The following is a 71488-nucleotide window of genomic DNA, read 5'->3' on the forward strand; positions in this document are numbered from 1 at the left end:
GGTTTGTTCTCCCTCGGCCTGGTTACGCCTGTATAATTATTAGCCCTTAATTGGGTTCAAGACCTTTTTCTCCAGCGGTGGGAAAAAGGACGGGGTGGGGTGGGGGAATCGGTGACCGAAGGACTCCCCAGAAGAGGCTGAAAGCAGCCGCTGGGGGGGCGCGGGGAGGGGGGGCGTGGGGAGAGAAAAATAAGAAATCAAAAGGTATCCCGAGGTTGGCTATGCACTGGCACGAGCGTTGTTTCCCCTGGAGGGCAAAGGAAAGACATTAAGGGCAGGGGAAAATCATTAAGGGGCGGGCGGGGTGGGGCGGGGAGATAGCGATTTGAAATTAAGGCAAGATTTCTTTCCAAGGGACGGGATTTCCTCGCCAGCCGGCGACGGTGCCAGGCGCTGACTGGAACGATCTGGCTGGAGGGCAGGAGGAGGAACTTGAAAAGCGAGTTCACTTTAAGAGGAAGGGGTGTGTGTAGCGGGTGGGGGGAGAATGGGGCTGACTTTGTGGAAGGGGGGGCTCTTCACTGCAAGCTCTCCCCCCCCCGCCAAGAAAAACCACGCACACCCCCAAGTCCATCTGGAGCCAAGCTAAGAAGCCCATAAGATCACAAGGATCTGTTATCCCCTTAATAATAAGCATGTGGTGTTCCTACGGAGAGTGTTTGTGTATACTGCTTTTCAGCAGGCAACATGTTTTCACAGCGGTGGGCAGAGCAATAGGAAGGAGAAAGTAGTTCCCTGCCTGCAAGGAGCTTACAATCAGGAAAGGAACTCAAGGTAGATGTTGGGGACAGGCTCTGGGGAAGATGCTAGACTGAGCTGAATGGGGGCAGTTAGGGACACGGGAAGCTGCCCTAGAACGAGTCAGACCACTGGTCCATCTAGCTCAGTGTTGTCTACACTGACTGGCAGTGGCTTCTCCAAGGTCACAGGCAGGAATCTCTCTCTCTCTCTCTGCCCTAGCTGGAGATGCTGCCAGAGAGAGAACCTTCTGTATGCCAAGCCAGGGTTTCTTAACCTTGGGCCCCCAGATGTGGTTGGACTACAACTCCCAGAATCCTCAGCTGCAATGGCTTTTGCTCGGGGGTTATGGGAGTTGTAGTCCAACCACATCTGGGGGCCCAAGGTTAAGAAACCCAGTGCTAAGCTGATGCTCTTCCATTGAGTGGCAGCACCATCCCTTCGTCATACGAACATAGGACGCTGCCTTGTGCCAAGTCAGATTCTCTTGGACCATCTAGCTCAGTAATGCGTCTGCTCTGACGGGCAGCAGTTCTCCAAGGTTTTGGTCAGGAGTCTTTCCCAGGCCTACCTGGAGATGCTGCCAGGGAGTGAACCCGGGATGGTCTGCATGTAAAGCAGATGCATTCCTCCTGAGTTATGGCCCTGTTCCCAACATAGAAAGCTGCCTTATAACAAGTCAGACCCTTGGTCCATCTATCTCAGGGATGTGGGACCTTTTGCCACATTGCCATCTCCTACCGCGAACCACAGCACTCTCATGGAGTCACCCATCCAAATGCAAAACCAGGGTGGGCCCTGCTTAGTGAAGGGGACAATTCGTACTCGCTCCCGCAAGACCAGCTCTCTTTCCCCCCTGTCCCCCCACCGCTGCTACATATAAGTGAGCTCCTCATTTTGAAAGGTGGCTCCTTGCCCAGTTACCAGGGGTGATGCCCGGACTGTGTGCACGAGAGGGCCTGACGATGGTTCCCTGCCCCAAAGGGGATGCAATCTGCAAAGGACAGATCTTGGCAACAGCGACTGGGAAAAGATGCCTTGCTGGACTGGAAAGGGGCAGTTCCTCTCCTTATGCTTAACATAATAGAAAATATAACAGGCTTTTCAGTCCGCTTGAAAAGATGTCCCCTGGGCCATTGCAGTGATTAGGGGTTAGATGGTGCCTCCTTGCTTTGAGAGAGTGGCACATATCTCCACTGGATTCCCCTGAGGGGATGGGGCTGCTCTGGGAAGAGCATCTGCATACAGAGGGTCCCAAGTTCCCACCCTGGCAGCATCTCCAAGATAGGGCTGAAAGAGACCCCTGCCTGCAACTTTGGAGAAGCTGCTGCCAGTTTGTGTAGACAATACTGAGTTAGATGGACCAAGGGTCTGACTCAGTATATGGCAGCTTTCTACATTCCTATGCCAAACTGCATATTTTGTGTGTGTGGAAGAGTGGTATGTAATTATTTTAATTAATCATCATCAACATTAATACTCCCAAGTGCTTCTTTAAACAACGACAGCTTGCCTGAAGGGAGGGAGAAAGGGGCGAGGATGCCCGCATTTTACAGCTAGGGAGACACCACCAAAAAGGCCACACATCTGATAGCAACCCACTGCATGGCAAATAGCAGGAAATCAGGGTTTATGATGCGTTCTGAAGCGAGTTCATATGTGCAGCGTCATTCCAAATTTCACTTCTATAGGGAGCAGGTGAAATGGGGTCATAGTGTTGAATGTTCCTTGATTAGGAAAAACTCCCTGCATGTAGTGAACTGACATCTAAAAGAAAACAGGGAGTTATTTTCCCTGTTGGGGCAGTGAACTCCATGCAGCAAGCTTTCTCCATGGAGGAGGATTCCAAAGTATATGATCCCCCTCACCTTCAGTTTTAAGTGGTACAGCCCAGAATCCCACCACCTCACTTTGTGCAATCAAATATATTTTGATTCAAGCAGAACCTCTGAACGGCTTACTCCCTCACCATTAATAAATATGAAGGGGCCCGATTCACCATGCATGCTCTTCTAAGTTTCCGTGAGGCTTGTAAGAAAGAGATTGTTGGATCTGTCCTGTCTTTCCTCCTCTCTGCCAGCAGAGGTACATCTATCTATCTATCTGTCTATCGAGCACTAATATAGATCTGTGCAGTTCAAAGTACTTCACACACTTTATTTTTCTGCAGCCACTACCACAATCCTGTAAAGCAGGCAAGTATCATTACCCCCGTATTATGGATATGAGGCAGAAAACCACCTAGTAAGTTTGTGGCACAGGCAAGAAGAAACGTCCCAATTTGTAACTTGCAGCAGAAGCAGATACCTGTTTATTATTATTATTATTATTATTACATTTGTATCCCGCTCTTCCTCCAAGGAGCCCAGAGTGGTGTACTACATACTTAAGTTTCTCCTCACAACAACCCCTGTGAAGTAGGTTAGAGGCTGAGAGAGAAGTGACTGGCCCAGAGTCACCCAGCTAGTATCATGGCTGAATGGGGATTTGAACTCGGGTCTCCCCGGTCCTAGTCCAACACTCTAACCACTACACCACGCCGGCTCTCATAGGTAACCCCATTGCATTGTAGAGGCATAACACTGCAGCTTTAGAGGGCAATGCTAAGAATGTTTACTTGGAGTATATCTGAATTCCAAAGCTACAGTTCGAAAGCATTTACTAGGAAGCAAACCTCATAGAGCTCGTTGGAACTGATTTCTGTATCAGCTACATTTCTGTCCTGCCCTTCCTTGAAACACATGGAGGTTTTTCAGACAGCAGAGAAATAAAGAGAAATAACAAACAAATAAGATGGATCCCTGTCCCCAAAGGGCTCACATTCTAAAAAGAAACTTAAGACACACACCAGCAACAGTCACTGGAGGTCCTGTGCTGGGGGTGGATAGGGCCAGTTACTCTCCCCCTGCTAAATAAAGAGAATCACCACGGTAAAAGGTGCCTCTTTGCCCACGCAGTATGAGATAATGCCTTTCAGCTTCTTCCTATATTTCTGCTGCCTGATATAGGTGTTTCCCACAGTCTGGGAAACATGCCAGTGGGGATTTGAACCAGCAACCTCTTGCTCCCTAGGCAAATTGCTTCCCTGCTGAACCATTAGGTGGTTGCACATTGAGTGCCTATTGTGATATATAGTGATGTGGGCTTATGGATTAGGTATGCACATCAAAGGCAAACATCCTTTTGCTTTGTTTGTTTAAATTGCAGGGGTGGCGGGGTGCTGTTTGACCTGTGATGATAATCTTAACATCTGAGAAAATTATCCCATGTTTCACCCTGAAATTCCTCTTAGAATTTCCCTTTGGAAAAAATGTCAGCTCCCCCAACCCTAGAAATGTCTTGTGGTGCTTTAAAGGCCGGGTTACTTGAATGCATAGTCAGCCTGTGGAATTCTCTGCCACAAGATGTGGTGACAGCCAACAACCTGGATGGCTTTAAGTGGGGTCTGGATAACTTCATGGAGGAGAGGTCTATCAGAGGCTACTAGTCAGAGGGCTACAGGCCACCTCCAGCCTCCAAGGCAGGATGCCTCTGAGTACCAGTTGCAGGGGAGTAAAAGCAGGAGAGAGGGCATGCCTTCATCTCCTGCTTGGAGGCTTCCCAGTGGCATCTGGTGGGCCACTGTGGGAAACAGGATGCTGGACTAGATGGGCCTCCTTGGGCCTGATCCAGCAGGGCTGTTCTTATGTTCTTATGAACAGTAGCGATGTGAGATATTTTGGTGCCTGAAAGGAGCATAAAGTGCCAGCCCTTGCCCAGTTTCCGCACACACACACATACTGGCCCGCCCAGTCCCTTACCTGGCAACTTGGCGAGGCCGGTAGCAACGCTGCACTCAACTGGCTGCTCCTTCACTTCCATTGCATGCTCCTTTTCATGAAGAGGAAGAGGAGAAAGAAGCCGTGGCAGAATTGGGAGTTGCCGGAATGGCAGCAGGAATAGGAACATCAGAAGCTGCCATATACTGAGTCCGACCCTTGGTCCATCTAGCTCAGTATTGCCTGCACAGACTGGCAGCGGCTTCTCCCAGGTTGCAGGCAGGAATCTCTCTCTTGGCCCTCTCTTGGAAATGCTGCCCGGAGGGAACTTGGAACCTTCTGCTCTTTAGCCTCGACGTGGGCTCAAGATAGCTTTGCACCCCACAGGCCGCGGTGGCAGAAGTGTGTGGGTGAGCAAGCTGGGGAGCCCCTCAAAAAATTGCCCTCCACCCCCACAATTTGCCAGGAGCCACAGCTTGCACCACATCACTGCAAGGGAGGGCCAGCCCTCCTGCTTGGCTGTAGCAGGAGCCAGCCCTGAGTGGATGTGCCAGAAAAAACTCTGTGGAGCATTGAATCCATTGCTCTGGAAAACGATTCTCTGTGGCAAAAGGGTCTTCTTTGTGCCTCTGAGTAAACTTTGTAAAGAGGTTTGGAGGGGGTGGTGTTTGGTGGTGTTTCTAACTGTTTGGAGAGGCTGTGGCCCTCTCTTGGCAACCCAGGCCTTGCTGTTGCTAGGCAGCACACCTGAGGGCAGTGTTGCTAGGGAAGAGGCGTGGCCAAAAGGTACTGCCAGGGGTTGCTGATGGAGACCAAAGAGGCCCCAGAAAGAAGTTCAGGCTGCTGAACACAGGTGGCTAAGTTTGGTTGGGAGCGGGGAGACTGAGGATGAGAGGAAACGGAAGGAAGGAAGGAAGGAAGGTGCAGATAAAAGAGAGAGAAAGAGAGATGTGCAAAGGAAGGAAGGTGCAAAGAAAGAAAGAAAGAAAGAAAGAAAGAAAGAAAGAAAGAAAGAAGTCTGAATAAAGGTGCAGAATATATATACAGTATATATATATATATATAGAGAGAGAGAGATGTGCAAAGGAAGGAAGGTGCAAAGAAAGAAAGAAAGAAAGAAAAAGAAAGAAAGAAAGAAGTCTGAAGAAAGGTGCAGAATATATATATTCTGAATAAAGGTGCAGAATATATATATATAGAGAGAGAGAGAGAGAGATGTGCAAAGGAGGAAGGTGCAGAGAAGGAAAGAAGAGAAGAAAGAAAAAAAGAAAAAGAAAGATGTCTGAAGGAAGGTAAAGAAAAAGAGAGAGAGAAAGAGAGAGAAAGAAAAGGTGTCGGAAGGAAGGAACGAAGAGAAATTGGTAAGAGAGAGAAAGAAAAAGATGTCCAGAGGAAGGAAGGAAGGAAGGAAGGAAGGAAGATGTTCAGAGGAAGGAAGGAAAAGGAAAGTGCAATGGGGGGAGCACAGAAGAGAAAGTGAGAAAGAAAGATGTGCAGAGGAAGGGAGAAAGAAAGAGAGAATGAGAGAGAGGATGGAATTGCAGCTGCCTTCTGCCTGAATATATATTTGTTGGGTCCAACCAACAAAGAAATCTGCAGCATTAACAGAGCTAATTTGCAGCCAGGTAGATCAGCGTGGGGAAGACTTCGCTGGGCTTGTGAGCTGGTAAGGGGATGAAGGACCCAGCTCAAACTTTGCCCTGGACACGGCCTTCATGAAAGGACCTCCAAGCCTGTTCCTAGGCATGAGGGACCACTGGGGAGGAGACAGTCTAGAGAAAGCGGCCATTTGGGTTATTTAAGAGTGGCTGAAGTCACGGTCCCAGCCCTGGAGTGCACCGCTCTGCCCCCCAGCTGTTGTTGGATAATAACTTCCATCCTCCCTCATGACTGGCCACAGTGGCCAGGGATGATGGGAACTGTAGTCCAGCCCAAAAACTAGGTGTACCAGGATCTGAAATACCAATGAAGACACCACACAAAAACAGATCCATCTACCGATACCACTGGGTCTCTATACTGGTTATTTGGGATTATTATTTATTTATGTATTTATCTCTTCTATGTGCCTGGATAAATGCTTCATGTTCAAATGTTATCTGTTATGTTTACATGTATATTGCAATACAGTTGTTCTTAGACAGGATCAATATTACTGGAGGATTTGCTTTCATAGAGATTAACTATTAGTATTGGGAGGTGGGTCTGTTTTGGGGGGAACTGTAGTCTCACACAATCTGGAGAAGGTCTGAAGCCTTGTTCTAGCCATGGCTTCTTTGCAATGGGCCTTGACGTATCTTTGAGGTCGGCATCTTTATTCTGCATCTTGTTATTCTAAAAGGTACATTTGCAAAATAAAACTCCATGCTGTCCAGTTGAAAATACAACTTGTCTCTTTGGTTCTTTCCTACGCCTATCCCATTGAATGTGGGGAGGGGAGTTTAAAGGGGTGATTCAGAGATCAAGAATAGTTGGGGACAGAAAGATTGTAAACAGAAGGGGGTTATTTTAGAAAGGAACCTCTGCAGATAGCTGATGTGGTGAGACCCATAAGGGGATGCCATGACCCCACTTTGACAGATGTAGCAGTCTCCAAGGAAAGTGTCTCTCTCTCACACATATGCACTAAGGCCGCATTCGCACATAACGTGAAACTGGAGGTCGCTGGACCAGTGGTTTCAATTTGAAACCATGAATCACATCACAGACTTTCATCCAACCATGGTCCGGCAACCTCCGGTTTCAGGACAGGGGAGCCCCTCCCACTTCCTGGTCCTCCAAGGCTCCCAGCAAGCTCCATAGCACTCGTGTGGCCAGACCGTGGGCAAGGCGTCAACACATCACCAGAGTGGCTGCCATTGGCCACAATCTTAAAGGGGGCGCCCCAAGACTGATCATACCTTTTTGGAACAGTTCCTTCCTTCCTTCCTTCCTTCCTTCCTTCCTTCCTTCCTTCCTTCCTTCCTTCCTTCCTTCCTTCCTTCCTTCCTTCCTTCTTTCTCCATTCACCCCTCCCTTTCTTCTTCCTTCCTTTCTTCTTCCTCCCTTGCTATTCTTTCTTTCTTTCTCTCTCTCTCTCTCTCTCTCTCTTCCTTCCTTCCTTCCTTCCTTCCTTCCTTCCTTCCTTCTCCACCCATCCATTTATTTTTATTTGTTCATGCATTTCTCTCTCTCTCTTTCTCTTAATCCTTCCTTCCTTCCTTCCTTCCTTCCTTCCTTCCTTCCTTCCTTCCTTCCTTCCTTCCTTCCTTCTCCATTCACCCCTCCCTTTCTTCTCCCTCCCTTGCTATTCTTTCTTTCTTTCTTTCTTTCTTTCTTTCTTTCTTTCTTTCTTTCTTTCTTTCTTTCTTTCTTTCTCTCTCTCTCTCTCTCTCTCTCTCTCTCTCTCTCTCTCTCTCCCCCATTTCTTTCCCTCTTGCTTGCTTTCTACATCCCCATCTCTCTTTCTTGCAAGCAGAAGTGCAGAAGATGGGGTGGGTTGGGGTGAGCCCCTGATTAACTCCCCTTGCTTCCAAGGTGAACAGAGCAAGACCCTGATGGGTTGGCAACATATTTTATTCATTTAGGGCACAATGAAACTTTCAAACGCCAGCCGGTTTGAGGCATAATTCAAGAGAGGTGGGGGAAGAACTTATGGGGTGTGAGGTGATTTTGCAGTAAGCTCCGATTCACATGGGGGGTGGTGTAGCAGACATGGGAGTGGGGAGGGGGGAATATGGGCACAGAGAACATACTCCTGAGGCTTCCCTGAGAAACTAACATTTGTGCATGAATGTGTGAAAGACTGAAGAAATAAAGGCCATTTTCCCCTTGAAGAGATTTTTTTTTTAAATTTATTTTAGAAGTCCTTATAAATTATAAATTTCAAATTACATTTTAAAAAAAATCTTCCTAAATAAATATAGTCAACTTTGATGAGGCCATGGGATGGGACTAATTTACTCTTTTCTCAGTGCTCCAAAGTAGCTCTTCTTAAGTCAAGGTAATCATTACAAAAAAGGTGGTTTCCATATTAAATTCCCTAGCTCCTTCTCTCTCCTCCTCATATGATCTTCATATATTTAAATCTGCATTCACATCTAATTAATTAATTTAAATTTTTTAAATTAATTAATTAAATTTAAAAAATTTGCTCTTCCTCCTCCCTTGATATTTTGGCATGATGGAATTAACTATGCAATATAGTTCACATGTGAAGCAGGACAAGAGATCTAGACAGTAGCAGGTCATGCTTGAAAACTGCAGTGCATTAAAATCATTTTAAGATTACTACTGTTGTGTTTGTATTTCAGGTTCCAAAGCTCAGGGAATAAAGTCCCCTTTGCCAGGAAGACGTTTTTCTGTGGCTTGTCTTCTCTTCCTGGTATATAATGTGTTGATCTGGACATAAGTCAAGACCGCAGTCTAATGCATATGTAACTGGGGTAAACCCCATAGGCTTCGATAGGGACTTACTCTTATGTAAACATTCCTAGGATTGGGCAGTTCAGCTGCAATTCTGTGCACAGTTACTTGGGAGTAAATCTCATTGAATTCACTTAGACACATAGGGATATAGGAAGCTGCCTTATACTGAGTCCCTTTCCAGCAGCCATTGCGCTCATCCTTACCCTCACCTCACACCTATTTGCATGCCCAGCACCCAACACATCTCACTAAGGGAAGTAACCCAAACTGCCAGGAACATAGGAAGCTGCCTTATACTGAGTTAGACCCCTGGTCCATCTAACTCCGTACTGTCTACACAGACTGGCAGCAGCTTCTCCAAGGTTGCAGGCAGGAGTCGCTCTCAGCCCTATCTATGCTGCCAGGGAGGGGACTTGGTACTTTCTGCGAGCCAGCATGCAGATGTCCTTCCCAGAGCAGCTCCATCCCCTAAGGGGCATATCTTCCAGGGCTCACCTATGTAGTCTCCCATCCACATGCAAACCAGGGTGGACCCTGCTTAGCAAAAGGGACAAGTCATGCTTGCTCCCACAAGACAGCTTAACAGCCCCCAGAGAAGGGGACAAGATGGATGTGGGCAAAAGGAACAACCAGCACCGATACTCCAACCTCTTTCCTGCCATACGCCGAGCCTTTCACCAATAAATAAATACACCCCTTGCCTTCACCCATACAGGTTATCTACCTATAGACAAAGCCTTCGGGTGACAGTTTCCTCCCCCCACCCCTCTGCCCCCTTTTCATTTTCAATCAGCCCAGGTCAAAGCTCCTCTTTATTTGACAACAAATCACTCTCCCAATAGGAAGAAGCAATCTGTGCGCGGAGGCTCAGGACGGCCGGCCAGCCAGCGAGGAAAGGGCAGACGGGGACCGGGGAAACCCTGAGGCCAGAGACTCAGCCGTGACCTTAAAGAAGATGCAATCAATCACTGTGCTGCTCGAGGGCTCCGTCCTCGGGGAGGACTGCTCTAGTTCAGGAAACCCAGGCCTGGGAGGGGATCCTTTTAATGTCCGTCCCCGGCCCCCACCCACGCCTCTGCCACCGTATGCAGCAACATCCAACGACCTCTTAGGAAAACATAGGAAACTGCCATCTACTGAGTCAGACCATTGGTCTATCTAGCTCAGTATTGTCTTCACAGACTGGCAGCGGCTTCTCCAAGGTTGCAGGCAGGAGTCTCTCTCAGCCCTATCTTGGAGATGCTGCCAGGGAGGGAACTTGGAGCCTTCTGCTCTTCCCAGAGTGGCCCCATCCCCTGAGGGGAATATCTCACAGTGCTCACACATATAGTCTCCCATTCAGATGCAACCAGGGCAGACCCTCCTTAGCTATGGGGACAAGTCATGCTTGCTAGCACAAGGTGGCGGAGATCTGCAGGCTGTTTCAAAGAGTCAGGCGGAAAACCCACATCACAATATTGAGCACTTAGAGGGTGCGTCAGGCAGGGAGCGCAAAGGCCTGATCCGTTTCCTCAGGAATTGAAAGAGGTGATAGAGGAACCTAGGTAGCAGCCTATGCCCCTTGGTCCATCCAACTGAGTATTGTCAACACTGACTGGCAGCAGCTCTCCAGGTCTCTCCCAGCCCTACCTGGAGATGCTGCCAGGGACTGAACCTGAGAGCTTCTGCAGGCAAGCAGATGCTCTGAGTTACGGGTGCTCCTGATGAACACCTGCAGCTGCCTTCTGAGTCAGACCCTTGCTCCATCTAGCTTAGCGTTGTCTACACTGACTGGCAGCGGCTCTTCAAGATTTCAGGCAGGAATCTCTCCCAACCCTTCCCAGAGATGCTGCCAGGGACTGAACCTGAGGCCTTCTGCATGCAAAGCAGATGCTCTGCTAGTGAGCTACGGCCCTCTGACCTCAGGGGTGTGCCTTACAGCAGACAGCACTCACATGTAGCCACCCATCCAACTGAAAACCAAGGTGGACCCTGCTTAGCAAGGGGCAAGCCATGCTCACAATGGTAAGCCCAGCTCGTCTCTCCAAGTGAGCCCTCAGTGGGAGTCCTTCCTCAAGGGGCACTATTCGCTTCCCGAGAGATAGATAGATAGATAGATAGATAGATAGATAGATAGATAGATATAAGTTTATTCGGTCATTGACCAGCAAACCGCTTCCCGAGAGGCTTTCTGAGAGGCTTGTCTTGGGGGGAACCCCTTCACCAGTCCAGACAACTCCCATGGTGCCCGCCAGTTCTGCTGAACCTATAATTCCTGCACTGGGCCTGAAAATAAACTCCACTCTCTCCATATTTGGTCCTCATGTGATTTAGGAGAAGCATGGGAGGAGAGCTGGTCTTGTGGTAGCCAGCATGAATTGTCCCCTTTGCTAAGCAGGGTCTGCCTTGGTTTGCATTTGAATGGGAGACAACATGCGTGAGCACCGTAGGAGATTCCCCTAAGAGGATGGGGCTGATCTGGGAAGAGCATTTGCATGCTTGCATGCAGAAGGTTCCCAGTTCCCTCCCTGGCAGCATCTCCAAGACAGGCCTGGGAGAGACTCCTGCCTGCAGCCTTGGAAAAGCCGTTGCCAGTCTGGGTAGGAAATACTGAATATGAATATGACGAATATTCATATACCGCTTTTCAACAAAAGCTCCCAAAGCGGTTTATGTAGACAATAAACAAATAAATAAAATGGCTCCCTGTCCCCAAAGGGCTGACAGTCATTCATATATCTATATCTATATCTATATCTATATCTATATCTATATCTATATCTATATCTATATCTATCTATCTATCTATCTATCTATCTATCTATCTATCTCCATCATATATATCTATAGGGCTGACAGTCATTCATATATACTCCCTGTCCCCAAAGGGCTGACAGTCATTCATATATATATATATATATATATATATATATATATATATATATATATATATGACTGTCAGCCCTTTGGGGACAGGGAGTATATATGAATGACTGTCAGCCCTATAGATATATATGATGGACACCAGTAACAGCCACTGGAGGGATGCTGTGCTGGGGATGGAGAGGGCCAGTTGCTCCCCCTCTGCTCAATAGAAGAGAATCACTACTTTGAAAAGATGCCTCTTTTCTCATAGCAGTGAGCTAGATCAGGGATTCTCAACGTTGGGTCCCCAGATGTTCTTGGACTTCAACTCCCATAATCCCCAGCCAAAGGCCACTGGGGCTGAGGATTATGGGAGTTGGTCCAATAACATCTGGGGAGCCAACGTTGAGAATCCCTGAGCTAGATGCTCCCACAGCTTCCTGTATTCCTTTGTTCCTACGGGTCTGACTCAGTTTGAGGCAGCTTCCAATATTCTGATGGGGCTGATTATTCACAGCACTGTTCGATCTCCGTTTGTAAACATAAACTGGATGGCATTCCAGGGGATGAAGTAGAAGACCTCCTGGGTCCCTTCCAACACTAGAAATCTGCTGTCTTCTTTCAACTGTGTTCAGTTCAGCTCAGCGTCAGATTCCCGAACCCACCTCTCCAGTTCCCTGCTTCAGTTTTATCCTTTAGGAAGCAGGACAGAGAGCTCCATTTCCCTAAAGCATAAAATTAAATAGAGTGAACGGGGAAGTTTCTAAAAAGTAATTGAGTGAGATCACCCATGCGGCCGTTTTTAAGTGACTTCAATGCAAGAGGCTCTTGTCTCCAGTCGGAAACGGATCTTTACAATATCAGCGGGTAATGGGCTGGTGGAATTGGTGCTGTTATCACACATGAGATGGCCTGGGCCCGTAAGAATGTGCCTTTTAATAAAATGATTATTAACTGGTTTTTTTGCTTAAAGAAACAATTCTTTTCTGAAACCACCCGGAATGTGAACCCATGCAAAGTCAACAACAGGTTCCGCGTTTTTGGTGGAAAGGGGAATATTAATCCACCAACTCGTCCCAGAAGCTCTACAGGAGGTTTTTATTTTCCAGGTGGCCAAGGGTGTCATTTAGAAAGAATATTGCCAGCTACATCTTAACTGGCAAGGTGTAAAGAATAGCTACAAATGAATAAAAACTCAATCCGGTGGTAAAAGGCAGGGGGGCAGGTGGGAAATGAACCACCCGACTGGCTACTGTTCCGTGGATAAAGGCATAACCATCAAAAGTGGGTAGGTGAAATCTGAGAGGGAACTTTTCCTTTTGGGATTCCCACTGGGAGCTGTGTAGAAGCACCAGTAATAAGGTATTTGTGCTGTGGGGCTCTGATGAAACAGATGAAACAGGCAAAATCTGATGAAACAGATGAAACAGGCAAGATCTGATGAAACTGGAGTTGTAGGTAGTCCACAAGCCACATGTTTTGGCATCAGTACCATCTCAGGGAACGAATGCTCATAGTGGTTTTTGGAAATGTCTATCCCCGCCCTCTGAGAGATGGAAAATAGATGACTGCATTGTTGAACGTATAGCTCTGGGTCTCTGGGTCATCTTGGAGAGACCATATTACTCCTGTGTTGAAAGAACTACACTGGTTGCCGATGGGTTTCTGCGCAAAATACAAGGTGCTGGTTATTACCTATAAAGCCCTAAAGAGCTTAGGCCCTGGGTACTTAAGAGAACGTCTTCTCCACCATGAGCCCCACTGCCTGTTAAGATCATCTGGAGAGGTTCGTCTGCGGTTACCGCCAACTCGCTTGGCAGCTACTTGGGAACGGGCCTTCTCCATTGCTGCCCCTAGATTTTGGAATGCGCTCCCTGTTGGAATAAGAACCTCCCCATCTCTGGCAATTTTAAAAAGGTACTGGAGAAATATTTATTCACCCAGGCTTTTAATTAGATTTATAGTTTTAATATTTTAATGTTGGGTTTTAAAATGGTTTTAATGTTAATGATTTTAATGTTTAAATGATTTTAATTGTTTAACTGATGTTTAAATGTGTTTAACTGTAAACCAACCAGAGATACAGGTTATGTGCAGTATAAAAATATGATTGATTGATAAACAAACAAACAAAACAAAAATAGCTTCCTCTGTGTTATCACACCTTCTTTCATCCTATGCCCAAATGACATGGGTAAAATTGCAGTCATTTTTGCAGAGAGGAAAGTGTTAGGGTCAAGTGGTGTAGTGGTTAGAGTGCTGGACTAGGACCAGAGAGACCTGAGTTCAAATCCCTGTTCAGTCATGATACTTACTGGGTGACTCTGGGCCAGTCACTGCTCTCTCAGCCCAACCTCCTTCACAGGGTTGTTGTGAGGAGAAACTCAACTATGTACACCACTCTGGGCTCCTTGGAGGAAGAGCGGGATATACATGTAAAACAATAAAATAAATTAAATTAATAAATTTTCCAGCTTGTCAGTGGTAAATACCCCCAGTCCTCTGGCAAGCCAATATCCTCCCTGCCCCAAGGATCTCCCAATCTAAAAAGAAACGCAAGGGAGACCCCAGCAACAGCCACTGGACAGATGCTGTGCTGGGGATGGACAGGGCTGGTTGCTCTCCCCCTGCTAAATATCAAAGAGGCACCACTTGAAAAAGCACCTCTTTACCCAATTAGCTAAGCTGGTTCCTAAACAGTGGCCAAATCCAGATGTAATAGGAAACCAGAGGTCCCTTCAACTCCAGTTTCCGAAGCCGCACGTTCAGATTCAGCAAACTGGCATTAAGGGCAAACTTGGAGACAAACATGGACCTGAGGTTTCCCGCACCAAATTCCTCTCTGAACCTTCGGTCAGAGTGGAGCTTCGCTGCCCTTAACCCTGATTTTGCAGTGCCAGCGTTACAGCCGAACACGGGCACTGCAGTTTCAGCTGCATGGAGCCAGAGTTGAGGGAGGAGCTTCCTCCCTCAACTCTGGCCTGACTGGCTGTGTGGGCTGTCCTTCTGTCAAGAAGGAAACCCTTGCAGCCAGCTGCCCCACCTCTCTGCAGTCTCTCTGACAGTAGAGTTGAAGCTCTCCCTGTCATCTGAATTACATAGGAACCTAGGATGCTGCCATATACTGAGTCAGACCATTGGTCCATCTAGCTCAGTATTGTCTTCACAGACTGGCAGCGGCTTCTCCGAGGTTGCAGGCAGGAGTCTCTCTCAGCCCTGTCTTAGAGATGCTGCCAGGGAGGGGACTTGGAACCATCTGCTCTTCCCAGAGCGGCTCCATCCCCTAAGGCGGATATCTGGGATATAACTGGGGAAAGAGATAGAAAAATTGTGATCTTTCCCTCCTACTAACTTCTCTGTCCTATGTAAGTGGTTCAGAAAGAAGTCCTCATAGGAATATAGCAAGCTGCCTACTGAGTCAGGGCATTGGTCCATCTAGCTCAGTATTGTCTTCACAGACTGGCAGCGGCTTCTCCAAGGTTGCAGGCAGGAGTCTCTCTCAGCCCTAACTTGGAGATGCTGCCAGGGAGGGAACTTGGAGCCTAGATTCTCTTCCCAGAGCAGCTCCACCTCCTGAGGGGAACATCTTACAGTGCTCACACATGTAGTCTCCCATTCATATGCAACCAGGGTGGACCCTGCATAGCTAAGGGGACAAACCATGTTTGCTAACACAAGACCAGCTCTCCAAATGGGAGAGCAGGGGGAAAGAGGGGTTCACGGGACCCACGGACCCACGTTTCCACAATATGTCTGACTGGGGCTAGTAGGTCCTAAGAGGGCCTGAAGATGTTTCACTATCCCAAAAGGGCACCTAATCTAAAACAAAATACAAGGGATGTCCCAGCAACAGCTACTGGATGGATGCTGTGCTGGGGTTGGATAGGGACAACCACGACAATGACCAATACTTATATACCGCTTTTCCACAAAAGCTTCCAAAGCGATTTACAATACACAGAGAAATAATAAATAAACAAGATGGATCTGTGTCCCCCCCAAAGGGGTCAAGGTTGCTCTCCCTTTGTCCAGTGAGCAGGGATTCCTCAGAAGCAAATCCCACCGGGCAAGTTTACTCATTCTGTGTTTGCAAGCCCAGACTCCTGGGACCGGGTTCGAAACGTGGCACGCTGCAGCAGCATCGGAAAGGGGCCTCCAGCAGAATGAATCCTCACCGTGGGCGTTCCGCTCGGCGATGGCAGACATTCGAAAGATCAGCAGCTGTGCAACCCTCCCAGCGGAAAAGACTGTTTGGATTTTGTGTAATCCGTCCCCGAAAGTGTTGGAATTGTTACAGGCGATGCTGATATTAGAGCTCCGATCGGCAGCTGTGCCAGCTGGAACCGGCTAAGAGCGAGGGAATTCCCGCCTGGCTGTTAAAAAAATTAAGTGAAGCTATAATGTCACGGTGCGTGGCGTGGAGCTACTGGGGGGAGAAACGTCTGCACGCAGTCGTGCGCGGCGCACATTTTCAATGACACAGAGATTGAGGCTGAGGCATTCATAGGAAACATAGGAAGCTGCCATATACTGAGTCAGACCATTGGTCTATCTAGCTCAGGATTGTCTTCACAGACTGGCAGTGGCTTCTCCAAGGTTGCAGCCAGGAGTCTCTCTCAGCTCTATCTTGGAGATGCTGCCAGGGAGGGAACTTGGGACCTTCTGCTCTTCCCAGAGCGGCTTCATCCCCTGAGGGGAAAATCTTCCAGGGCTCACACTTCTAGTCTCCCATTCATATGCAACCAGTGCAGACCCTGCTTAGCTAAGGGGACAAGTCATGCTTGCTACCACAAGACCAGCTCTCTGCCCATTCATTTGGGCAGAAAGCCTGTGTGCATTCAGATGTAGGCAGGCCCGGAATAGACCCAGGTTGGGCCGATTGTGTTGCCGGAAGGAAACCAAAGCCGTCCCCAAATAAAGCTCCTCGAATCCGATTGTCAACAAGCGACTGCTTGCCAATTCCCGGCGATTCCCCACATTTTAACGTGGCTTCCACCGATGCCACCATGGTCCCCACATTGCTCCACTCCCAGATTTGCCAGGCACCTACTGATGGAAACAGGCCGTGGCTGAGATGATGCTAGGGTTTTTTAGTGCCCTGGGCAAAGTTTGGCATCGGCAACCCCTGCAGCCGAGAATGGTCGACCCTCCATTTTAACTTGAGCCCCACAGGCTGCTCAAATGACCAGCCCAAACGGGTGACCCGTGGGTCACTCACTGATGACCCGCTTCCCGTGGGTCTAAGCGGGTTATCATAAGAACATAAGAACAGCCCTGATGGATCAGGCCCAAGAATGCCCATCTAGTCCAGCACCAGGGAGGAGAGCTGGTTTTTTGGTCACAAGCATGACTTATCCCATTAGCTAAGCAGGGTCCGCCCTGGTTGCATCTGAATGGGAGACTTGATGTGTGAGCACTGCGAGATATTCCCCTCAGGGGATGAAGCCACTCTGGGAAGAGCATCTAGGTTCCAGGTTCCCTCCCTGGCAGCATCTCCAAGATAGGGCTGAGAGAGATTCCTGCCCGCAACCTTGGAGAAGCCGCTGCCAGTCTGTGAAGACAACACTGAGCTAGATAGACCAATGGTCTGACTCAGTATATGGCAGCTTCCTATGTTTCCTATGTTAGCAATAGCAATAGCAATAGCACTTACATTTCTATACCGTTCTATAGCCGGAGCTCTCTAAGCGGTTTACAATGATTTAGCATATTGCCCCCAACATTCTGGGTACTCATTTTACCGACCTCGGAAGGATGGAAGGCTGAGTCAACCTTGAGCCCCTGGTCAGGATCGAACTTGTAACCTTCTGGTTACAGGGCGGCAGTTTTACCACTGCGCCACCAGGGGCTCAGTTTCACACAGTGGCCCACCAGATGCCGCTGGAAGCCTACAGGTAGGAGTTGAAAGGGGCATGCCCTCTCTCCTGCTGTTACTTCCCTGCAACTGGTACTCAGAGGCATCCTGCCTCTGAGGCTGGAGGTGGTCTGTCTTACTCCTGGTCTTTCTCACCCCCTGCTCCGGTCGGCCACACAGCAGCTCAGACTCCCATGACCCTGAGCCAGTCATGCGGAAGCAAGCATGAACTGCCCCCTTTGCTATGCAGTGGCCCCCTTGGTCTGCATTTGGATGGGTGACCACACATGAGCACTTTCTGCTGGAAGGGGCCATCTTCGGTCACCGTGGACAGCAGCCATGGATGGGGAGACTTGGAGACCAACTACCACTGGAGGGCCACAGCTGGACGTCCCCTGCTGTAGGGGACAGGGCCGTAGCTCAGTGGGAGCTGTGCATTTGCAGCTGCCTTGCATGCAGAAGGTTCCAGGTTCAATCCGTGGCAGCATCTCCAGGTAGGGCTGGGAAGGGACTCCTGCCTGAAACCTTGGAGAGCTGCTGCCTGGCAGTGTAGACAATGCTGAGCTAGGTGGACCAAGGGACTGACTCAGCAGGCAGCTTCATATGTTCATTAGGAGCATTCCATACCTAAGTGGCATAGCATCTTCTCTGCATGCAGAAAGTGCCAGAATCCATCCCAGGCAGCATCTCCAGATAAAGCTGGGAAAGACTCCTGCCTCAAGCCCCTAGACAGCTGCTGCCAGTCAGAGCAGGCAATGCTAAGCTAGATAGACCAATGGTCTGGCTCAGTATAAGGCAGCTCCTTATGTTCCTATTATAGGGAAGATTTTTGAAAAAAATAAATGCAATTTTTTTTAGTTCTCGAAGCTTCCCAAATGAAATTTCCTAGCATTCTTCCTAAACGTTTCATCCCCTTGACATTTTGGTCGTCTCCCACCCCATTCTGTGAATATGAGTCAAGTTTGGAAAACTTGTCCTTGTAACTTAAACAGCTGAACACCACAATGTGGGGAAGGGAAAGAATTTTGGCACATCGGCTTTGCAAGGAAGCAGGGAAAGCTAAACATCTTTAGTCTTCAGCAAGCGATTACTGTAAAAAAAGATGGACCTTATTTTGCAGAGAGGCGTTCCCATGCCACAAAGGCTCTCCAAATGGATTCCCTCCCTAGTTTTTTTTTTTTACTTCAAGAAGCCAAAAAGAATAAGAAAAATAAGAAAAAGAGAGATTTTGGAAACACTTTCCTGTGAAGCAGCTCCAAATTGGTATACAGTAGTACATTGTGTTCTTTCTTTCTTTCTTTCTTTCTTTCTTTCTTTCTTTCTTTCTTTCTTTCTTTCTTTTAAAAGAAGAATGAAGAGATCTAAATAAATGAAATGCTGGGTTTCTATTTGTTCTGAGGGCCAGGGCTGCTCAACTTCAGTTCTTCTGCAGATGTTGTCCTACAATTCCCATAATCCCTGGCTATGGGCTGCTGTGGTTGGGGATTATGGGAGTTGTAGTCCAAAAACAGCTGGAGGGCTGAAGTTGGACAGCCCTGAGGAAGGCCAGAGAGAAGAAAGTCGTAGGGCACAGCTGAAGTCATCACTAGTCCTCAGAAACAGATCATCTGTTAAGAAAAGGGCTGGATTCCGGGAGCCCTAGGAAAACTGTCCTCCCATGGATCCCCCTAGGTGGGCCCCTGGGAAGCCGTTCTGCCAATACCATTCAGAAGCTGTATGGCACAGCTGAAATCATCACTAGTCCTTAGGGACCAATATCCCTTTCATATCAGGGCTGGCTTCAGGATTCAGGGGGGCCTAGGAAGATGACCTTCCCCTGGACCCCATCCTACCTAGATAGGCCCCATGAGAGTCACTCCGCCTACCCCATGCAAACATAAGAAAATCCCTGCTGGATCAGGCCAGTGTAGCATAGTGGTCTCCAAAGTCAAATGGACCAAGGGTCTCAGGATAAGACAGCTTCCCATGTCCCTATGTTAAGAACAGATACGTTTCCATTATTACTCTTTCCGTAGGAGAGCTGGTCTTGTGCGAGTGAGCATAAATTATGCCCTGTGCTAAGCAGGGTCTGGCTTGGCTTGCTTTTGGATTGCATACTACAGAAGAGCACTGTCTGCTGTAACACATTCCCCTTAGAAGGTGGGACCATAACTCAATGGTGATGGAGTCCCGTCTAGCATCTAGGTGCCAAGCTCTCTCCCTGGCAGCATCTCCAAGACACGGCTCGGAGACACTTCTGTTTGCAACCTTGGAGAAGCCACTGCCAGTCAATGTAGACAATCCAGAGCTAATCTAGAAAGGGCAAGAGGCATCTGTGAGAAAGAGGATGTTGGACTGTATAGGCCTTGGGTCTGATCCAGCAAGGACGTTCTTAGCTTCTTATGGATTTTGTATGCAATATGTATGTTCCGTCTTGGGATTGCTTTTAATGAAAGAAGGTATATAAATTTAACAATAAATAAAATAAAAATAAAATAAATGTTCTCATGCTATGTTCCATCCCATTCTCTTTTACGAAAAATTCCCGGATGTTTGTTTCGATCGCCAAAGAATGTAATTGCACTGTGCAGAAAAAGATCAATCTCTCTCTCTCTCTCTCTCTCTCTATATATTTCTCTAAGACGTACCCACTGCTAATCCCTTGCGTGGCAGCTCTCGTGAGAGTTTGTGAGTGAACTGCTGGGGAAAAGCTAATGAGCGAGAGAAACGGCCGAGAGAAAGCGTGGAGGACAGACGGGTGAGAGAAATAGGCAGTGGGGAAAGCGGCGGCGGGGTGGAAGCATTGGTGGGGGGAAAGCGGGCAGTGGGGGGGAGCGGCAGTGGGCGGGAAGTGGCGGAGGGGTGGGGAAGTGGCGGGGTGGGAAGTGGCAGGGAGAGAAAGTTGTGGCGGGGAGGTAGAGAAAGCAGCAGGCAAGCAGGCAGCCCCAAATGGGCCGAGAACAAGGGGAAGAGCCAAGGGGGAGGGAAGAGGGGAGAGGAGGGAGGAGGGCCATGGACGAGGGAGGGGGCCGAGAATGAGGGGCAAACTAGAGGTGCAGATGCTCTGCGCCCAGGCCAGCTAGTTTTATTTATTTGCTTACTATGTTCCTAGCCCACTCTTCCTCCAAGCAGCCCAAAGCAGGGCATATAGCTCTGTTTACCCCCACAACAATCCTGTGAGGTAGGTTAGGCTGAGAGAGAAGTGACTGGCCCAGAGTCACCCAGCGAGGTTTGTGGCTGAAAAGGGATTTGAACTCGGGTCTTCCTGGTTTTAGTCCAACACTCTAACCACTACACCAATATGGAGGATCATTATCGTAGATGACCTTTCCCTCTCTACACACAGACACACCTGTGATATGGAACGGTAGAGTCTAGGAAGTGCTGTACCAAATGATTCTGCCAATGGTATAGTCCACTTCGTTGAATTATTTGAGTCCGGCATTCAAAACGTCAACTTCAACCCTGCGCTGGCATGGGAATTTCAACAATCATAAAACTCTCTCAAAGAGAAGTATGTGTGAGGGCGTTGTTGTTGTTGGTTTTTTTTTTAAAAAAAATTATGATGATTGAATATGAACATTTTACACATCCAAGTTCGAAACATTGTTTTTCTTGGATGCCGCTATGGTCTCTCCTTACGGCACACCCTGACGCTGCGTAACTGAGAGGGGTCCAGTTACACATCTGGGGGGAAAGAGCGGCTAATGAATCTCAGGAAAGCTAACTTTCTTCACATGGGGATCTCAAAATGTTTCCAAATTAAATAATATAATACATCCAGTATATAATACATCCATGTAACGGCGTAATAAAACTGTGACAGAAGAGGCGGGTTACATGGAACCCAGAGCTTGACTCAGTTCATGGCCAACCCTTCATTGGCCAGGAAAATTAAATTCAGGTAATAGAATTTTTTATTAATGTGCTTGCAAAGGGGAAGTAAGAGAATACTCTGAAATTTGTAGGATTTCAGCTTCAAACTTTATTCATTTTACTGAGTAATGACCATATTTGGTCAATTAGAATCATGGCAAATATGCATGGAGAGGAGAGGAGAGGAGAGCTGGTCTTGGGGTAGCAAGCATGACTTTTCCCCATAGCTAAGCAGGGTCTGCCCTGGTTGCATCTGAATGGGAGACTAGAAGTGTGAGCACTGCAAGATATTCCCCTCAGGGGATGGAGCCGCTCTGGCAAGAGCAGAAGGTCCCAAGTTCCCTCCCTGGCAGCATCTCCAAGAGAGGGATGAGAGAGATTCCCACCTGCAACCTTGGAGAAGCCGCTGCCAGTCTGTGAAGACTATACTGAGCTAGATAGACCAGTGGTCTGACTCAGTATATGGCAGATTCCTATGTTCCTTCCTATGCATCTGAGAGAGGTCTTCTGTTTTCCTTGGGCATGATGTGGTTTTTGAATTATTGATCTGGTTTTTGAGTGCTAAAAATATGTCGAGAACAACGTCATTTAAAATGTGATGACTATTTTAAGAATTTCTTCTTTAAAACCACACACAGAATTATTTAAACCTTTTCCTGAGCATACTCTGAGGTAAAAGGGTGTGCATGCAGCTAATTTCAGTGGCAGGGTTGTGTATTCCAAATTCAGTATCTGTAGGTCATTGGGAAGAATGACTTTATTTTGCACAAACATACAAACAAACACAAATTCTTCAAAATATATATTCAGTTTTCTACTTAAGAAGAATGTGACCAGTGGGGACCTCTCAGTATTTATTTATGTACCTGAATGAATCAATATTCCAGCCGTAGTTCAGCTGTTGATTCAGTTTCTTTTGTTGACCTCGTGTGTTTAGGATAGCTCTCTGGTCTTCTGGTGTCTTCAAGAGGCACACCGGACCATTCTTAGTTTCAGCAATAGTACATCAGTACTAGGGATGTGCAAATCTGTTCAAATTTGAATCAATTCAACTTGGATTTGTGTGATTTGAGTGTTTCAAATTCAAATTGAATCACTCCTTAAAGGGGCAATTAAAATTGGATTCAAATCAAATTTTCAAAATTTGATTAAAATTCTATTTGAAGGCTTTAACTGGCATCTTAAAAAAAAACATTCAGGCCCTCTGATTTGTTAAAAAGGCACCCAAACAGGGTTGAATTGATTCAAATTTGATTCAAATTCAAAACAAATTTTCAAATTTGATTCAAATTCAAGATGAATTCTTGAAATTTGTTTCAAATTCAATTTGATTTTAATTGAATCAAAAAATTCAATTTGTGCACAACCCTAATCAGTACCATTGTATTTTAAAATAGTACAAAAGTAGGAAACATAGGAAACTGCCATATACTGAGTCAGACTATTGGTCTATCTAGCTCAAGATTGTCTTCACAGACTGGCAGCAGCTTCTCCAAGGTTGCAGGCAGGAATCTCTCTCAGCCCTATCTTGGAGATGCTGCCAGGGAGGGAACTTGGAACCTTCTGCTCTTCCCAGAGCGGTTCCATCCCCTGAGGGGAAGATCTTGCAGTGCTCATGCTTCTAGTCTCCCATTCAGATGCAACCAGGGCAGACCCTGCTTAGCTATGGGGACAAGTCATGCTTGATACCTACCACAAGACCAGCTCTCCTCTCCTAAAGTAAATTCTGTAATAAGCATCCAGACTAATGCTACCCTATGTGAAATGCCCTAACACTAGAGGTTAAGGTTAATCTGAATGCTGCTCAAAATATAGAAAAATTGATTGGCTGAAGCTTTCATAATTCCCTAACAACAGCACTCCATATGAGTTTTATCTGAATTGCAGAAGAATGCTGTTAATCAAAATGAAGACATATACATTTCTTGTTGATTAACATAACAGAAATGATGTATAAGTGCAAGACATTCCAGTTTCCACCTTCTGCAGCTGCTCTGATGTTACCGGCAAGGTATGATGGGGTGAAAAGCCATCTTGTGGTAGCGAGCATGAATTGTCTCCTTCATTAAGCAGGGTTTGTCTTGGTCTGCATTTGGATGGGTGACTACATGTGAACACTATAAGGTTTTCCCTTTAGAGGTTCGGGCCATAATAATTCCATCCACACGTCAGGAAAGGAGTAATCAGCTCTTCATGGAAAATAAGAGTTGGCTAGCAGGGGGTTCTGCTAAAATTGTGCAAGGACCCTTCTGTGCAAATAATTTGTTATGGGGCAGCGAACCAATAAAGTTGTTGTTGATCTTCTTCTGGTTGTTGTTGTTGTTATGGTGGTTGTTGTGCTATTTACACACAGTCTACCAGATGTTATTGATTGGATTTGGTACTTTAATTATTGGGCCCTTTCCAAGGGTCTAGGATAACTAAAGGAAAATTAAAGATAGTGTTGTAATATTTGTGCTGTCCTGAGTAGTGTGGCCTTCTGTAGTTGATGTGTTGTAATTCTATCGATGCCCAAGATGTCAAGATGGTGCTCAAGTTGTTATTATTATTAGACAGAGCATGAATTTACACTGGAAAGGAAAATGCAAGCTTCTTGTTGTGTGTGGAAGTCAAATAGAGTGGTACTTAATGCCATCCAGAAGAATCCTATAATCTGGGGTGGGGGGGAACCACCAATCTTTAGGTGTTTGGAATTGCAAGTGTATTTAAAATGTGATTAATTAGTCAGTGGAAAGAGAGATCAATTGAGCATCCCTTATTTGGCTGGCAGCCTTGAGTTTGAAGGTCACAGCTTGCCAAATTCAATATTTTATTTGCTAAAACTCTTAAATCCAAGAGCTCCCCTAACTGGGAATGCGAGGACAATGGAATTGGGAGAACCCACATCGGAATTTCTGCAGGCAGAATCCAGCTCAAATAATCTTTCTGAGATCTCTTTAGCCCAGATTCATCTAACCGGTAGGGTCCAGAGACTCGCTTGTGTCAGATTTCAAAGGTGGTGTGTTTTGCATTTGTTTCTGCATTCGATTACTGGAGCAAGAGTCGAACCCCTTACGTCCCTGTAAATCCTCTCTCATATGGAAGTCAGTGAGCTGTAAAATATTTAAACGGGCTACAGTTGTACCTCATTTGTTTACACGTCTCCAGCAGGCTGCTAAAAACGTAACACGCCGCGGGAGAACAAAGGCCTCCGAATCGGATTTCATAGCTGCCTTATGAACGTGAATTGATCAGGTCGGCAGAGTAGAGTCTTTCTCTCCCACCTTAGCCCCTGGGGCTGTGGATGTCGTGTGTTTATTTATTGATCTATCACATGTATAGGTGATATGTGTATCCCTAAGCAGTGCACCTAATTCAAAATACGGCTCATACAAAACAGGATCTTATTTATTGTTTATTGTTAAATTTATATACCACCTTTCATTAAAAACAATAGGATTGTAGGCAGATAGAACTCTTTAAACAATTTCCCAAACTAAAACAAGCAGTTTAAAAATCATGAATTAACTAGAAGCCTGAGGAAACAGGTGCATCTCGAGGGTCCTTTCAAACACAGCAAGAGATGGAGGCGCTCTTATTTTGACAGGTGGGTGCATTCCAGAGCCCTGGGGCAGCCACAGAGAAGGCCCAGTCCAGAGTCGCCACCAAACGTGCCAGTGGCAACCATTACTGGACCTTCGCAAATGATCCTAATAGGTGAGAGGTGGGAGGAGTTACTGCACTTTTTTTAAAAAAATCATATTTTATACCACCTGATATGTACATCTCTAGGCAGCGTACAATATTTAAACTCATATATAAAAGTACAAACAGATTAAGATTCCACAAAACACAATCAAAACAATCTCATTAAATCAAGTTATTAAAGCAAATTATTAAAATTAATCCCAGTTGAAAGCCTGCGAGAACAGGTGTGTCTTGAGGGTCTTCCTGGGGTTTGGGGGGAACCACACAGAGAAGGAGTGGAAACATTTCTACTTTCTCTGAAAGATCACAAATGGGGAGGGTTGGAAACTGTCAGGAGCTAGCGTGAACTCCAAAGTCACCCTTATTTCAGCCTGGTCCTATGGAACCCCCCGCCACTGCGGAAAATAAAGTATCATGCCCACCCACCCACCCACACACACTGTGACACACACAATATTTTTAACATGTGGGTTCTTGAAGGCACAAACAGCACCTGAACTCACAAGAATGCAAAAATTTAAAACTGGTATATTTATGTAAATATGCATTAGCAGAAATACTTCAACACACAACTTATCCAGGCGTTTACATAATCATTTTCACTGCTGCTTCTATGTGTTTTTACCTGTTGTATCATTTTTATGCTTGTATTTTATCAATTTTAAATTTGGTTTGTTTTTATATTTCTTAGCTTAATATTTTTATTGTCTTTTTAATTGTATGTTTTAACTTTTGTAAACCGCCTGGGGGTTGTCTTTTAACGAAAGGCGGTATATAAATGCAACAATAAATAATTTTTTTAAAAAAACTTAACATCTTCCCATCCCACCTATTTCTTTCCCCATTCCCCACTCTGTCTCGAAAGCAGAGGTCATGCTTGGGCCCCAGGGGGTGTGGAGGCCTTGGACTTCAGCCCCAAAGTCCAGGGGTAAGAGCGCCTCTGCCTTATTTACGCCATCCTATTTACAGGCAATGACCATGAAGGGACATTTCAGCTATTCGATAGAGGGATAGATGGATAGGAAAGTGCTAGACATTCGAAACACTTCTCCTGGGAGTTGGACATTCCCCCCAGAAGTTCCTCTACAGGTGCTACAGGGTCGAGAAATGGTTGCCGTTAGCTGTCTGGCCAGAGGAGTGCTGATGCCACCATAGCAAAAAAAGGAAGGAAGGAAGGAAAAGGAAGGAAGGAGAAGGGAGGGAGGGAAAGAAAGAGGAAGGAAGGAAGGAAGGAAGGAAGGAAGGAAGGGAGTGAGGGAGGGAAAGAAAGAGGAAGGAAGGAAGGAAGAAGGAAGGAAGGAAAAGAGAGAGAGAGATAAAGAAAGAAAGAAAGAAAGAAAGAAAGAAAGAAAGAAAGAAAGAAAGAAAGAAAGAAAGAACCCCAGCTCCAACTCCAAACCCTCCAGGAACATAGGAAGCTGCCATATACTGAGTCAGAACTCGTTCCCTCAATATTGTGTACTTTGACTGGCAGCAGCTCTCGAAGGTTACAGGCGGAAGTCTCTCCCAAACCTACTTGGAGATGCCAGGAAATGAACCTGGCACCTAGAGGCTCTTCCACTGAGCTATGGCCCCATCCCCTAAGGGGGAATCTCACAATGCTCACACAAGCAGTCGCCCCTCTGGATGAAAACCCAGAGGGACCCTGCTTAGCAAAAGGGGCAACACGTGCTTGCTCCCACAAGACCAACTCTCCTCCGCTTCCCTTGATGCAAATAGACAACGAGAACGAATGGGACGATCGAAACCGACACAGTTCAAAATGAAACAAAATCACATAATGAGCCATTGCAACAAACCCAATAAAAGAGCTGAAATTTAAAAAATGGCAATGATATTCCCCTCCCCCCCCCCCCACACACACACCCTGCTTCACAGCTGCATATCCCCTCGGAGCTTCCTTGGCCTCTAGATTTCCCAAGACGTGTCTCCTGGTGTGTCCTAGACTTTCCAAAGGTAGCTGTCCATGTTTGCGGGGGGCGACAGGGGTGGTGAAGTTCAGCGCCACACCATTCTGCATTATTGGCCTATTTTATATCCTCTGGATATTTACGGTGTGTGGCACCCAGCCAACGCCCGTGGGCTGAGAAATGAAGGTGGCGTGCACTCTCCTGGCAAACAATTTTGCTATTCTAATCATTTTTAACACTCTTCCCCCCCGCCCCAGAATATATAAAGCGACTTACAGGGTCGTCAAAATATACCAGACAAGGGCTCTTTCTTCCACCCAACACACAAGGGATCTTTTCTTAGCATGTTAAAAAATGGCAACACATTCATCCTTTGTGAAGAGCTTTACTAGGCATTCCCCAGCTGTTCAGGTTGACTTTTTTTTCTCTCTCCTCCCCTCGCCCTGTTCTGGCGGGCTGTTCCTTCTTCTCAGAAGCATTTCTTCCGCAGGACAGTCGGACCCACCTCTCTGTACTCCTTCCGGGTGACCCACATCTCCCGAAATGAAGCCAGGCTGGTGAGGACAGAGGCACCGATCCAGACGGAATGCATCCTGTCTTTTGGTGCCAAGACTTTGGCTTGTACACCGTTGGGCACAAAAGCTTGGAGTTCCTTGAGCAGTCTTCTGTCTAGGCTGGAGAAAAGGGTGGATCCACCTGCCAAGATGATGTTGCTCCAGATGTGCTTCTGGATCCCTACATCGCATCTGGAGATGCTGTCCAAGACCATCTGGTGGATTCCAGGTGCTGAGGTGCCTGCAGCAGCTGGCTTAAAAAGGGACTCCGGAGCTCTGTAGAGCTGGTCACCAATTTGGACAGGGTTTCCGTCTGGGAGAGTATACGTCTGGTTGGAGCCTTTGCCTTTGCCTTTCTCCCGGTGGGGGTCCAGAACCACATAGCACAAGTTCTCCTTGATGTCCTTCACAATCTCCCTCTCAGCGGAGCTCAGAAAGGTGTGCCCGCTCTCTAACAGGAGGGTGGCGAGATACCTGGTGATGTCCCGGCCTGCAAAATTCATCCGGGAGATGCCGTGGAGCAAACAATGCCCTTTGAAGATGGGGACTGTCAGAGTGACCCCGTCTCCGCTATCTAGGACTAATCCAGTGGTGCGGGCTGAGGCGTAGAGGGCCAGCAAAGCCTGCAGGCCTACAAACATGGCTGGGACGTGGAAGTTCTCAAACATGATCTCTGTCATTTTTTCTCGGTTTGGTTCTGGGTTCAGCGGTGCCTCTGTCAACAATACTGGCCTCTCCCGGGCTTTTATCCTCAGTTCATGCCTATAGATGTATCTCCAGATCTTCTCCATGTCATCCCAGGAGGTGACGATTCCATGTTCCACGGGATATCGAAAAGACAAGATGCCTCTCTTGTCTTGGGCTTCTTTGCCCACATAATACTGCCGCTGAACTGGCCCGAACATGATGGCTTGAGACTTGGGATAGCCCACCATGGTGGCAACCACTGTCCTTGGTGCTTCCTCTCCAGAAATCCCAGCTTTGCACAATCCAGATCCATTGTCAATAATGACGGCTGGGGGGAGGTCTCCTTGGGGATGGGACATCTTCAAGCAAAAGAGAACGGAGTTGTGATTTCGTGAACTCTCTTCAGTTTTTTTGTGTTCTGGGAGTATAGAATATTTGGCCATCAATATTCTAGATTCCTGGGAGTCACAAAAGGGGATATTCCATTCCACCACCCCTTTTCTCCTTTTTTTGGCTAGTGAACCCTTCTATATGCAAGCATGTTGACTATGATTCAGGAAACAGAGTCTTCTCCAAAACGCCAGGTTCTGAGTTTGGAAGATCATGAGCATCTGGAAGGGAGGGGCGGAGTGGATAGGCAGAAGGCAAGGATCACTTGGGGTTGTGTTCCAGATGTGGGGTCCGAGAGGGCAGATTCAGAGTACCATGACCCAGGGAAGTTCTGTGGGTCCTACTCATGCAAAACAGGCCCTGGACATCAAGAAGGACTTCCAGTTCACGGTTGCCCAGCTAGGGAGGGGAGCTGAAACGTCATCGTGTCCTCAGTGAGATGTCATTGAGCTTTAGCAAGACGTCACCCAGCAGCACCAGGAAGGCAAAGCATTAGCTGGTATCCTCACCTCTCTGGTCACAAACTGATGAGGAGATGATCATAAGGTGACATGGAGGTCATCATAAAGGTGACATCAGAAAAACTCCATGGTGCCATAGGGACAGAGGAAGCTGCCTTATACTGAGTCAGACCCTTGGTCCATCTAGCTTAGTATTGTCTAGGTCTACCCAAACTGGAGATGCCAGGGAGGGAGCTTGGGACCTTTGGCATGGAAGAATGCAGGTGCTTTCCCCAGAGCAGCCCCACTCCCTAAGGGGAAGATCTTATAGTGCTCACACATGTCATCTCCCATTCAAATGCAAAACATGACAGTCCCTGCTAAGCAAAGGGGGAAATTGATTGATTGATTGATTGATTGATTTGATTTGATTTGATTTCTATACCGCCCTTCCAAAAATGGCTCAGGGTGGCTTACACAGAGAAATAACAAATAAATAAGATGGATCCCTGTCCCCAGAGGGCTCACAATCTAAAAAGATACATTAGACATCAGCAACAGTCACTGGAGGTCCTGTGCTGGGGGTGGATAGGGCCAGTTACTCTCCCCCTGCTCAATAAAGAGAATCATCACGTTAAAAGGTGCCTCTTTGCCAAGTTAGCAGGGGTTGTTGTATGTTTGCTACTACAAGACCAGCTCTCTTGGTCCATCAGTGTCCACAGTGATGAACAGCGTCTCTCGAAGGTTTCCAAGGCAAGGGTCGTTCCCAGCCCTATCTGGAGATGTTGCCAGGGGCTGAACCAGGGATCTTCTTCATACAAAACAGATGCTCTACCACTGATCTGGGGATGTGCCTGATGAACATATGAAGTCTGAGTCAGGGCCTTGGTCCATTTAGCTCAGTATTGTCTACACCAGGGATTCTCAGCGTTGGGTCCCCAGATGCTGTTGGACAACTCCCATAGTCTCCAGCCCCAGTGGCCTTTGGTTGGGGATTATGGGAGTTGAAGTCCAATAGCATCTGGGGACCCAACGTTGAGAATCCTTGGTCTACACTAACTGGCAGTGGCTGCTCCAAGGTTTCAGGAAGAAGTCTTTCTGAAAAGGGCCTTATATTCAGTATCTTACAGTATATGCCAGGACCTTATATGCCAGGTTGGTCCAAAATGAGTGAGATCATCCATGACTTGATTTTGGATGAAGAAGGTGACCTGGTGTGCTTTGCAGAGACCTGGTCAGAAAAGGCTAGTGGTCCGATTTGGTCCCAGCTTCCCCTGGTGGTTTACTCTGTGGTAGAGCAGGTGAGGGGATGTGGGCAGGGAAGTGGTATGGCTGTGGAATACAAGAATACCATCTCACTAACCAGGATCCCAGTCAGGGAATTGGCCTGTATTGAATGTGTGTACCTAACCTAAGTCTAGGGACCAAGTATAGACTGGGTCTTCTGTTGGTGTACCGATCACCCCACTACCCAAAAGGGTCCTTGAGCTGACACACCTGGTTGCGGAGTGGGCATTAGATTGGCCCAGGTTGTTGATGGTGGGGGACTTAGGAACATGGGAAGCTGCCATATACTGAGTCAGACCATTGGTCTATCTAGCTCAGGATTGTCTTCACAGACTGGCAGCGGCTTCTCCAAGGTTGCAGGCAGGAATCTCTCTCAGCCCTATCTTGGAGATGCTGCCAGGGAGGGAACTTGGAACCTAGATGCTGTTCCCAGAGAGGCTCCATCCCCTGAGGGGAATATCTCACAGTGCTCACACTTCTAGTCTCCCATTCATATGCAACCAGGGGTGGACCCTGCTTAGCTAAGGAGACAAGTCATGCTTGCTACCACAAGACCAGCTCTCCTCTCCAGTGTTCATTTCAGGACCGGGTTGTCAGGAGCAGCTCAGGAGTTCATAGCGGCCATGATGACTATGAGCTTATCCCAGTTGGTTTCTGGACTGACACATGATGCTGGTCACACATTCAATTTGGTTTTTTGCTCTGATCGGGGTGGTGTTCCATGGGTGGGGACTCCTGTCATCTCCTCATCGTAGTGGATGGACCACTATCTTGTTATGTTTGGATTTTCAACCACAACCCACCTCTGCAGGGGTGGACCTATCAATAACCCGAGGAGGTTATTGGGTCCAATATGATTCCAAGAAGCCTTGGAAGGGTTCGGAGTTGGATCTGCTAGTGATTCTGTCGACAGTCTGGTGCAAATATGAAATAATGCTCACTAGAGCAGTAGAAACAATGGTCCCCAAGTGACTATTGGATCTTCTTTTGGATCTCTTGGCAAGATCCAATCTCATCGGCCATGGTATCCTTCTGGGTTGCTTGAGGGAGGTTGGATTGGGTGGCACTGTTTTACGGCGGTTTTGTTCCTACCTCTCTGGTAGATTCCAGATGGTGTCACTGGGAAATTGTTACTCTGAACAGCGTGAGCTAAAGTATGGAGTCCTGCAAGTCTCTATACTGTCTCCAGTGCTCTTTAACATCTACATGAAACTGCTGGGAGAGATCATCCGGGGGTTTGGCCAGGGTGTTCTCAATATGCTGATGACAGCCAGATCTCTATCTCCATATCAACATCATCAGGCAATGGCATAACCTCCTTGTTTCTCCACAACCCTTGGAGATGCCGCTGCCAGTCTGTGTAGACCAGGGATTCTCAACGTTGGGTCCCCAGATGTTATTGCACTTCAACTCCCATAATCCCCAACCAAAGGCCACTGGGGCTGGGGATTATGGGAGTTGAAGTCCAGTAACATCTGGGGACCCAACGTTGAGAATCCCTGGTGTAGACAATACTGAGCTAGATGGACCTATGTTCTGACTCAGTATATGGCAGCTCCTATGTTCTTGATGAGAGATGGCTGCAAGGACCCACAGCTAAGCCTCCCACCATGCCTTCCCTGGTTGGGCAAAACCACGTGAGAAAGGAACTACGAACCCCAGACCTCTCTTTAGTTGTTAAAAGCATCTTTATTCAGCCGTTCCATTATTTTGGAGCAGCTGCAGAAGCTGGTCTATGTTGTTAACATTCTAGGTGCTCTCTCAGATCCTCTTTAAAAGCATCGCCTTTGCACCACGTTGGGCCCATACTCCCGGTAATCGGCAGCTGTCACCCACATTTGCTTGAAGGTGCTGAGGGAAGTGATAACGGAGGCCCCGATCCATGCTGAGAACCACCGGTCTGGGGGTGCAATGACCTTGATGGGGACTCCTTGGGGGACTTGGGTCTCCAGCCCCTTAAAGACCCTCTCATCTAACCCTGGGAAGAGAGACGATCCCCCCGCGAGCAAAATGTTACTGTAGAGGGTCTGGCGGACGCTGGGGTGACATTTCTTAATGCTCTTGGCGACCAGCTTGTGAAGGCCCACTCCACATCTGCCAGTGTTGCTTGGCGTGAAGAGGATCTCCGGTGCAAGGAAGAGTGCATCTCCAATGCTGATCTTGTGACCATCGGGAAGTTGATACTCCTTCGGGAGTGCCTCCGACCTGCTCTGTTCGTGGCTGGAACTCACAAAGCACAGCTTCACTTTGATGTCTTCCACAACGTTGGTCCCTTCCGGAAAGTTCCGGACGTACTTCCTGCTTTCTAGGAGCAGGTTCTGTAGGCACTCGGTGACATCCCGGCCGCCGACGTTCAACTTGGTGACGGCGTGGGGCAAGCAATAGCCCTCATAAACGGGCACTGCGTGGCTTGCCCCATAGCCGCTATCCATGACGACCCCGGTGTATCGGGCCGTGGCATAGAGAGAGAGGATGGCTTGGATGGAAAGGTAGAATGCCGGCACTTTGAAGCGTTCGAACATGAGCTGGGTGAGTTTGGCTCGGTCTTCTTTCGGATTCAGAGGTGACTCCGTCATCAGCAGAGGCCTCTCAAAGGCCCGCATGCCCAGCCCTTTGTCATAAATGTGTTTCCAGATCTTCTCCATATCGTCCCACGAAGTGATGAGACCATTCTCGACGGGGTATTTCAACGACAGCACTTCACGCTTATCTTGGGCTTCTTCTCCTACATAGCATTCCTTCTGCCCTGCTCTGGAGAGGGAGACTTTGGTTCGGGGACTCCCGAGGACCGACGCGATAACTTGGCGCGGGCCGACTTCTCCCGAGATCCCGGCTTTGCAGAGCCCGGAGCCATTGTCAATGATCACAGCTTGCGTGTTGAACACTCGGGATTTCACGCATGAATCCAGGACCATCTCAGCTGCCGACCAGCTCCGGCAGAAGGCAGCGCTTTGCCAGGGAAGGGAGTTGTGTTGGAGATACGAGGGTGTATCTTCTGGTTTCTTGAATAAAAAGACATTTCTAATCTGGCCTCTGAGGTCACTGGGAATTGGTGGCTGTAGGCAGTACTTAACAATGGGTGAGGTACTAGCATTTCTTAGGTGGTCTCTAGGAAACCTACAGACTGATGAAAGCTTCAGATGCAAAACCACTCAGTCACTCTGGTTCAGGCCAATATTAACGTAATACACTTTTAAAAGAGGTAAATCTCTTTAGCTGTTGGACTAGGAATATGAATACAGAGACAATGGGTATTTATACCGCTTTTCAACAAAAGTTCCCAAAGATATCCTATCCAGATATAAAATAAATAAAATGTCTCCCTGTCCCCAAAGGGCTCACAATCTAAAAAAGGAACATAAGAGAGACACCAGCAACAGCCACTGGAGGGATGCTGTGCTGGGGATGGATAAGGCCAGTTGCTCTCCCCCCTGCTCAATAAAGAAAATCCCCACTTTGAAAAGGTGCCTCATTGCTCAGTTAGCAGGGGTTGGGGGAGACCCGAGTTCAAATCCCCATGCAGCCATGAAACTCACTGGGTCAGTGACTCTCAGCCAGTCACTTACCTCTCAGTCCAACCTACCTCACAGGGTTGTTGTGAGGATAAGCATAACTGTGTACACCACTCTGGCCTCCTTGGAGGAAGAACGGGATATGAATGTGTAAATAAAATAAATAAATATCGGGCAAATGGGTCTACTTTGTCCCTTAGACAAAGACTGAAATAAGATAATCAAGAAACCTGTCAGTGAACATTTGAACACCTGCGATCACAACGTTATGGACCTGGGTGTGTCTGTACTGAGAAAGATCCACGCATTTATTTATTATTTATTTTTTACATTTTATATCCCGCTCTTTCTTCAAGGAGCCCAGAGTATACTACATACTTAAATTTCTCCTCACAACAACCCTGTGAAGTAGGTTAGAGGCCGAGAGAGAAGTGACTGGCCCAGAGTCATCCAGCAAGTCTCAGGGCTGAATGGGGATTTGAACTCGGGTCTCCCCGGTCCTAGTCCAGCACTCTAGCCAATCATATGGACTGGGAAGTCTCAGAGCAGGAAGAGAAGCAGAAAGTTTAATTGTATTGGGCAAGGATTAAATAGAGACTATGGTTTTGCTGTCGCACTTTAAGAGTTGTAGTTGGTATATTTTAACCTTGGTTGCTTTAAAAATCTTAGCACGCTCCTATGTTATGATTTCAGCTGTCCATTTTCCTGCAGTTCTCCAGTAACAACACAGCATCTGAGGAAGTGGATTGCCCCTCACAAAAACTTATGCAATATTTAAACCTCTTAGAATCATCCCCGTGAGTTTCTGAGTGCCTCCTATTCCTTTACAAGTACTTCATAACATTTGACATGCCCCTTTGACTAATATGGCTTAATAAAATATAAGAATGTGTATTTCAGGCAGATCATTTGATTAATTAGCTGATAAATCAATCGGGGGGGGAGGGGTTGATAGTGAACATCAGAAGATGCTTGCACGGTCACACAGTTAGCCCATGTAGCTCAAAATGATCTCTGCTGACTGGTAATAAAGCTTTGGCATTGCGCTTAGAGTTAGAGGCAACGTTTCTCCAAAGTGAAATGCAAAAGAGGATTTCAGGAGGAAATTGTCTAGAGCTGGGTTGTGTAGACTCTGCAGTGCCTGTGAGTCCCAAGTTGGACAGTTCTACATTGGTGAAGCCATGTCAGTGACTTTAGATCAGTCTTCAACTGGTGATAGCCTACCTCCAAGGAGCAGCGTGCTCCTAAACTGGGATCAGAGCAATCTCTCTACTGAGGGTAGATCTGGAAAGCATAGAGTAGCCCCCTTCTCATCACAATATCTATCTATCTATCTATCTATCTATCTATCTATCTATCTATCTATCTATCTATCTATCTATCTATCTATCAATCTGCCTGCCTATCTCCTTTCCTTCTAGAATGCAAAGGTAGATGTTCTACCACTAAGTGAAGGCCTCATCAGCCTCTTTTTCAGGATGCCTATGGAAAGACTACGGTCCAAGTGGGCATTTATCTAATTATTTATTTTCTGGTACATTCTGGCCAGCCAAAATATCTACAGACAGCTGAATCTTTTTTTTTTTTTTTTGGTATCAGGAGAGCTATCGGAAGCCTCTTTTGGAACTCTCTCCATTCTCAGAAGATCACCGGTGAGGGTTTTCATTCTCCTTAAAAACATTTCCGGTGAACCACCCCTGAGCCAAAATCTTTGTAATCGGCGAGCGTGACCCACATTTGTTTGAAAGATGTCAAGCAAGTCAGAATGGAGGCCCCGATCCACACGCAGTACTTCCTCTCCGGCGGGGCGATGATCCTTACCGAGATCCCGATCGGCACTTGAAGTTGCATTTCCTTCAGGATACGCTCATCCAAGCCAGGGAACAGAGTGGATCCACCCGAAAGGAGAATATTTCCGTAAAGGTCTCTGCGGACATCGATGTCACATTTCATAATGCTGTTGAAGGTCATTCTGTGAATGCCAGGAGCTTCGACACCGACGTTCGCGGGCACAAAAAGGGTCTCTGGGGCTCGGAAGAGCTGACTCCCGATCTTGATGACGTTGCCATCGGGTAGTTTATACTCCTTCAGCAGTTCCTCTGGCTTGGCTCTCATTTCTTGGAGGGGATCCAAAGACACGTAGCAGAGCTTCTCCTTGATGTCCTTCACAATTTCACGTTCGGCCGTGCTGATGAAGCAATGCCCGCTCTCCAGAAGGAGCCGCATGAAGTACTCGGTGATATCCCTCCCGGCCACGTCCAGCCTGGAGACCGCATGGGGCAAGCAGTAGCCTTCGTAGATAGGCACGGTATGCGTAACGCCATCTCCGCTGTCCATGACGATCCCTGTGGTCCGGGCCGAAGCGTACAACGCCAGAGTGGCCTGGACGGCAACGTACATTGCGGGCACATTGAAGCCTTCAAACATGATCTCCGTCATCCTCTCCCGGTTCTGGAGGGGATTCAGCGGGGCTTCCGTCAGAAGCACCGGCTGGTCACTGGCTTTGATTCTGAGTTCACACTCATAGACGTGCCTCCAGATCCTCTCCATATCATCCCAGGAGGTCACTATGCCGTGGTCAATGGGGTAATTCAACGACAAGACTCCGCGCTTGGACTGGGCTTCTTCTCCGATGTAGTATTCCTTCTGGCCGGCTCCAAGCATCGTGGCCTTGGCTTTTGAGCGGCCGACGATGGCTGTGATGACGGACCTTGGGGCACTGTCCCCTGCCACGCCGGCCTTGCATAACCCAGACCCATTATCAAAGATCACGGCTGGGACATCTAAGAGCTTGGGATCAAACATTCCTGGGGTGGTTTCCTGTGAGCCTGGAGAAGTTGCTAAGGGGGTGGGGTTGGAGGTCACCAGAATGCTGAGGAACAAAGGTTCTAGAGCAGTGATGTCATACACGGCATCCTCTTCCTGTGCACTGGACCCAGAAGACATATGAACATAGGAAGCTGCTGTATACTGAGTCAGACCCTTGATCCATCTAGCTCAGTATTGTCTTCACAGACTGGCAGCGGCTTCTCCAAGGATGCAGGCAGGAATCTCTCCCAGCCCTATCTTGGAGAAGCCAGGGAGGGAACTTGAAACCTACTTGGAACATAGGAACATAGGAAGCTGCCTTATACTGAGTCAGACCCTTGGTCCATCTAGCTCAGTATTGTCTACACAGACTGGCAGCGGCTTCTCTAAGGTTGCTGGCAGGAATCTCTCTCAGCCCTATCTTGGAGATGCCAGAAAAGTAATCTGGGACCTTCAGCATGCAAGCAGTCAGGTGTTCTTTCATTGATAGGCGTCTATCTATTTTTTGTTCCAGAATCTTTTTATATGCAGTCATGATGAATAGTGTTGTGGTTGTTCTTGTTTTCTGGTGATGTTATCATTGCATTTTAAAAAAATTGATGGGACATTTAAAAAACGAAATAACAATAAAGGATAGAACTAAATCTCTCTCTCTCTCTTTTTAAAAAAAATGCTTTTATTAGTATTAAATGTTTTTATTATTAGTAGTATTATTAGTATTTTATTAGTATTATATTAGTTCTTGGTATTATAGAAACAGAAAAGGTTACATCTCTGAGAGTCCCACAAAACATACAGACAGATCTTATCCATTAACAACTGCAAAAAAGATCCCCACACATAAGAAAAAGACAACAATAATCATGATATACGTATATATATAAAGAGAAAGAAATATTATTAGAACTAAATCTCAGAGTGCTCTTTAGAAAGCTCCAAGTTCCCTCCCTGGCAGCATCTGCAAGATAGGGCTGAGAGAGACTCCTGCCTGCAACCTTAGACAAGCCACTGCCAGTACTGTGTAGACAATACTGAGCTAGATGGACCAAGGGTCTGACTCAGGATACGGTAGCCTCCCATGTTTCCTATGTTTCTCGGGGGCTGGACTGTGAAATAAAAGCTAGAGTGATTTTATAATATTCTTTTAAAGCATTCACCTGTGCGCATTCATTTAATGGGGGGAGCCCATGGCGGGTGCATTTTAATTGCTTCTCTCGATAGCCTTAAGTTATGGCCGGCTTCAAAGCCAGGGTAACTCCCATTAAATTTAATTACTCTCCCTTGCAGCCGCATGGCCAAGGTGCCAGCACCTAATTAAAGGTGGTTATGAATCAGAAGCAGATTCCAGTTGAAAGAGGCACTTGGATATGTGAGCTAAGGACCTGGAAGATTTTGAGCCAGAGGGTCAGCACATCGGGACATAGGAAGCTGCCTTATACTGGGTCAGACCATTGGTCTATCTAGCTTAGTATTGTCTACACAGACTGGCAGCGGCATCTCCAAGGTTGCAGGCAGGAATCTCTCTCAGCCCTACCATGGAGATGCTGCCAGGGAGGCAATCTGAAATCTCAGATGCTCTTCCCAGAGCGGCTCCATCCCCTAAGAGGAATATCTTACAGTGCTCACGGATGTAGCCTCCCATTCAAATCCAAACCAGGGCAAACCCTGCTTAGCAAAGGGGACAAGGAGAGCTAGTCTTGTGGCAGCAATCATGACTTGTCCCCTTAGAGAAGAGCCCCTGGTGGCGCAGTGGTAAAACTGCCGCCCTGTAACCAGAAGGTTACAAGTTCGATCCTGACCAGGGGCTCAAGGTTGACTCAGCCTTCCATCCTTCCGAGGTCGGTAAAATGAGTACCCAGAATGTTGGGGGCAATATGCTAAATCATTGTAAACCGCTTAGAGAGCTCCGGCTATAGAGCGGTATATATAAATGTAAGTGCTATTAGCTAAGCAGGATCTCCCCTGGTTGCCTATGAATGGGAGACTACATTTTAATGTTCATACATACATTGTTTGCTGGTCAATGACCGAATAAACTTATAACTAACATACATTGTGATTGTGTTTTTAATAGTTTTCATGTTTCAAATTTTAAATTGTTGCAATGTTTTAACCTTTTCATTTGTTGTTTCTATTGTTTTGTTGTAAACCGCCCAGAGACTTGTGTTTTGGGCAGTATACAAATGTGTTAAATAAATAAATAAATAAATAAATAAATAAATAAATACGCGTGTGAGATATTCCCCTTATGGATTGGAGCCGCTCTGGGAAGAGCATCGAGGTTCCAAGTTCCCTCGTGGACAGCATCTCCAAGATAAGGCTGAGAGAGATGCCTGCCTGCAACCTTGGAGAAGCCGCTGCCAGTCTGGGGAGACAATCCTGAGCTAGATAGACCAATGGTCTGACTCAGTATATGGCAGCTTCCTATGTCCCTATGTCCCTAAGACCAACTCTCCTCCCATACATTTTCATTTCTACATGCAAGCACCAAGAACCTGCTGGAGGATCATCTTTTGCATATCGTCATGTCCAGCTCTTGTAGTGCTGCTTGACGCTATCCAAGGTGCTGATTCCCTTCCCCTGGTAGCTGTCCAAGTTCTGTGCTGCTTTGTGATCCCTGCCTCAATGGAGACTCCTGCTCAGCCCAGGATAAAGGAGAAGTACTTAATTGTTACAAGGAGAGTTATTGGGACTAAGGTCTGCATGGTAGGCCTTCTATTTCCCCCTCGCTCATTCATTCAAAGCAGAGCTAGGCAACATGCAGCTCTGCAGCTGTTGTTGGACTACAATTCCCATAATCCCCAGCCACAAATTTATTATAGCTTGGCATGATAGGAGTTGTAGTCCAGCAGCATCTGGATTGCTGCATATTGCCTGTCCCTGATTCAATGCATTGTGGGGCATGTATGTTGCAGGTGCTGAGTGGTCATGGCACTAAGCACGTACCACGGAGCACTTTTCTTGTTAGGAAGCTGCCAAAATGAGTCAGGCCCCTGGTTCATCTTAGCCCAGGATTGTCAACACTGACTGGCAGCCGCTCTCCAAAGTTATGGGTAGGCATTTCTTCCAGCCCTACCTGGAGATGCCAGGGCGTGAAACAGGGACCTTTTGCATGCACAATAGATGGCCTGCCACTTAGCTACGGATTCTCCGAGCAGAGCTACCTTATACTGAGTCAGATCTTTGGTCCATCCAGCGCTGTATTGTCTCCAGTGACTGGCAGCAGTTCTCCAAGGGTTTCAGACAAGGCTCTTTCTCTGCCCTACCTGGAGTTGCGGCCAGGGATTGGACCTGGGACCTTCTGCAGATGCTCTTCAATTACTGGACTACAGCCCTAAGGAGAATATCTTAAAGCAGGTTTTCTTAACCTTGGGCCCCCAGATGTTGTTGGACTACAACTCACAGAATCCCCAGCCACAAAGGCCATGTCTGGGGATTCTGGGAGTTGTAGTCCACCAACATCTGGGGCCCCAAGGTTAGGAAACCCTTTCTTAAAGCACTCACATGTATAAATGGATTTATTACGGTCAATGACCAGCAACCAGCAAATATTCATTCATTCATAAATTCATTCATTCAACTTCTAGACCGCCCTTCCAAAAATGGTTCAGGGCGGTTTACACAGAGAAATAACAAATAAATAAGATGGCTTCCTGGCCCCAAAGGGCTCACAATCTAAAAAGAAACATAAGATAGACACCAGCAAGAGTCACTGGAGGTCCTGTGCTGGGGGTGGGTAGGTCCAGTTACTCGCCCCCTGCTCAATAAAGAGAATCACCACATTAAAAGGTGCCTCTTTGCCATGTTAGCAGGGGAGTATTCCAGAGTCTGAGGGCATCAACAGAGAAGGCCCTGTCTGATGTGCACAGCAATCTAGCCTCTCTCAACGTTGGCACATGGAGCAAAGCACGCACACACCCCAATGATCTAGTTGGACATGTAGTCTCCCATTCAAATGCAAACCAGGGTGGACACTGCTTAGCAAAGGAGGCAATTCATGCACACTACCTCAAGACCAACTCTCCTCTATAGCATTTGAGAGCTAGAGGGGAACTTTTTTTGAGTGCTGAGCATTCAAAAATTGGTCTTGGGGTAGAATTGGCAGCAGGGCTGAAATCTACATATTCCAAAAAAAGATTGAGCATTGCTGTTTCATATTAGAGAGTGTGTGGGTTTCTTTTGTTTTTTTAAAAAAGAAAGTAAAATACAGGAGTTTAAACAAACGCAGCCAAATGCTTCAGCGCGAACATGTGAAATAATCAGGAGAAAGCAATGTTTGTTTTTATACCGCGGATTTGCTGGAGCTGTGAGGTGCTGATGGTAATAATTTGGAAACCACATGGTCTGGAAGATCAGACCTGGGGGCCAATAAACACATACAAGACACAACATCAGAGGAAGGTGAGGCAAACAGGGGGCTTTGTGTGAGGAAAGCAAGTAGTTAATGAAACCTTCTGAGATGGTTCTGTGTTCTTGTGGGACCATGCAGAAGGACCCAGATTCAGATCCTGGCAATATCTCCAAGCAGAGCTGGGGAAAGACTCCTGCCTGAAACCTTGGAGAGCCGCTACCAGTCAGTGTAGACAATACTGAGCTAGATGGACCAAGGGTCTGCCTCAGTAGATGACTCCTTCTCCTTCTCCTTCTCCTTCTCCTTCTCCTTCTCCTTCAGATGGCACTACAGCTCAGTGGTAGAGCAGCTGCTTTGCATGCAGAAGGTTCCAGGTTGAGTTCCTGGCAGCATCTCCAGGAAAGGCTGGGAGAGACTCCTGCTTGAAACCTTGGAGAACTGTGGAGGAGAAAGTGTGGGTTTGTTTTCAAGCAAGAGCATGATCCATTCTATTTTTTAAAAAACACAACACTGTGTATGGCCCTGAGCTGTTTTTGGAAGGGTGGTATAGAAATTGAATTATTATTAACAACAACAACAACAACAACAACAACACAACAACAACAACAACAACAACTGTAGTCGAGAAGAAAGAAAAACAAGTGAAAATAATCGACATAGCAATACCAGGGGATAGCAGAATAGAAGAAAAAGAAATAGAAAAAAAAATCACCAAATACAAAGATCTACAAATTGAAATTGAAAGGCTGTGGCAGGAGAAGACCAAAATAATCCCAGTGGTCATTGGCGCCCTGGGTGCAGTTCCAAAAGACCTTGAAGAGCACCTCAACACCAGAGGGGCCACAGAAATCACCATCAGCCAATTACAAAAAGCAACTTTACTGGGAACAGCCTATATTCTGCGATGATATCTATAACAACTGACAATAAAATTCAGCCATCCCAGGTCTTTGGGAAGGACTCGATGTCTGGATAAAACAAAGCAGTCAATAACACCTGTCTGACTGTGTAAACAAGAGATAATAATAATAATACTCCTCTCCCTGTGAATGTTTGTTCTGTGACAGCTAGCCTGTGATTGCTTTTAAAAAACAAGTAAAGACCTTTTTATTTGCTGCCAGGTTTCTGAGCTTTCTTGCTTCTTTTTCTTTTGAATTGCTTCTTGGTGTTCTATGGTTGTAATGTTTAATTGATTTTAAGGTTTTAACTGTAATGTTTACAGAATTTTATTGTATTTTAACTTTTGTAAACCACCTTGAGAGATGCATTACGAAAGGTGGTATAAAAATTGAACAACAAATAAATGTGGATACTGTAAGATTTCCCCCTTAGGGGAGGGGGCCGCTCTGGGAAGAGCATCTGCATGGTTGCATGCAGAAGGTTCCAAGTTCCCTCCCTGGCAGCATCTCCAGATCGGTCTGGGAGAGACTCCTGCCTGCTACCTTGGAGAAGCCGCTGCCAGTCTGTGTAGACAATACTGACCTGGATGGACCAATGGTCTGTCTCGGTAGAAGGCAGTTTCCCATGTTCCCATGTTTAGAGCCCTAGGTCCTGGGCAGAAGAGACAGGGTTTACACATTCAAAGAGGCTCAGACCTGGAGAAACCAAAGAGGCTGCAGAACCCGAAAGGTGTGTGAATTCCAAGCAAAAAGGACGAGGTGAAGAAGGAGGGATAAATTCAATGACAGTAAATCGAGACAAACAAACAAAATGAAAATGGACAGACAGGTCAGGGGAGAATCTGTTCTACCCTGAACTCCACAAAAGGTAATGTGTGGTGAGGTGAGTGGGGGTTGAGAAAGGGAAACAAATTATAAACTGTACACATAAAAAGATGCAGACGGGGGAGAAGGGGGAAGCGAAACCTATAGCATTGTCCTTTTATGGGAAACCTAAATTACTGATTCGGTAACTTGGCGATCCCCCCCGGGGCAGTTAAGACATGGCCTTCTACTTTTTAAGTCTATTACGTCTACCTGGTATCTCTGGAGGGAGCACAGATTTAATAGTATCATCTGAAATGTAATAAACCCTTTGGTCATGATGAAGAGCCAGAAAGGCCCTGGCCCCCACCCCCCAGAGAAGTTCAGACTTAATTCCAAACAATCTGAAAAGAGGCACTTACAGCCACATATATTATTCCTGGTGCTAGGGAAATCGTTTGGCGTCTTCTTTTTAAAGGCATCTGTCTCCGAAACAGAATGCATCATATTCAGCACGATGCATAGCTGAAACGGCACATATTTAACATGAGATATCAAGTCAAGCCGACCTGTATTATGGGCAGTGACCAGCAAGACAATACAATAAAGGCATTGATACAAATCATGCATATATCATTGACTATCATTGTTCCTCATATGGACTAGGCAAGCATACAATGTGCCCTAGATGCTAGATACTTTGCCATGGGATGTGGTGATGGCCACCAGCTTGGATGGCTTTTAAAGGGGCTTAGACCAATTCATGGAGGACAGATCTAACAATGGCTACTAGTCTGGTGGCTATAGGCCACCTCCAGCCTCAGAGGCAAGACGCCTCTCAATAGCAGTTGCAGGGCAGCAACATCAGGAGAGAGGTCATGCCCCTCTCAGCTCTTGCCTGTGGGCTTCCCAGAGTCATGCCTGGCTTCATCTGGATGCTCTCCATTGTAAGCACATTGGGGCAGGGACTTGACCTCAGTTCCTACATTCTATAAAACGTTACGATGGTGCCTGATAACAAGAGAATAGTCTTATGGGTTAATTGGTTGAATTTTAGACATTTTAGATCTTGGCACAGAGAGCTGGTGCAGTGTCGTGGCTGCATCAGATGACCCAGTCATGTTATTATCATTACAGAGAATGTTTACGCACTGTACATGTTTTCCAATTGCAAAAGGAAAAAAAATAGGTGGGAAGTGAAGAAGAAAATAAGCAAATCCAGTCTTCATTCTTATAAAACACTGCATAACTGTCAGAATGACCAGGTGGAGTGGCCATGGATGGAAGCACTTCTGGGAGGAGAGGAGCCCAATGGAATATGGGGGATCAGCCCCATGAAATTTCTAGGAGGGGAGGAGCCAAAAAGCACTGCTAGAAGAGCCAAGCAGTACTTCTGGGAGGGGAGGAGCAGGACTACAATTCTAGGGGAGGAGCCAAGTGTCACTTCTGGGATAGGAGGAGCTGAACGGAACTTCCTGGAGGGGAGGAGCCAAATTACAGTTCTAGGGGAGGATCAGAGGCGTATCTAGGGAAAATAGCGCCTAGGGCAAGCACTGAAATTGTGCCCCCTGTCCAAACATCTGACACTCATCTTTCAGATAACTTTACCATAATATCAGCTGAAAAATAAAAGTCTGAAGGTCACATACAAGTCACATATCTGAATATGTGTACAGTGACTTATATTAATTACCTGTAGCCCCCTTGAGGGGCTTCCTAAAGGCCATGGGGGGGGGTTGCAAAGGTTTCCTCTGCCCCCCGCTGGCCTCTAGGGCCTCACAGGGACCATTTGAGCATATGCGGTGGCCATTTTTAATTTTATTTTTAAAAAATGGCCATTGAAAACAAAATGGCCACCACGCATACTCAAATGGCCTGGCATGGCCTAGGGCCTCACAGAGGGCATTTGAGCATGCACGGTGGCCATTTTGTTTTCGGCAGCCATTTAAATTTTTTTTTAAAAAAATGGTGCCCCTTCAAGTGGCGCCCGGGGCACGTGCCCTGCCTGCCCTACCCCAGATACGCCCCTGGGGAGGATGCAATGTCCCTTCTGGGACAGGAGGAGCTGAACGGAGCCTCCTGGAGGGGAGGAGCCAAGTGACATTTCTGGGGGAGGAGCTAAATGCAACTCTGGGATGGGAGGCGTCAGAGCTGTTTTTACTTTTTAAATATAGTTTTTAATTTTGTACACTGCCTAGAGATGTACACATCAGGCAGTATAGAAATATGATAGATGAATGAATGAATGAAGGCACTTCTGGGGGAGGAGCCAAATGGTACTTCTGGGGAGGAGCTAAATGAACCTCTTGGAGGGGAGGAGCCAAATTGAGGAGTCCCAGCCAAGCCAATGGAGCGGGGCCCTGCTGCCTCACATCTCCCTCCAAAGAGACCAAGCAGCCTTTGATTTGGGTCCTGTGCTACTGCCTGCTTCACACTGCAGTTAATCAAGCCCAGCCCCCCCCCCGAGTACTATGATGTGGCTTCTGGATCTCTGCCCGTGAGGAGGTTCAAAACTCCTGCCAGGGACAAGGCTTCTCGGTCCTGATCATCCCTCTGGTCTCTCTGAGCAAACACCGCCTCCTGGTCCCTGCCAAGCCGGGCACCCTCCGTTTATTTTGCAAAGCAGCTCATTAACAGCCAGAGAGGTTAAGGAAAGTTTAGTAATGAGAAACACGTCAGGAAACTCCACCAGCAAGTCCAGCTGCAAAGAAGGGGCCACAGAGGCAAACACACACTTGGGTGGAAAGGCCTCCAAAGAGAGGATTTCCTCTCCCCGACCCCATCGCTGATCCGTTGATAAATCCCAGCCCATTCAAACTCCGGGACTGAATGCACAGAGTCTTTTGCAGCTGTTTACTTTCACCTCTCTAAATATTTAAAACCCATCGGCCAAATGAAAGACCAAACCGTCAGGATTCTTCCCTGCTTGGGTTCTTGGCTCGCCTGGAGCAAAGAGGGGGAAAGGAAGGCTGCATTACATAAACAAGAACTTGACACTGCTAAGCAAGATCTGAGAGGCCAGGAGATGTACGCAATGAATTAGGGGAGTGTTCATTGACATACAGCCTGGGACGTCGGGAAGCCACATGCACACCTTGAAGGTAATGCACGTCAATCTCCTTGGCTTATTCCGTAGACATCTCTTTGGCCAGCGATCTCCAGCCTTGATTCTCCAGATCTTAGGAACACAGGAACATAGGAAGCTGCCATATACTGAGTCAGAACACTGGTCTATCTAGCTCAGTATTGTCTTCACAGACTGGCAGCGGCTTCTCCAAGGTTGCAGGCAGGAATCTCTCCCAGCCCTATCTTGGAGATCCTGCCAGGGAGGGAACTTGGAGCCTTCTGCTCTTCCCAGAGCGGCTCCGTCCCCTGAGGGGAACATCTTACAGTGCTCACACTTCTAGTCTCCCATTCATATGCAACCAGGGCAGACCCTGCTTAGCTGAGGGGACAAGTCATGCTTGCGACCACAAGACCAGCTCTCCTCTCCAGCTGTATTCCAGCTGTTGCTGAGTTACAGTACCCATCACCCCCAGCCACAATTTATTGTGTCTGGGGATGATGGGAATTGTAGTCCAGCAACATCTGGAGGGCCACAGGTGGGGAACCCCTGAGTTAAATCATGTTCAGGGGTAACTAAACGGTGACAAGCAATTTCGAATCTGTGCCCTTGGGGGCGCTCTTCTCAAGAGAAAGGAGCTTCGACCATAGGAGTTCCCCTGTCTTTTTTCAGAGACTGATTATCAATTTGGCGGAGAAGACAGAGAGGAAAACCCTATCTCTGTACTAGCATGGCAACAAGAAATGACGGTTCTCTGATTCTGACAAGCTGGTTTGCTTTGGGAAAATTGTACTGGGGATTCTTGTTGTTACCCTGATTAGGGTCCCACTTTTTTTTTTAAAGTAATGATTTGGATGAAGGGGTGCAAGGAATCCTCGTGGGATTGCACATAACTCCAAAGGTGATGGAGAGCTAACACCTCCAGAAGACCTCCAAGCAGTGTGTATCTCCAGAGGCTGGGACGATGCCTCTGAATATCCCACTATGCACCATGCGATGGTCCATTGGTGGATGTTCCTGTCTGGGTAAAGGTAACCTAAGTAAAGGTAACCCAAGTAAAGGTAACCCAGGTAAAAGCCCGGGTACAAAACTCAGGCTTGCAGGGGAGGCAGCTCCGGGATCAGGCTCAATCCTGGCGCTGCACACGAGCAGTCCTACTCAGGTAGGGCTTCTCTAACCTGGGAAGGGCTGCTTGTGCACACAGCCTTACTCACTGTATGGCCGTATCATATGGCCGTATAGGAGGAGATGTTTTCTTGCCAGTGGGTATGTCTAATATCAACTTGAAAATTGGTTTATGGCTATGGTAACTGGAAGAGTGCTAAAGGGCCTGATTCCGTTAACCTCGGAATGGTTCATTTAGAGCACCGGGGCACAGAAGTACCTGATAAGGGGAGTCACAGTGCATTGTGAATAATTATCTATCTATCTCTTGATCTATCTATCTGTCTACCTATCTATTTCTCTAAGGCGTACCTGTCACTAATCCCATGCGTGGCAGCTCTTGAGAGAGTTCACCAGCAAGCCGGCCGCAGGGGGAGAGGAAAGCGGCAGTGGTGGGGCGGGCGGGAGAAAACGGTGGCAGCGGGTGGGGGGAGAAAATGGTGGTGGCGGCGGGCGGGGGTGGATGGGTGAGCGGAGAGTGGACGCGTGGGTGGGAAGAAAATGGTGGCAGTGCGTGGGCAGGGAAGAAAATGGCAGCGGTGGGCAGGGAGGCGGGGAAAGAAATCTGCAGCAGTGGGCGGGGGGAAACTAGAGGCGCAGATGCTCTGTGCCAGGCCAAGCTAGCAATAATTAATAAACTTTATTGGTTCGCCATCCCATACCAAATTGTTCTCTGTGTGGCCCACAGTGCAACAATGAAAAACAAGGAAACGTCAGGCTGTTCCTGAGCCTGATTTCTGCCCCCCACCCCCACCCCACACACCTTCATAGTCCAAATCACAGTTGAATGACAGACGTGCTTACCAGCAAACTGAGCCTTGATTGACTCCTCTAACCTGCCCTTCTCTCCATACTTCAGGAGGGCTGTCTGCCTCTTGCTGCAATGTTTTTAAGCACAGCACGCATGTTGTTAATTCAATTGGATGTTCATTCATTATGTCGTTTTAACAAAGAAAGAGAAGGACCCCCTACCAGCTTTTTTAAAGTTGGGAAAGTGCCCTGGGGAAGGGATCTCATGACAGCATAAGGTTTCAATGGGATGGTTTGAAACGACAAGGGAGCAGATTTAGCCAAGACAGGAGGAAGATTTTCTCATTGTAAGAGAGGGATGCGTGAGTCAGCTCGATTCGAACTGCGGTTAGAATGCAAAGCCGTTCGAACCGTGGTAGGGATGTGCGAGAAGACCTCCAAGGGCTCTTCCAACTCTGGCATTTTATGATCATCACAGAATAGATGGGGCGATAGTTCAGTGACAAAGCATCTGCTTTGCATACATAAGATCCCAGGTTCAATCCCTCCAGGTAGGGCCGGGAGAGACCGAACTGGCCTGGTCCAATTCGGGTCCATTTCAGACTTAAATCGAACCGGGCCAGCCGGTTATGCACACCCCCCTAGTAACCTCCAGGTCACACAACCATCTTCTAAACCACCATACAAAAGGAAGGGGAAATGGTAAAAAAGCATAAGAGCGAATGAAAGTGTTGAGTTCTGTTTTGAAAGTGGATCTGGTTGGAGTAGTAAATATTACGGGGAATGGAAATCCCAGCATTCAAATTCTACCCCAGGAAGCATCAAGACGCTTACAGGGACGCAGCTGTACCTCCTGGAAAAAAACTGGCCATCCACAGGTTTCCAAGACTTATTCCATCCATATGTGGATGCCTCGTTCTGGTCATCGCGGCCCCCGATTTCCCATCCAGTCGTTACTGTAATTAAGTCGGGTACCCGTTAAATCCTGATGGATGCCCCAGCATGCCTCTCACAAAAGGCCAAATGTGCGTGCAGGCAGCCTTTTCTGAACACATGGTCCAGGTTAACAGTTTTCATTGACTATGAATCTATTAAAAGGAAAATACATATGGGACCAAGGTATATGGCTTAGTCCTGTCTCCGTGCCTCCTTCTTCGGTCTAATTGGGGCGCACACCATTTTAATAGACACCGCGGAGTCTGTTTAACGACACCCCGTCAGAACAATGCCCCATTCACGTCCCGAACAGAACACTAGTGATTGGACTAATATCTCCGAGCTCAAAAACAAGTTTTAATTGGAACAGATGCTGCAAAGACCAGCCGAAAAAGCCCGGCCGTGAGTGATCAAAACCAGCGCTGGTCCACTGATTTGCGTTTAATAGCAGCTTTCGTTTTTTATTAGAGGGGCAATGCAGAATTCGCTAACGCAATGCAAGGAGTCAGGCACAATTCTCGGAGAAAGAGCACCTGATTGGAAACCAGGTTTTCTGTCACATATTGTTTCGGGCAAAGAGCCGTAACGGTTTCCATTGTACTCCTCCCACGAACAGGCACTGCTTGTTCTGTTTATGGTATGGTTCTCATGACAAACGCACCCGATGATTTCTGGCTGGAACAGCTAGAGTGCTCCAGGTGAGCTGGGTTTTTTTAAAGCCACATTTTGGGACCTATTTTGGGCATCCCATCCGAGTGACTGGTAACCCGAAGTTGGGTCTTCTCTCAGAAGCTGTCAGCTAAAAGCAAAGGATGTTGCCTTATACTAAGGGTGTGCATGGAACCAGTTTTGACCGTTTGGTTCAAATCCAAACCAGATTTGAACCGAACCAGATTTGAATCAGCCTGCTCTGATTTTGGGTCCAGTTGAAGTGGGTCTGCTCTGATTTTGGGTCCAGTTGAAGTGGGTCAACAAAACTGGGCCGAATTGGTTCATGGACCAGTTCAAGGGTCTACTGGTAAAAGGGAATCTGGTGAGGATTCCCCCCTAACATTAAAGGGGGCTTCCTTAGGCCTAGCAAAGGGAGAGAGGGGTACTTACAGGAAGCAGAAGACACGGGGGGGTCAGCATGGGTAATGGGCTGGATGAGGGATAAATGCTCGATAGGTGCTCGATAGCCCTCAGACTAGTAGCCATTGATAGACCTGTCTCCATTAATTCATCTGAACCCCTCTTAAAGCTATCCAGGCTGTTGGCTGTCACCACATCTTGTGGCAGAGAATTCCACAGGTTGATTATACATTTTGTGAAAAAGTGCATCATTTTGTTGTCAGTCCTAAATTTCTTAGCAATCCGTTTCATGGGATGACCCATTGTTCTAGTGTTATGCGAGAGGGAGAAAATGTTGGACTACAGATGTTGGATTACAGCTCCCCTTCGTCCCTGACTCTTGGCCACTGTGGTTGGGGCTGATGGGAGCTGTAGTCCAACAACAGCTGGTGGGTGGGGGGCAAAGTTCTGCAGCTTTAGAGTAACTCCTAAGTAATACTGTTGTGTAAGCCACTATTTTTGAGAGGTGGCATATGGCAGTAGCGGAAAGACCTATGCTTCATTCCATATTTACTACTGATTTGTTAATGTTAATGATTTGTTAATGTTTAATGATTAATAATGTTAATGATTTGTTAGAACCAGCATGGTGTAGTGGTTAGAGTGTTAGACTAGGACCAGGGAGACCTGAGTTCAAATCCCCATTCAGCCATGAAACTAGCTGGGTGACTCTGGGCCAGTCACTTCTCTCTCAGCCTAACCTACTTCACAGGGTTGTTGTGAGGAGAAACCTAAGTATGTAGTACACCACTCTAGGCTCCTTGGAGGAAGAGCAGGATAAAAAATGTTTTTAAAAAAATGTTTCCTACTTTACATAATGCTCACACAATGGTTGACGACGTATTTATTTATGTAATTATTTTTCATATGCTCAAACCCAGACGGCTTATCTGGAGCATACCCAATGCACCCAACGAAACAAGTCAGTAGATTCTTATCTGCTGCCTCCTTGCTAAAAATAGAAATAAGGACCAATGAATCTCGTTATATCAGCATTATTCACAAAATATTCGTGCTCCAAGGGGACATTTTGTTCCTGATACCTATTACAAAATTGAACAAACCCACTCTATCAATTTGTCTCGGTCCTACTATCATTTCCCCAACTTTCCCCAAAAGCTTGTCTTAATTTGACCATTTTTCCTAGTCAGTGCAAGCACACCAGGGCAACGAGAAGCCCTGGTGGTCCTTGGGAAATATAGTCTTCCCAGGGGTTACTGCTATTGCATTATCGATATGTCAATGGGTGTGTGTGTGGGGGGGGTTGGGTTTTGTTTTTTTTTTTAACCATTTCCCCTAGCCAACCTACCCACACACCATCTCCTCTCAGGAGCATGGAAGTGCACCCAAAATAAAAGCCCTGGGGCTTCTTGGGAAACATAGTCTTCCCAGGAGCTACTGTTATTGCATTATCAATATGCCAATGGGTGTTTTTTTTTTTTTTTTTAAACATTTCCCCTAGCCACCCTACCCATGCACCATCTCCTCTCAGGAGCATGGAAGTGCACCCAAAATAAAAGACCTGGGGGTCCTAGGGAAACGTAGTCTTCCCAAGGGCTGCTGCCATTGCATTGTAAACATTGGCTGTAACATGTTGGCTTTCTGAAACGGAATGGAGTTTCAATAAAGCCATGGAAATGTATTAATAACTAATCTCATACTCCATTCAGATATGTTCTATGTCACACTGGGCTCTCTGTTGCTCTCCCTGTGGTTTCTGTCTGTGTGACGAAAAGGCAGCAAGTTTAAGAGCACATTTTGCTCAAATGCCAGTTACATATTTTCCTGATGACCGTTTTGAAAAGATAAACAGTGCCGTCTTCGCCTATTGATTAATACAGCCCCCCACCCCCCGTCCCCCACAGTCTAATTTTCAGTGGTGAAGGCTAGGCAAACCATATATATATATATATATATATATATATATATATATATATATATATATATGCATAAAAATAAATAGCCAGGGCAACTTTTTTTTTTGAAAGACCTCCAAAATGCAATCCAGGGAGGTTTTTAATGTAAATTAATAAAAAGGGTTGGTTTTGTTACCGCTGAATGCCAGCGTTTGAGGACTTGGGTGGAAAGGTAGCTCCGAAAATAAACAGAGCCTCTTGCTCACGTTGGGTTTGTTAAATCAACACAAGCCAAGTGTGATGCCTATTAGATCACTTCATGTAAATAGGAGGTTTGAAGGGTTCCAACTCAGCAAAGGACGGCAACAAAGAATGCCACTTTATTTCAACCTCATGCACTCAAGGGCCCTGGAAAAGAACCAAGGAAGACAGAGGGTCGGAAACCCCAAATGTGTCAGCGTCTTGGGCGGGGGCCAGCCAAATGTTAGACATGAGCGCTTAATTCCGCAACGAGGTTCCGCTTTATTCCTGTCACATAAGGGTCAACAGCTCTTGGGGTCTGCCCTGGCTAAGGTCCCTAGGTCTTGTTGGACTACAGCTCACACCACCCCCAGCTAGGATTGCAGCTGTGGATGATGGGAGATGTAGTCCACCCACATCTGGGGAACCCAGTTTGAGAAGCCTGGATTTAAGAGTTCTAGCTTACTTCTCATGGTCTGTAAGGATGGGGCAGTAGATCTGTGGTAGAGCATCTGCTTTGCATGCAGAAGGTCCCTGGTTCAATCTCTGGCAGTGTCTCTCCAGTAGGGCTGGGAGTGTCTCCAGGACACCACTACATCAAACGTAACAAATCGGTTGCGTGGTGGTGGTGGGCTTGCGAGGGGAAATCTGAGGTTGCCAACTGGTTTTGTCCATTCTCTCCACCTCTCTCCTCCTAACAGCCTCTTCAACATCAAGCTGAAGGTTCTGGATAAGAGACCTTCCAGCTCAGCCCCAGGAAAAACACAAATTGGCGATGATGTCCCAAACTGGTGGGCATTTGGCCATTTCAGTTTCCTGTCAGCTTTGGAAATGTTGACTGGAATAGTTTTGTTGCAGCTGAAAACTGACCCGTTTTTGCTGCAGAGAGGAAGAGAGCTGGTCTTGTGGGGAGCAAGCATGACTTATCCCCTTAGCTAAGCAGGGTCCGCCCTGGTTGCATATGAATGGCAGACTAGAAGTGTGAGCACTGTAAGATCTTCCCCTCAGGGGATAGAGCCGCTCTGGGAAGAGCAGAAGGTCCCAAGTTCCCTCCCCGGCAGCATCTCCAAGAGAGGGCTGAGAGAGACTTCTGCCTGCAACCTTGGAGGAGCCGCTGCCAGTCTGTGTAGATGGGCCCTGACTCAGTATATGGCAGCTTCCTATGTCCTATGAACCTGGAGGTAATCTATAGCCATTGATTAGTTGCCACGGATAGACCTGTCCTCCATGTATCTGTCCAAGCCCCGCATAAAGACAAGTCTAAGCTGACTGCTTTAATTCCTTCAGACCTAAAACACACAGTCAATGATGTGAATTATTCTCTCTGAAAGTACTTTCTGGTCAATCCGCAGTTTCTCCTACATGCCTTGGAAATAAGAACATCAGAACAGCCCTGCTGGATCAGGCCCAAGGAAGCCCATCCAGTCCGGCATCCTGTTTCACACAGTGGCTCACCAGATGCCCCTGAGAAGCCCACGGCCAAGAGGTGAGGGCATGCCCACTCTCTTGCTGTTGCTCCCCTGCAACTGGTGTTGAGAGGCATCGTGCCTCTGAGGCTGGAGGTGGCCCACAGCCACCAGACTAGTAGCCATTGATAGACCTGTCCTCCGTGAATCTGTCTAAGCCCCTTTTAAAGCCAGCCAAGCTGGTGGTCATCACCACTATGAACTTTAGTTGCCCTCTTCTGCACTTTCCCCTGCTACAATATCCTCTTTGAGATATGGTGATCAGAATGGTACAACGTACTCCATAGGGGCCGCGCTGTCCATTTGTATCATGGCATTATAATATTAGCAATTTTATTTTAAAGTTCTGGACCGAACCTGTCCTAATCCAGCACCCAGCCCAGAAAGTCTGATTCTGAGTCCAATTGCCACAGCAGCAAATCTGTCAGTAAGATTTGTAGAGTGTGGCACTAGATTTTATTTTTTAAATGCATACTAGATGAGCAATGAGGTGCCTTTTTAAAGTGGTGATTCTCTTACACTGAGCAGGGGGAGAGCAACTGGCCCTATCCGTCCCCAGCACAGCGTCCCTCCAGTGGCTGTTTCTGGTGTCTGCTTTATGCTTCTTTTTAGATTGTGAGCCCTTTGGGGACAGGGAGCCCTCATATACCTGTGGTTTTTATTTTTCTGTGTAAACCGCTTTGAGAACTGGTTGAAGAGCAGTCTATAAATATTCATCCTTACAGTACTAAGAAATGTTTGAAAACACGTTTTTATGCCCATCGATTGTGAGAGAGCCTTTTGTTATTGTTTTTTTAAAAAATACCATTTTTTGCTGATTGTAACAAAGACACTCCAAAGTCCTGACAAACAGACGTGATAGGAACTTATCCCAAGGTCCTCGCTAGACAACGCTGAAGATTAATTGAAAATCAATATATGCTCATGCCTGTCTCTCATACACGAAGTTGTATGGAGGCTGTAGAAACAGCGCCTCCTATCGGCATATCTAGGGAATGACAGTACTGAAGGTTCACACACCAGGCTGCCAACCTTTCCCTCTGAAACACATCCAGTGATTTCAGTGTGTAGCCTTGCTCCTTTGAGGCCTTCCCCAGCACCTGTTTCCTGAACCAGGTTTGTTTCGAAAGACAGGAACTTGCGAAGCAAAGCAAGGGAGGAGATTTGCCTTGCGAATACTTCTTTGCACACTGAGTGGGATTCTTCAGCGTCCCTGTCCCTTTTAAGCCTCCCGGGCGGGGTGTGTGTGTGTGTGTCTCCTCGTGAGTAGCCGTGGCGTGGAGCTGCGCTGCAGCTAATCACGATCCAAAAAAAACCAGCTTTGCAGAGCACTTGCTCCGCAAACCTGATTTAAGGGGTGGGAGAGGAGAGCTGGTCTTGTGGTAGCAAGCCTGACTTGTCCCCTTAGCTAAGCAGGGTCTGCCCTGGTTGCATATGAAAGGGGGACTAGAAGTGTGAGCACTGGAAGAGATTCCCCTTAAGGGATGGAGCCGCTCTGGGAAGAGCAGAAGGTTCCAGGTTCCCTCCCTGGCAGCATCTCCAAGAGAGGGCTGAGAGAGACTCCTGCCTGCAACCTTGGAGAAGCTGCTGCCAGTCTGTGAAGACAATACTGAGCTAGATAGACCAATGGTCTGACTCAGTATATGGCAGCTTCCTATGCTCCTATGTTACTTGAGCGGGTAGTTGGCTGATGCTTTTGTAGTTGGCTGATGGTGATTTCTGTGGCCCCTATGGTGTTGAAGTGCTCTTCAAGGTCTGAACTGCACCTACGGCGCCAGTTACTACTGGGATTATTTTGGTCTCCTTATGCCACAGCCTTTCAATTTCAATTTGTAGATTGGCCAACAGAGGGGCCACAGAAATCACCATTAGCCAATTACAAAAAGCAGCTTTACTGGGAACAGCCTATATTCTGCGACGATATCTATAACCATTGACAATAAAATTCAGCCATCCCAGGTCCTTGGGAAGGATTCGATGTCTGGATAAAACAAACCAGTCAACAACACCTGTCTGACTGTGTAAACAAGAAATAATAATAATAATAATAATAATAATAATAATAATAATAATAATTCATTCAATTTCTATATCACCCTTTCAAAAATGGCTCAGGGCGGTTTACACAGAGAAATAACAAATAAACAAGATGGCTCCCTGTCCCCAAACGGCTCACAATCTAAAAAGAAACACAAGACAGGCACCAGCAACAGTCACTGGAGGTCCTGTGCTGGGGACGGAGAGGGCCAGTTACTCTCCCCCTGCTAAATAAAAAGAATCACCATGTTAAACGGTGCCTCTTTGCCAAGTTAGCTAAGAGGGCTGATTGCCGAATGATGTGCCACCAGAGGGCCTGAAGGTGGTTCCCTGAACCAAAAGAGCTTACAATCCAAAAAGAAACACAAGGCAGACAGCAGCAACAGCCGCTGAAGAGATGCGATGCTGGGGTGGAGAGGGCCAGCCTCTTTCCTGCTGCTAAACAGAAAGCCACCTTTTAAACAGATGATGCCTCTTTAACCGGTTAGCAGGGAGGATTCCCACACTGTATGCCACTAGAGGGCCCGGAGAGGGTTCCCTGTCTGCAAAGGGCTCCCAGTCTAAAAAGAATCACAAGGGATTGCTCAGCAACAGCCACTGGGAGGGGTGCTGTGCTGGGGCTGGAGAGGGACAGTTGCTCTCCCCCACTTGACAAAAAAGAGAACCCTCACTTTCAAAGATGTCTCTTTCCCCAGCTAGCAAGAGTAGTATTTGTCGTTGTGAATATAGTACTGTCAATAGGAGGAGAGCTGGTCTTGTGGGAGCAAGCAAGAATTCTCTCCTTTTTCTAAACAGGGTCTGTCCTGGTTTGCATTTGAATGGGAAGCTACAAGTATGAGCACTGGAAGATATTCCCCTTACGGGATGGGGCCGCTCTGGGAAGAACAACTGCATCCTTACATGCAGAAGGTTCCGAGTTCTCTCCTTGGGCTCTCCAAGATGGGGCTGAGAGAGACTTTGGAGAAGCCGCTGCCAGTCTGGGTAGACAATCCTGAGTTCGATGGAACAATAGTCTGACTCAGTATAAGGCAGTTTCTTATAAAGCAGCTTCCTAGATGCCTATATTCTCCACACAATACATGGGGCCGCTCTGGGAAGAGTAACTGCATGTCTGCATGCAGAAGGTTCCAAGTCCCCTCGCTGGCGACGTCTCCAAGATCGGGCTGAGAGAGTCTCCTGCCTGCAACCTTGGAGAAGCCGCTGCCAGTCTGGGTAGACAATACTGAGCTAGACAGACCAATGGTCTGACTCAGTCTATGGCAGCTTCCGATGTTCCCAGCTGCATATTTACACAATACAGAGTCCTACCCAGTATAAGAGGTCCCTGCCCCAAGGGCCTTGCCATCTCCAACCTGGACCCAGGGGACATGACCGAGAGGGGGGGAGTGTCAAGAGAGGAGGTTTTTGAAGCAACACACCAGCTATGGCTGCTGTCAAAATCTGGCCCTGTTACACACAGCCTGTATGCCCGTGGGAAAAAGACAGGCTCGCTTGTTATTTTTTTGGGGCGGGGGGCACAGTGTGGAGTGTTGCTTATTTTTGTGTTTTGCTCTCTGCCACTTTGTTCTAAAGTTACTGGGGGTTGCTTCTTGCCGTGAATACCAAACCCCGAAGGTGAGAGGTCATCAGACACCCCCAAGGATACATCTGTCAATGCCCTTTCCCCCCTACCCTGCTTCTGCCACCTTCTCTCTCTCTAAAATGTGTGTATTCTCTCCCCTGCCCGCCCCCCCTCGCCACCAAATTTCTAATAGAATTACTCTTATCTGCAAGTGATTTAAACCCAGAGGTTTACGGAAGATTTAAAGAGTGAGAACACAGTTGGAATGTTTAAAACTAACAGAACAAGTTGCATTTTAAGAAAATAATTAACTCCCAGGGGAGGCGCGGCTCGCGGAGTAATGACAGATTCAAAGCGCGCTTTTCCCCCTATATGGCGTTTCCAAATAATAAAATATCTTGGATTCCCTACTGGTGTCAGATGAGAACCTGCTAGAGCACTAGTTGCCAGTGGAGTGTCACGGCTGTGATGTGGCCCCCCTGCCTTTGATTTTAGTGGGCCCATTAGAGTCTTAAAGGCACAGTACACGGTAGGTAATCGTACATGCAAAGCTTTAGCGCAAAACACTGTAAATGAATTCATTTTATAATGCTTACAGACCTTAAAAAAAAAAAAAGAATCTGGCCAGGATCCAAAGAGTACAGAGGTTCACGTAAGGGGCGTGCACAAGCTGTCGAAACATTAGCTGCTATTCTCCAGACAGCTGACCCGCTCTTGATGCTTTATCTTTAGCAATAGAAAGATGGCTTTGGAAGCAATTAGACAGACCCATCAAGAATAAGGTTGGAACATAGGAACATAGGAAACTGCCATGTACTGAGTCAGACCATTGGTCTATCTAGCTCAGTATTGTCTTCACAGACTGGCAGTGGCTTCTCCAAGGTTGCAGGCAGAAATCTCTCTCAGCCCTATCTTGGAGATGCCAGGGAGGGAACTTGGGACCTTCTGCTCTTCCCAGAGCGGCTCCATCCCCTGAGGGGAAGATCTTGCAGTGCTCACACATCAAGTCTCCCATTCAGATGCAACCAGGGCAAACCCTGCTTAGCTATGGGGACAGGTCATGCTTGCTACCACAAGACCAGCTCTACTCTCCAAGGGTTAAAGTTTACCAAGGGCTATATTGCCCATGATAGCTGTTCAGTTTTTATTTTATTTTCTTTAAAAATATTTATATTCTGGACCTGGTCTAAACTGGCCAAATGCATGTGGGAGGAGACACATTCTCACCGTTCAAAGATATATATCGTGGGAGTAAGTGCAGCAGGGAAAGTAACCTGCCTAGAAAGCAGGAGGCTGTTGGTTCGAATCCCTGTTGGTGTGTTTCCCTCAGAATATGGGAAACTCCTATATTGGGCAGCAGCGATATAGGAAGTTGCTGAAAGGCATCATCTCACACTGCGTGGGAGGAGGCAATGGTCAACCCCTCCTGTATCCTACCAAAGACAACCACAGGGCTCTGTCATCGCCAGGAGTCGACACCGACTCAAAGGCACAACCTCGACCTCAACAGAAACCTGGTGGAACAGTGAGAATCAAATGACAGAGGTGTATAAGCTCATGCATGGAGTCCAGACAGTGGACAGAGAGGAATGTTTCTCCCCCCCACTCCCAACACCAGAACCAGGAGTGATCCCATGAAACTGAAGGCAAGAAATTTGAAGACTGACAAAAGGAAGGACTTCTTAACACAGTGCATGCTTGAACTATGGAACTCTCTGCCACGGGATGTGGTGGTGGCCACTAGCCTGGAGAGATTGAAAAGGGGCTCAGACAAATTCAAGGAGGACAAGTCTATCAATGGCTACTATTCTAGGGGCTAGAGGCCACCTCCAGCCTCAGAGGCAAGATGCCTCTGAATACCAATTGCAGGGGAGCAACAGCAAGAGAGAGGTTATGCCCTCATCTCTTGGCTGTGGGCTTCTCAGAGGCACCTGGTGGGCCACTGTGGGAAACAGGATGCTGAACTAGATAGGCCTTGAGGCTGATCCCACAGGGCTGTTCTTAAGTAGTCTTTCCCAGTCTTATCTGGAGATGCTGCCATTGATCGAACCTGGGACCTTCTGCATGCAAAGCAGATGCTCTATCAGTGAGATACTGCCCCATCCTCTTGTTTGGAAATAAGCAATGCTGGAACCGGGGAAGATCACCTCCAAGTGTCTGTGTTTAGGCCTGAGGTCAGGGGAGAAGCATCTTCCAGAAATCTTGGTCAAGTTCAAGCATTTGAAGTTCACGCAGGTTCCTCAAAAACGTTGGTGAAACGTTTGGGGCTGAAGAAAGTTTAAAGCGAACCCTAGCGGTTCAGAAATGTTAGCATCCTTTGGGGACCTATGGTATGATTTATAGCCCCCTTTATACACTGTTTTTATTAACTGGCAGGTCCATTCGGTGTGTCTTTAAAAACCCCAAAGTTGAAAGAAAAGAGGGAAAAGCTCACGTTCTCAGCCAATCCAAACACCATGTTGGATGGTCAAAGGCACAGAACACATGATTACATTTCACTGTTGAATGTTATTAGGTATTCTCCGAGTGTTGCTTACATTGGTTCTTCAAGGCCATAGTCATGGGGAGTTTTATATGAGGGTCTCCAGATGCCCTCTAAGAAATGGGTCAGAAGAATCCATGACTTCCCATCAGAACATAGGAAGTTGCCATATTGAGTCAGACATGGGACCTTCTGCATGCTGGTCTTGTGGTCGCAAGCATGACTTGTTCCCTTAGCTAAGCAGGGTCTGCCCTGGTTGCATATGAATGGGAGACTAGAAGTGTGAGCACTGGAAGAGATTCCCCTCAGCGGGGTGGAGCCACTCTGGGAAGAGCAGAAGGTTTTGAGTTCCCTCCCTGGCTTCTCCAAGATAGGGCTAGGAGAGATTCCTGCCTGCTCCCTTGGAGAAGCCGCTGCCTGTCTGGGAAGACAATACTGAGCTAGATGGACCAATGGTCTGACTCAGTATATGGAAGCCTCCTATGCTCCTCTGTTCCAGATGCTCATCCACTGAGCTATGGATGCTCCTGATAAATACCCGCAGCTGCCTTCTGAGTCAGACCCTTGGCCCATCTGTCTCCGTATTGTCTACACTGACCGGCAGCAGCTCTCCGAGGTTTCAGGCAGGAGTCTTTCCCAGCCCTTCCTGGAGATGCTGCCAGGGAACAAACCTGGGACCTTCTGCATGCAAAGCAGGTGCTCTGCCACTGAGCTACGGGGACCGGTGGCGGGGATCGGGGGCCACCCGGTCCCTGGAAGTCCCAGGCTCCTGCGGAGACCTCCGAGGCTGGGAGGCTTGTTGGAGCCTCCCAGTCGGGGGGGGTGGGGAGTCCTCCTTGTGAGTCGCCGCACTGATCCGATGAACGGGGTTTCACTCCACTAGCCTCATTTAAAGGGAGGGGCGCTCCATGCGGTTTGCTGCCGGGACCCCCATTCTCCCTTAGCCCACTTTCCTGCGGTCGTGGGAATAGCCTTACTGTGTGTTAGAGCCTAGACTAATTCATGCCTGGGGTTTAAAAAAAATCGACTATTTTTCATCGGGTTTTTTAAAAATAAATAAATAAATTTGAACTTGCAGAAAAGCCTCACAGTAAACCCGTGTTAAAGCCTGCTGTCTGGGAAAGCCCCTGTTATTCCGCTCCAGGAGAAAATGACAGAAGTTCTGGATTCCCCCAGCATTTGTTTCTTTTGAGAAACAAGCCACGGTGCGTCACAGTTCCCAAGTCCCAAGGAAGCAAAGCCGGCGAGGAGAACCCGGGGAAGCCGGAGTGCCCAGCTTACGTTATGGAAAGGTGAACAGCAGGTGGATGGCCAATGTGCATGAATTCTTGGACTGGTTGAACTTCTTGGAGATGGTGTTCCCCTCCAATTTAATTACTTGCAAAACCTATGCTCATTAACACTTCACTGAAAAGGGACTCCAGGTCACAGGCTATTAAGACGTCTAAGCCACCCAGACTTCTGACACCAAATGCTGAATACGGCCACAAATCTGGTTGAAGCCCAGATGTACTGAATGGTGTTTGATCTCCTTGGGTCTTTCCCCCTGCTTAGACAGTGGTGCCTTCTTCATATCTGAGCTGGGAGCCCGATTTGGCAATCTCATCCCCTGGATCAACAAGTCAACCTGCATGAACCCGGAAGATCCTTCCATGGCCCTACCTCCCGGATCCGTGGTATCCACTAAGAACTGCTGGAATGGGAAATATGATGGGGGTTGCATTTGGAATGGGGTTTCAAATCCTATTTGAAATGGGGCCATAGCTCAATGGTAGAGCATCTGCTTTGCATGCAGAAGGCCCCAGGTTCAATCCCGGGCAGGACCTCCAGGTACAGTGGGAAGAGACTCCTGCCCGACACCTTGGAGTGCTGCTGCCAGTCAGTGTGGACGATACTGAGTTAGATGGACTAAGGCTCTGACTTGGGTTGGTAGCGACATGTTCATCAGGTTTACCTGTAGCTGCTGCTGCTGCCTATCAGTGTAGGCAAAGCTGAACTAGGTGGACGGATGGTCTGACACAGTATAAGGCAGCTTTCCAAGGTTTCAAAGAGGAGTCTCTCTCAACCCTACCTGGAGCTATGGCCTCATCCCCTAAGGGGGATATCATGTCGTTCCCCATCCAGATGCAAACGAAGGCACACCTTGGAGACCTTATTGATCTTGAGGGTAAATCAAGATCAGAATCGCCGAGTGTCCCCGCGTTCTCATGGCATGCTCCGCGGGCACACGCACCGCGGAGGTTTCCAGCGGCCTCCTGGAAAGTGCCACCTGGAATTGCCACTTTGACATGGCTTCACTACTTATAGGCTTGCTGTCTGTCTGATTGATCCGGGTTTTGACACCGAGGCTATTCACACCCGCGTGCAAAACCGGGTCAAGGGAGCCCAGCCCAGTTTTGCACAGGTGTATAAACCGATGGGATCGGGCCCGATCCCGGTGGCTACATGGCGGCAAACCCGCTTAAGTGACTCCCCATTAAAATGAGGGTAAGGGAGTGAGAGCTCCCTTACCCTCGTTTTCCTGATCGTGTGTCATCCGTGGCTGTTTGATCGTGTGTCATCCGTGGCTGTGTCATCCGTGGCTGTTTGATCGTGTGTCATCCGTGGCTGTGTCATCCGTGGCTGTTTGATCGTGTGTCATCCGTGGCTGTGTCATCCATGGCTGTTTGATCGTGTGTCATCCGTGGCTGTGTCATCCGTGGCTGTGTCATCCGTGGCTGTTTGTGTCATCCGTGGCTGTTTGCCGCCGGTCGTCTGGGTGGTTGATCCGCCTGCCCAGGGAAGGGTAGGACATTGTCTGCGAGGAAGGGAAGCTAACCCGCCTTCACCACAGACTGCCCCGGAGCATACAGGGAACAGCAGGGTGCTGTTTACACCAACACGTCCTGTTTCGGGTCTTATCTTGACATTTCAGGCTGCACACAGTGTATGTGCGTCGTTGGATAGTAGCTGGTTTCCTGTGTTTTGGGAACAGTTTGCGGGCTTGCTGGGATTATTCAGAAGTAAGTGATTTAGTTGTTGTTGTTGTTGTTGTTGTTGTTGTTAATAAATAACAACAACAACAACAACAATAATAATTCCATTTCTATACCGCCCTTCCAAAAATGGCTCAGGGAGGTTTACACAGAGAAATAACAATGGACTTCCTCCTAGGATTTGCAGCTGTAGACAGTGGCTTGCTTTTAGAGGTGTGTGTGTGATTCGCCGATTTTCTTTTTGCACGAGTCTGCTGCCCTTTCACAAATTCACCAAGAGGGGAGGGGGGAAAGCTGGCAAGGGAAAGCAGTCACCCATCCCCTCCTCCTCTTCTCCCCCAGGAAAATGCACTGTGTTCAGATCTAGGGTTGAGGGTTGCTTTCTCTCCTCTTTTCTCTGTCTCCCCTGAAAGCCTCAGCAAGGGAGGAAGTGATTTAAAAGCAGCAAACTCTGACTTTAGGACATTAGGGCTAGCTGTCGGGTTTTACCCCACTTTCTCCCGCACAGTCTGGAAAGCACCCAGGTTTTGCTTACCTGACTTCGAATTGATTTGATTGTGAGAACCGCCCCTATGTAAAATAACAAGTCAGTCTGCTGGGTGACCTCTGAGTAATGGCTTGCTTGGCATTGTGCAAAAGCATGCTAGCCAGGCTTTTGCATGTTAGCCAGGATCTCAATTGACATTTTTGGGACACTTAACCAGATGAATGCAAAATCTGGGTGAGAACAGGGTTCCCCAGATAGCTATTTCAAACGTCAATTTCAGATCCTAGCTCCTGTGAAATCACAAATGTGCAATCACGAAGTACAATCACAAATGTGCAATAGTCCTTTCCGAAGGGAGCTGATTTGCAGAAGTCACTGCAGAGGTTTTGCATATCCTAGCGAAGGGAGAACAAAGACTTCTATATTTCTCCCTTTGCCACATCAACCCAACCCAAGCAGCCCTGACTACCTTTCCATGCAGCTCCGTGCCATGAAACATAAATAAGCCACATGTTTGCTCTCCAAATTTTGCCTCTTGCCACTCATAGAGGTAACTGTGAATCGATAGCTTCACAAAGAGAGAGCTCTTATAGTCAGTCCAAAGCCGGGATAGTTTATAGCACTGATAATTTTTTCTGGGCTTTGAAATGCAAACCACATGTTTAATGTTTTCAAAATTTACACATTGTACTCCCTTTGGTTTCCCTCGGCTGCAAAGTTTTCTTTTTCATAAAGGGAGAGCAACTTGAAAAAGAGAAAGAGAGAAACTAGCACTGAGCCCACAAATGGGCAACTGCGACCCAAGTTTTTTGGGTGTAGAGATATGCACGAAATGGATTCTTCTATTAATTTCAGATTTGAATCAGATTCTAATTCAGCCCAAAAATTCATTTTGATCCTATTTTTGTGCCTTTTATTAGCCTGTCAGGGGGCATGAATGGTTTTTTAAAGGACCCAAATGGCTCTCAAATTAAATTTGAATCACATTTTGAAAATTCATTTCGAATTTAAATCAAATTGCCATTTTGAGGAGTGATTTGATTCAAATTTGAACCACTCAAATCACCCAGATTCGAGTCAAATTGATTCAAATTTGAATCAACTTGTACATCCCAATATTAAAAATATTAGAACTATAAATCTAATTAAAAGCCTAGATGAATAAATGTGTCTTCAGTGCCTCTTAAAAAGTTGCCAGAGATGGGGAGGCTCTTATTAGTCATTGATCACCTGTCCTCCATGCATGCATCTAACTGCTGCTCAAAGCCATCCAAGCTGGTGGCCATCACCATGTCCCATGGCAGAGAATTTCATAGGTTACTGTTGAGCAGTCAGTTCTTCCTTCTGTTGGTCCTAAATTTCCTGGTCTTCTATTTCATGGGATGACCCCTGGTTCTAATGCTGAATTTACCTCTCTCCACTACCAACAGAACTGAAGCTGGACACGTTCGGATGTAACGGTAAAGAAACCGCGGGGCCATGCAACTCCAGTCCCCCGTTACATGCAAATGTGGCCATAGATTCTGCTGATGAACATTTGCAGCTGCCTTCAGAGTCAGACCATTGATCCATCCAGCTCAGTATTGTTTACACTGCCTGGCAACAGCCCTCTAAAATTTTAGGCAGCGCTCTTTCCCAGTTTGGAGATGCTGGTCTTGTGGTAGCAAGCATGACTTGTCCCCTTAGCTAAGCAGGGTACACCCTGCTTGCATTTGAATGGGAGACTTGAGGTGTGAGCACCGTAAGATATTCCCCTTAGGGGATGGAGCCGCTCTGGGAAGAGCACCTGCCTGCTTCAATGCAGAAGATTCTAAGTTCCCTCCCTGGCACCTCTAAGATAGGGCTGAGAGAGGGGCAACCTTGCCTGTCTGCAACCATGGAGAAGGTGCTGCTATTCTGTATAGCTAATACTGAGTAAGATGGGCCAATGGTCTGACTCGTATACGGCAGGTTCCTATGTTCGGGAGGAGAGCTGGTCTTGTGGCAGCAAGCATGAATTGTCCCCTTTGCTAAGCAGGGTCTGCATTTGAATGGGGGACTACATGTGAGCACTGTATGATATTCCCCTGGGGCCCCTCTAGGAAGAGCACCTTCATGCTTGCATGCAGGAGGTACCAAGTCCCCTCCCTGGCAGCATCTCCAAGATAGGGCTGAGAGAGACTCCTGCCCGGAACCTTGGAGAAGCCGCTGCCAGTCTGTGAAGACAATACTGAGCTAGATGGACCAAGGGTCTGACTTGGTAGAAGGCAGTTTCCAATCCTAGGTTCCTTTGCCAGGATTGAACCTGGATCCTGCTGCAAGCAAGGCAGATGATCTTCCACTACAGAGCTACAGACCTTCCCTAGACAATGCCATTGGCTGTGAACGAGGACCATAACTGGATTTAGCTACCTGAAAGGATCTGCGGTGGGAAAGTCTCAACTTTTCTGAACTCCCTCATGATGAATGGAGTAAATATGGGGAATATGTTCGCCTTGTGTTCTATGCCCTTTACCACTCTTTCCCCCCCAGATTGCTTCCTGCTGAGGCCAAGTATGTTCATAAAGAAGCACACATTTTTATATTATAGAAACAGCTGATATAATTAGGGAGCTAATGAAGGTCTTTCGGAATATGGGGAGGAGAGGGGGTGGCCAGGACTCTCATTACACCTTTTTAACAAGCGTGTTCTCCAAGAAGGGGCCCTGTGTCTCGGAGGCCATATACAGCTGGCATTGTGCCAGACGGTGGTGGTTTTGTGTTGTTGTTTTTTTTAAAAAAGAAAAATCTATTTTAATGGAGTAACAGATTAAAAGGGCACATTTTAATACCCTACAGGAAAAAAAAATTCCTGTCACATCCAGCTACAGACCCCCTCCCATCTACATGTGCTTTTTGTTGATTATATACATTCCTTCTATAGCTTCCTAATGTGATGGCCTTCAGGGATGGCGCAATGCCCACTGCGCCTCTTGATTCATGTTCAGCGGGTTGACTCTTTCCCATGTTGTCAGTGTTGGGAATTCTCTGTGGTAGGAGCAACCCTTATTCATTATAGCAGAGTGCACAGAGGCACAACACAGCGGAATTTGGTTAGGCATGTGTGTATGCTGAGAGCAAAATAACTTGGAGCCAGTGCCTAGTTTCAAATCAATATAAGGAGTATTTATTAGAGAACTCCATTCTAGATAGGAAAGTGAGGAGATAGGATCTCTAATCTATTATTTATCTAGCTGGATGCAGATGGATCCTGATTCTCTGCAGACATGGTGCAGGGAGAGAGGAGCTTGCATGGTGCAAGGGAGAAGGAAGGGAAGAGAAGGGAAGAGGAAGTGGCAGGAAGGAAGGAAGGAAGGAAGTCGCTGAGATTAGCAATCTACATATCAAAGGGATAGTGTCAGAGTAGTAGAGAAGGGATGACCAATGTCTTGACCCTCTAGCCCTCTGACTCACCAGTCTGTCCTCCTATGTCATTGAGACATGAGAGAGCGTATAGTCCTTCACTTTGAACAGTCAGTATGAAGAAGATCATAAGAACAAAGGAAACTGCCTCCTACCGAGTCAGACCCATCCAGCTCTGGATTGTCTACACCAGACTTGCTTAACTTTGGCCCTCCTACAGATGTTGGCCTATAACTCCCACCAGCCCTGCCTGTTGGCCACTGTGGCAGGGGATTATGGGAGTTGTAGTCCAAAAACAGCTGGGGGGGGCAAAGTTGAGTAGGCCTGGCTCTACACAGATTGGGAACAGCTTTTCCAAGCTTACAGGCAGGAGTCTCTCTCAGCCCTATCTTGGAGATGGTGCCAGGGAGGGAACCTGGTACCTAGATGCTCTTCTCAGAGTGGCTCCATCCCCTGAGGGGAATCTCTTCCAGTGCTCATGCTTCTAGTCTCCCATTCATATCCAAATAGGGTAGACCCTGCTTAGCTAAGGGGGCAAGTCATGCTTGCCACCACAAGACCAGCTCTCCCCTCCAATGGAACAATGGCCAGAATCAGGCCAATCGTCAGACTCAGGCAGTTCTCCAGAGTTCCATACTCATTGGTCTTTCTCAACCCTACCTGGAGAAGCTGCCAGGAATTGAACCTGGGACCTTCTGCATGCAAAGCAGATTCCACAGAGCCACAGCCCCATTCCTTAATGTTCAATCCCTGATATTTCTAGGTTAAAAAAGAAAGGTTGTGCCATTGAGTCGGTGTCAATTCCTGGTGACCACAGAGCCATGTGGTTTTCTTGGTAGAGTTCAGGAGGGTTTGACCATTGCCATCTCCTACGCAGTATGAGATGATGCCTTTCAGCATCTTCCTGTATTGCTGCTGCCCGATATAGGCATTTCCCATATTCTGGGAAACACACCAGTGGGGATTTGAACCAACAGCCTCCTGCTCTCTAGGCAGGCTTCTTCCCTGCTGCACCATTAGGGGCTATTACATCTCCAGGTAGGACTGTGAAATACCTTTATGAAACCCTCGAGATCCAATACAGAGCTAGGTGAACCAATGCTCCTCTTCTGTAGATGGTAGTTTAAACAATTATATGAGTTATACCTTCTCTTGCCAGAATTAATTGTCTGGCTTGGGACACTCCACTGCAGCCTTACACAGATGTACTCAGGAAATATGTAATTCACGGAAAAATTGAATTAGAATTTAATAAACTTGCACTGGAGTTGTTTTAAAAAAAAGATTCCAGTACAATCCCCTGATCTCTTAAAATCAAAGCAAGTATTTCCCTTCCTTTTAGTGGCAGGTTTTATACTAGCTTATCTGTCATGGTAAGAGAAAGAGAGAGAGAGAGAGAGAGAGAGAGAGAGAGAGAGAGAGAGAGAGAGAGAGAATATCCCGGGGAATGTAGTTTTGTGAGGGACTTTGAAGCCCTTATTGGAAATTCTTATTTCCCACCCCCATAAGGACTATAGCTCCCAGGGGAAAGGGAAGAATGGTCAAACCACTTCAAGCATGAGTGTAAATAAGCCTTTTATAAGAATAAGTTGCCTGAGAAAGTGTCTCTAGGGTGCTCAGAACTGCTCACTGCTGCATCTGCTCCTGCGTATGCATTTAAAGTGGACCTTCCCACCGGCGTGCCTCAATTTGTCTCTTAAATCACCCAGACTTCCAAACAAGACCACGAATCACTAAACATCTTTGGAACATTGTTCTGAAACCACATAAGGCACTATCCCAAGGGGAGGTGATATTTACAGTACTGGAATAGTCAAAGAGGAATGTAATGATCCTTTCTCTCGAGGGGACAATTAGGGTCAATCACGTGCATTTGCCGATCCCAATTTGCTGCCAGAATATTTGCCGAGTGGCAAGATTTACTTCCAGAATGTTCCGGAGGTGAAATCTGTCTCCCTCAGACGAAGTTTCTAATTGGAAAGCCATATCCAGTTTCTAGCTCACTTGTCCCTTGTCCAGTTGGATCTGGAAGTAGGAATATAGGGTTGGAATGGAAATACGCTTCTACATTCTGCCTGCGCTTCTTTAGACCTCCCGCCCACATTGGGTGATTTCTTGTGGTGTCTTTTCCGCAGGGCCATCATTATAGTAATGTCTGTGCGACCCCTCCTGCATAACTCCCGAAATTTTGACTCTTCATCAAGAAGAGCGACTGTGTATGAGCTCCCAGCTCTCTACAATGAGAGCGGGCTCAGATCTTCTGTTGCAGAAAGGAACTCTGGGAAGTGTAGTTTTTTAAAAAAGCAAATCCTCCTTGTCAATGAATCGGGAGGAATCGGAACTATGCTTCCTAGAGTTACATCAGCAATGCAGAAAGTGGAGAGCCCTCGACCTTTCAACCACCATGATCCCACCCCCGCAACTTGGTAAGTTTGAGTATGTGTGGGAAACTGGGAATTAAAAGATGGTAAGATGGCATTACAAGAGAAGGTCAATTTCAGAAGGCGAAATTGACCTCATAGTGAGTTCTGAGCTGTGGGAGCTTGTTTCCAACATTATTCATCACCCCTTAGCAGGTTACTATACTTCTTATATAAAATAATATATCTGCACTATAAAACTGCTTGGGCCTCAATGACATGGAACTCCCAGACTGAACTGTGAAAGTTTGAAACATGCCATTTTTGCAGGTAGGTTCCAGATTTTGCCCAGTCTACCAATAAATAAATAGATAGATAGATAGATAGATAGATAGATAGATAGATAGATAGATAGATAGATAGATAAATCCACCATCATCCCGAAAAATTAATCACTTTCCCAAGAAATTTGAAAAACTCTCCCACTGAAAAGCATGGGGAATGAGATCTCATAGAGCTAGGAATAGACTAGAGTCACAGTGAGATAAGATATTAAGAAGCTTGCAAACTCTAAGCTCTTACTGACTCACTCACTGGTTGAAACTCACAGATCAAACCATGAAAGACAGATAAATGCAGTTTTTGCAGGTAGGTTCCAGACCTTGCCCAGTCTATCAAAAATATCCAACCAACCAACCCCCGCCCCCCCCCCACCGAAAATGCATTAATGCCCCAGAAAATGGGGGGAAACTCTCCCAGTGGGCAGCATGGGTCATGGGACCCCAAACTTGCAAGGGTTAGATTGGACCCAAACAGCTGCTCTGTTAGTGAGGGTTGGGGTATTTTGCTGCCCTTCTGGTTCCACAATCATCTGCCACCTGAGGCCACCATCCCACTTTGCCCCTTAAAAGGGCTTCCCCTGCCTGATCCAGTAGGGCTTTTCTTACCTTCACTTGGAACATAACAAGCTGCTTTATACTGAGTCAGATGCTTCACAAGGGTGGGGGTGGGCTCATGTTCACCCCTCTTTTCAATGGCCCCTTTTGCATGCCGGCCACACCCCCTGCATTGATGTCGCACGGGGGGGGGCATGGCTAGCAACCAGAAGGGCCCGCATGGCCCTCCGAAGCTCATTTCCCAGCCGGCTTAATCGTCAGCTGGGTGCTTTCTTCATTCTCCCCCTGTGAGGGAAAGTACGAAGAAAACACCCATTTGACAATGAAGCCGGCTGGAAATGTCCTTTGAGCCTGTCCACAATTATAGCCACGCCCCTGCCTTGGTCCGTCTAGCTCAGGGTTGCCTACACCAGGCATCCCCAAACTGCGGCCCTCCAGAAGTTGCTGAACTACAATCCCCATCATCCCAGCCACAATACATTGTAGCTGGGGGTGATGGGACTTGTAGTTCATCAACATCTGGAGGGCCGCCGTTTGGGGATGCCTGGTCTACACCAGCGGTTCCCAGATGTTGCTGAACTACAACTCCCAGCATCCCCGGCGATAATGAATTGTAGCAGTGGTAGTAGTAGTAGTAGTTTGATAGATAGATAGATAGATAGATAGATAGATAGATAGATAGATAGATAGATAGATATTTAAAGAACCAAATCCAATCGATAATATCTGGTAAACTGTGTGTAAATAGCATAATAATAATTATTAATAATAATATAAACTTCGTTAGCCGCCCCATAACAAATTTTCCTCCGGACAACTTACAACACAACATTCAAACATGAGATAAAAACACAAACGTTAAATCATAACAGAACTAAAAAAGGCGGCGGGGGGGGGGGGGGAGAGATGCAAAATACAATACAAAATCAATTTAAAATTTTTAAAAAACCCAGCTACAATCACAAAAAATAATAATTAAAAAGTCAAAAGGCTGGGGATGATCATTGTAGTTCAGCAACATCTGGAGGAACCCAGGTTGGGAACCACTAGTCTACACTGCCTGGTAGCAGGTCTCCAAGGTTATAGGCAGGAGTCTCTCCCAGCCCTACCTGGAGATACTGAAGCCTGCAGGTGTTCTTCCATTGAGTTAAGGCCCCATTACCTAAGGGGAATATTCTACAATGCTCACATCATATCTCCCATCCAAATGTAAGCCAAGGCAACCCTTGCTTAGCAGAGGGGACAATTCATGCTTCCTGCTAAAAAAACCCCACCCAACTCTTCTCCCCACTTTCAAATCTCGGGGGCAAAGGCTTCTCTCCCATTTGTCTCCAACTTAACAACAGACCCTGGCATTTGGTGAGCACACACTCCAAACTTCTGATTTGCTTTCACAATACCTTGCATTCATTACTTTCCTTTTTAGAAAAAAAAAATGGTGTACTGTGTCTGGAAAACAGGAAGTAAGCCATAAATCTCTACTTTAAAAGCCATCTGATGCCTGCAGACCAGATATGTTCTCAATCAGTAGTCAGGCACTAAATAAACATTTATATACGGTAACTGCTCTCAGTCAGTCTGACCTTGGGCTATTACAGGGCACAAGAAGAGGAAATTTGTTTAGTCCTTTAAAAGTCGAAGCAATATATCAATAGATTATTAAAAAAAAAAAAAAAGGAGCCTATGCAGGCTAATGGAGTCGATTGATTTCAATAAACAGAAAGCAAGGGGAGTCAAAGATAAGAATAGCACAGGATGCATCTTGGAGCTTGCCTTTTCATCGGTATCTGCTAATTGTGACTGCAGCTCCTTTCGTGAAGATTGCAACCTCGTCGCCGTTCATTTGATGAAGGGCTTCTCAGCCCAGCCTGCTGGAGGAAGCTGCATGCTTGTGAGTTGTGAATGCAAGGGGTGGTTTGAGAAGAAGAAAATCAAAAC

At 47.1% G+C, this 71488-nt stretch overlaps 3 protein-coding genes across 3 annotated transcripts; all 3 read right to left on the minus strand.

The window, feature by feature from the left end:
• Positions 1-27422: 27422 nt before the first annotated feature.
• Positions 27423-29193, minus strand: LOC128338572 (actin-like). The gene has a single exon (XM_053281244.1). It carries the CDS (start codon positions 28735-28737, stop codon positions 27523-27525), a length of 1215 nt encoding a protein of 404 aa, XP_053137219.1. The 5' UTR covers positions 28738-29193; the 3' UTR covers positions 27423-27522.
• A 2887-nt stretch (positions 29194-32080) lies between these two features.
• Positions 32081-33420, minus strand: LOC128338615 (actin-related protein T2-like). Its single transcript, XM_053281336.1, has one exon. The coding sequence runs from the start codon at positions 33324-33326 to the stop codon at positions 32184-32186; it is 1143 nt and encodes a 380-aa protein (XP_053137311.1). The 5' UTR covers positions 33327-33420; the 3' UTR covers positions 32081-32183.
• Positions 33421-35430: 2010 nt separating this feature from the next.
• LOC128338568 (uncharacterized) lies at positions 35431-36792 on the minus strand. Its single transcript, XM_053281236.1, has one exon. It carries the CDS (start codon positions 36726-36728, stop codon positions 35595-35597), a length of 1134 nt encoding a protein of 377 aa, XP_053137211.1. The 5' UTR covers positions 36729-36792; the 3' UTR covers positions 35431-35594.
• Positions 36793-71488: the final 34696 nt, after the last annotated feature.

Source organism: Hemicordylus capensis, chromosome 16 (genome assembly GCF_027244095.1).
Source record: "Hemicordylus capensis ecotype Gifberg chromosome 16, rHemCap1.1.pri, whole genome shotgun sequence".
Classification (NCBI taxonomy): Eukaryota; Metazoa; Chordata; class Lepidosauria; order Squamata; family Cordylidae; genus Hemicordylus; species Hemicordylus capensis.

Coding starts and splice junctions, on each gene's coding strand:
- LOC128338615 (XM_053281336.1), bottom strand. CDS start 33,326: ATGGTCCTGGATTCATGCGTGAAATCCCGAGTGTTCAACACGCAAGCT.
- LOC128338572 (XM_053281244.1), bottom strand. CDS start 28,737: ATGGCCAAATATTCTATACTCCCAGAACACAAAAAAACTGAAGAGAGT.
- LOC128338568 (XM_053281236.1), bottom strand. CDS start 36,728: ATGTTTGATCCCAAGCTCTTAGATGTCCCAGCCGTGATCTTTGATAAT.